Genomic DNA, 61637 nt, shown 5'->3' on the forward strand with positions numbered 1-61637 from the left:
TGTTTTAAACCTGCTTCCTGTTAATTTCATTGACCCCTGGCTCTTGTGTTATGGTAAGGCCAGCCCTGTTCATATGAGGCGAACTGAGGCGGCTACCTCAGGTGCCAGACTGTGGGGGGACGCCACTAGGACCCAGAGTGTAGAAAATTGTCTGCTGCTGGTGCATATGTATTCTCGCTGCTCTAGATGCACAGAGATGGTGGAGTGCTGTGCTGGAGGAAGGAGGGCACAAGAGACATGGCAGGCAGGAGAAAAGGTGAGAGGGAGTAACAGAAAGCAGCAGGAGCTGCAGGGAGAGAGAGGAAGAGGAGCCTCTTATGTACCTCTCTAGCACCCCCAGAAGTCTGGACTGATTAACACCAGCTTCTCAGGGAGCTTCCTGTTTCCTGCTGCTTCCCTGAAGTCCACTGAAGGAGAACAGGCAGTCAACTGGAGTAGTAGGAGCCAGTTAGGCCCTTAAGATGCTGATATCTTCCCTCACTCAGGCCCTGCTACCAGCCTGCTTATTTGTCCCCTTCAATTGAGTGTTGAGAGCCACTATAGCTGGCACAGAACAGCAGTCATGAGTGAAAGAAGAAAACGCCCCACTGGGGCAGCATTCAGAAAAAGAAAGAAAGCAAAGGAAGCTTTTCTATCGAAGCAGGAAGGAGCTCTCCTGAGATACATAGACACGAATGTTCACGGTGAGCCTTCTGGCCCCAGTGAGGATGTGAGTGGTGAGGAGATGCCTGATCTTCCAGGTAGTCGGAGTGCAGGTGACCTGACAGCTACTGCAGCATCCATATCTCCATCTCAAATGGATGTAACCATGCACATTCCTGAAGAAAAGTGTAGATCAGAGGAGTGTGGTGGAGGCGCAAGAAGCAGCTGCTGCTGAGTTTAGATCCTTACATCTAGATGATCCAGGACTCTGGACCCACTTGAGCAATAGCCTGAGGGACTTCCTTGTACTGCATGGGCCACAGCAAGTGAAAAACTTCATGTTCCCCAAAGACAATGAAAATAGAAGTTTCCATCCAACGCACTACTGGCGTGAAATCCCCAATGGTGCTAAAGTGGAGAGGCCATGGCTTACGTACTCAGAAACCCAGAATGCTGCATACTGTTTGTTGCAAACTCTTCCAGTCTAATGTTTCAGCCACATTGGGTTCTACAGGAACAAAAGGACTGGAAAAATCTGGCTAGAAATCTGGCATGCCATGAGAAGGCAGCAAATCACCAGAGAGCATTCCATAGGTGGAAAGAGCTTGAGATGAGACTAAGGTTAAAGGCCACCATAAATGATCAGCATCAAGAGAAGATTGCATCAGCGTCTCTACTGGCAAAATGTTCTGAAAAGGCTCATTGCCATTGTGAGAATGCTTGCTACCCATAACCTAGCACTGCGTGGCACTTCAGATCAGCTGTATGTGCCAAACAATGGAAACTTCCTTAAAATTGTGGAGCTGATGGCTGAGTTTGATGCTGTACTTCAGGAGCATCTAAGAAGAGTCACCACCCAAGAAATGTACACACATCACTACCTTGGAAAAACAATTCAAAATGAGATCATACAGTTACTGGCAACAAAAAAACAGAAGATTGTGGCAGATCTGAAGTCAGCAAGTCTGTTGTTCTGGACTGCACACCTGACATCAGCCATACGGAACAAATGACTTTAATGGTGCGTTTTGTAACAACAACAGAATCTAGTGAAAATGTCCCTGCAGTAGTGACTGTCAGAGAGCATTTTCTAGAATGTATTGACATTGATGATACTACAGGAGCTGGTATGACAAATGTGCTTCTTAAGAAGCTGGAAGATACAGGAATTGCGATAGCTGACATGAGAGGTCAGGGCTATGATAATGGTGCCACCAGGAGAGGAAAGAACAGAGGAGTGCAGACATGGATCCGAGAGTTAAACCCTCGAGCTTTTTTTGTCCCATGCAGTTCTCATTCATTGAACTTGGTGGTCAGTGATGCAGCATCAGCTTCAAGTGAGGCTGCTGAATTTTTTAATGTAATTCAAAGCATTTTTCTCTGCATCAACTCATCGATGGCAAATTTTGAAGCAACATCTGGGAACATCCTCTCTGACACTGAAACCGCTGAGTGCCACACAATGGGAAAGTCAAGTGGAGGCGATAAAGCCTATCAAACACCAAATTGGGAAGATAGAAGATGCCATAGTTGCCATTATGGAGGATAATGCTATGACAGGAACTGTTCGTGGGAGAACAGTGGCAGAGGGAAATGGAATCACCAGAAACATACATAACTTCAAATTTCTGTGTGGCTTAGTGTTGTGGCATGACATACTGTTTTTGAAATAAATGTTGTAAGCAAAGAGACTCCAAGCTGTTGACCTTGATATATCTGGAGCAATGGAACAACTGGATAAAGCAAAGTCATACCTACAGTCTTACCGGTCAGATGAGGGATTTCAAAACGTTCTGAAGAGTGCACAGAAGTTGGCAGAGGAACTTCACACTGAAGCTATTTTCCCACCCATTCAAGAATACAAGAGTCACCGAAGAAGAAGACATTTTGATTACAAGGCACAGGATAATCCCATAAGAGACCCCAAACAACAATTCAAAGTTGAATTCTTTAACCGGGTGCTAGATTGTGCAATACAGTCAGTTGAACGTTTCATGCAGAACAATGTTTCATGCAGCTCAAGGAACACAGCAGTATATTTGGGATGTTGTATGATATTCCAAAACTCCTCACTATACCTGAAGACCTACACCAGCAATGCAGAGCACTAGAGACAGTGTTGACACATGATGACATGAGCGATATTGATGCGAGTGATTTAGGTGATGAACTGAAAGCCCTTTCAAGATACATTTCAGCAGAATCAACTCTAAAGGCTGTTCTGGAATATATGTGCACAAATAAGATGACCATCCTCTTTCCAAATGCTTTTGTTGCTCTGTGCATACTTCTAACACTTCCTGTAACAGTTGCCAGTGGAGAACGCAGCTTCTCCAAGCTGAAGTTAATAAAAGCACATCTACGCTCCACAATGACACAGGAGAGGCTGGTCGGCCTTGCAACCATATCAATAGAGCATGAGCTGGCCCAGACTGTGGACCTTCAGCAGGAAGCAGTTCAAATCTTTGCAACCAAGAAGGCACAGAAAGCACCACTTTGATTATTCAAACAGATAAAAATGCCAGTGTTTACTATGCAGACAAGAAAAGTTACATTTGCTGTTCAGGCGTTTGAAAGTTGTGTTACTTAAAATTTTTGAACAAGGCATTTTAAGTTGTTAGTTCTCCTTTATTGGGGGTAGATAGTAGAGCAGTACCATGAGAGGAGTAGAACAAGAAGAAGGCAGAATTGAGACCTTTCAAAGTTTTGGCCCAAGCGAGAGGGCATGGGGACGTCATTTGTGCTCCCCGCCTCAGATGCCAAAATGTTGTGGTCCAGCCCTGTATATGAAGGGGTAAAGAGTGCTTTTTCTCCACACTATACATGATTTTATAGGCCTCTATTATATTCCCCCCTCCCCCATAGTCTGTTTTTCAAGCTGAAAAGTCTGAATCTTTTAAATCTCTCCTCATATGGAAGCTGTTCCATACTCCTAATCATTTTTGTTGCCCTTCTCTCTATCTTTTCCAATTCTAATATATTTTTTGAGATGGAGCAACCAGAAGAAACTAGTCTACCCAGAGTAGATCTGGAAATGGACTATACAAAGTGCTGTCAAATGCAGAAGTAAATTAGAAATTTTTCTTTTAATCTTTTAGTAATAGTTAACATGATTAATTGTTACAATAATACATAATTATCAGAATTTGATTTGTTAATGGTGTCTTTCCAAAATGTCACTCAAAATACTCATTCTATCTAAATTATGTTTGTGAATGTTTAAATCAAATGTCTGATTCAGCAAATCCTCCATGTACACAGCTACCAGTAACTTTCAGCATTTGGATATTGTGAAGCTGAAATCATTAGAAGAGTGTGATATTCCTATCTGTTAAAAACAATCTGACATTAATTTATTAAGGTGAAGTGATAACTTAGGAAGTAGTTTGCTGTTTGTGATTTACTGAGCTTGCAAATCATGTTAGGAGCCTTACAATTTAAAGATGTGACATAAAATGACTTCAGTGAGAAGAACTATGCTTCAAGAACTAGGTTGATTTAACTCAGAACATAATAAAATATATGGGATGAAAATAAAATAAAATATAAAAAAGGGAAAGCAGAATGAAGTCATGTTGGGACTAGCAGCATCTTTGTGAGGCTTGTCATCCTTATATTGATAACTTGTTATACTGTTATCTTTCCCAGTACATAGACATAACAGCTGGTGATTAGATTTCACTCAGACTGTCAAAGGCAATCAAACAAGAAAGCTATATTTTTCATATGCCTTCCTTAAACTGTGGGAGATATACTGGCATCTGAAAATTAGAATTTTGCATGCAGTGGTTGAATAGGCTACTTCCTTGAATAATAACGTATGCATACAAGTCCATTTTGCAAGCACATCACAACTCAAATATCTGTTATCTACCATATTGCAATCTGACTGAACTGTGCTATTTTAGTATCTGTTAGCTTCATTTTCTCACATACGACATCTATTTGGGGCAGAGTGTCTTTCTTGTGTGTTTCATAGTTACTTTTCAGAGGTTGACATATCAAATAAGTATATTTAATAGATCTAGCTTACCTAAAGGCACAAATTTTCGACAGTGAGGGTGATTAATCATTGGAACAAGCTACGAAAGGACATGGTGTATTTTCCATCTCTTGAAATCTTCAAATCAGACTGGATGCCTCGCTGGCAGATTTGGTCAAACAAGTTAGTGGGCTTTTATTCCCAGTAACTGGGATGTTGGAGACAGAGATTCAAATCCCTATTTTGCCTGATTTGGAACAGAACCTTCAATCCTAGTCTCCCACCTATATGCCCTAACCACTGGACTATGGAATATTCCATTATGGATTTCTCTCAGTATCTTCTGTTGAAGCTCTTCCATTTTGAATAAAATAAATAGTCTTTGGAATAGGCATTGGAACCGGGTCTCCAGTGTTTGTGCCAACCATGGGGCGACAGAGTCATTCTCAATATTTAAGATTGTTTTTTTTTTAAATATATACAGCTTCTACTGGAGAAAGTGTGAGAGCCCCACCCCAGAATATGATTTAGCTCAGTAGCGAGGGCTCTTGTCTGAGAGGGAAGATCTGGGTTCAAGTGTGTGCCCCAAAACAGGCAGAGTGGGGATTAGAACTCTGGTCTTCTACATTCTGGTTGAGTTCTCTAACCATTAGATGATATACAGAATGGGGGGAGTGTGACATGCCCAGCATTCAAATGTATACACCACTTACTCCATGTACATAGGAGCAGAGACGGCGCTAGCTTTTTTTGCCGCCCCAAGCACAGCAGGCAGGCTGCCTTCGGTGGCATGCCTGCGGGAGGTCCCCGGTCCTGTGGATTCGGCGTACCTGCCACCGAATCCACGGGACCGGCAGACCTCCCGCAGGCAAGCCCCCGAAGACTGCCTGACTGCCGCCCTCGCAGGGACCGGCAGGGCGCCCCCCGCTGCTTGCCACCCCAGGCACGCGCTTAGAGCGGTGGTGCCTGGAGCCGCCGCTGCATAGGAGTCTTCGCTACTCCTCCAAGTCAGGGACCAGATTGGGAAAAACTGGCACTACTGCTCCACCAACAACATACTCATGCTGTTAAAATGAAACCAGATTCACAACAGGTCACATTGATCTATGTCCAATCCCACCTCTTTTCTACCGTGTTTGCATGCTGTGACACTGGCTGATCATCATCCACACAGAAGCCATTATTTGATGCCATTTCCTAGATAAAATGTTCTGCCAGATGGCCTATCAAGGCTCACAAACATCTATTCAGGCTGTATAATCATTGAGTGAATGGAGTGACCTGGATATGGAGTATTGTTTATGGTACTGAATCTGTCACATTCATCTGTGAGAGAAGATGATCAGGTTACTATTCCAGTTTTCAGTCTTCTCAGGCCAGGCACTACGGTGCCTCCATAGTCCTTGAAAGGGGCTGAGCCCTTGTAGTGATCTATTCAATTTATATTAAACATTCTACAGAGGCTTCCTATTTCTCTATCAGTTTAGTTTGTTTGTCCACATTAACAGGCCAGGTATTTGCCTGATCATAGCAGTAATGAATGCAGGCAGTGATCCAAGAAGAAATTCTTTGAGCAGACACCGGATGACCTTTCATTCTGTTGGCCACTGCAACGAACAGCTGCGTAGATTGCAGAATGGCTTGGTCCGTTCAATGTAGAAGGCTAGTGCTCTTCTGACATCTAGGGAATGCAGTCAACGCTCCTCCGACTTATGGGGCTTTGGAAAAAAGATGGGCAGATAAATCTCCTGGCCCCTATGAAACTCGGCAGGAGGGCTGGGTGTGGACGCAGTTGGACCTTGTCCTTGTAAAAGACTGTATAGGGCGGTTCTGAGGTAAGTGCCCTAATCTCAGAGACCCTGCGGGCTGAAGTTATTGCAACCAAGAACCCAACCTTCCAAGAAAGGAGGAGAGAATAGGAAGCCAGAGGCTTGAAGGGTGTGTGTGCCATGAGCCGGGATAACATGAGATTTAGGTCCCACGGAGGGACTGGGTCCCTGACGTGCGGATAGAGGTGCTCAAGGCCATTGAGGAACCTGGCAGTCATGCTGTGGGCAAAAAACGATCTGCCCTCTAGTGGCGGATGGAAAGTCAAAATAGTACCCAGATGGACCTTAATAGATGACAAAGACAGGCCTTGGAGCTTGAGGTGCAGAAGGTAGTCCAGGATTAACTGCAGCGAAGCCCGCCCGGGCCGAATGCCTTTATTTGAGGACCAGTACGTAAACCGTCTCCACTTGGCCGTGTAGGTCGCTCTAGTGGAGGGCTTTCTGCTGCCCAGCAAGACTTGCTGGACTCTGGCCGAGCACTCCTGCTCCTCCTCATTTAGCTATGCCACAGTCAAGCCATCAGATACAATGCTGCCAGGTTCGGGTGCAGGGGGGCGCCGTGGTTTTGTGACAGAAAATCCGGCCGGAGCGGTAGCTGAAATGGAGCCACCACCGAGCAGTCCAGCAGAGTGCCGAACCAGTGCTGATGTAGCCAAGCTGGCGTTATGAGGATCACCTTCACTCTGTCCTGCTTGATCTTCATGAGGACTCTGTGGATCAGTGGAACTGGGGGAAAGGTATACATTAAAGCCTTCAACCATGGGAGCAGAAAAGCATCCGATAGAGAGCCTCTGTCAGACCCCCGAAAGGAGGAGAAGTCGTGGCATTTCCTGTTGTGTCTGGACGCAAACAGGTCCACCCAGAGAGTACCCAACCTGTAGAAGATGATGCTGACCCCCTCCAGACGGAGAGACCATTGATGGCGAGACGAGAAAGTCCTGCTGAAACAATCTGCCAAAGCGTTCCTGGCCCCGGGGAGGTGTGAGGCTACGAGATGGAAGTCATATTGCACACAGACGTCCATAGCCCGAGAGCTTCCTGGCAAAGGGCAGATGACCTGGCTCTGCCTTGCTTGTTGATATAGAACATAGCCGCTGTATTCTCTGTCAGGACCTGGACCACCCTGTTTTTCAGGTGAGGTAGGAAGGCGTGGCAGGCCAAGTGGACCGCTTTGAGCTCCCTGACATTGATGTGTAGTGAACAATCGAGTCGGGACCAAATTGTGTCGAGCACCCAATGGTCCGAGGTCAGCCACAACCAGGCCGAACGGAAGGGGGGTAGACGGTCGAGGAAAAAGCAGGGGGGTGGATCCTGGGCAGTGGCTGGGGCGCCGTTCTCGGGCGCATCCTCAAAATGCCTGCTTCTGGCTGCCCTGATCTCGAGAGGGGCCAGCCTCGGCAAAGGAGCGGGAAGACGAAAGGTGCTGTTGCTTAAACTCCTTGTCTTTCTCCTTTCATGTAGAAGCTGGACCGGGGAACGCCCCACGACTTTGATGGAGGCGGCGGCTGGAATGGCTTTCTAGCTGGTTGAGGGGTGTACAGGCCCAAGGACTCGAGGGTGGCATAGGAGTCTTTAAGGCTGTGGAGCCATGCATCGGTCAGCTCTGAGAAGAGCCCTGCTCCCTCAAACGGGATATCGTGGAGGGTAGTTTGCATCTCCTGGGACAACCTGGAGGACTGTGACCAGGAGTTGTGCCTCATGACCACTACAGAGGCAACCACCCTGGTTGTCGAGTGCGTAGTGTCCCAGGCCATCTGGAGGGCGCCTCTCGCCACTGGCTTACCCTCATCCACTAAGGTGGCAAACTCCTCGGCTTAGTCCTATGGAAGGCCCTTCTTGAACTTGCTGATGGAGTCCCACAAGTTGAAATTGTACCTGCCTAGCAGGGCCTGACGGTTAGACACCTGAAATTGTGGGAGACAGAGGTGGATCCCTGGCTGGGCTAGGGGGTCTGACCACAGCAGTACCCCTGTGTAGCTCTGGGGCAGGCACGTGGCCTAACACAGGTCCTTTGCCCAAAGTCCCCTTGTCCTGCAGTGCCCACGGGCCCTTGGGCTTCAGCCGTTTCTTGGGCACTGGCAAAGGGGAATGGTGCTGGGTGGGTTCCGTAGCCAGCAGTGCGCTGCACACTGATGCTGAAGTACTAGGCGTGGAGTTTGACCGGAGGGCTCTGAGGCAGGACGAAGCACAGCCTCCGTGAGGAGGGCCCTCAAGCGGATATCCCGCTCCGTCTGGGTTCTAGGGCGAAAGTTCTTGCAGATTCTGCACTTGTCTTTTCTGTGTGATTCCCCTAGACACTTGAAACAGCTGTTATGGGGGTCACGATGGGCATCAGCTGGATACACAATGAACATGGCTTAAAGCCTGGAGCATGGGGCATGCCCCACTTCGCAGCGACAGAACAAGGAGCAATGGTCTCAAGTTGCAGTGGGGGAGGTCTAGGTTGGATATTAGGAAACACTATTTCACTAGGAGGGTGGTGAAGCACTGGAATGCGTTACCTAGGGAGGTGGTGGAGTCTCCTTCCTTGGAGGTTTTTAAGGCCCGGCTTGACAAAGCCCTGGCTGGGATGATTTAGTTGGGAATTGGTCCTGCTTTGAGCAGGGGGTTGGACTAGATGACCTCCTGAGGTCCCTTCCAACCCTGAGATTCTATGATTCTATGAACTCCCAGCTGGGACTCCTAACTACTAAAACTATCTGACACTTAATGGTCAAACTAAGTACCTAAAAACTAACTACAAAGGAGACAGAACAATGGGCTGAAAGAATCGCTAACGTTCTTGCAATGCAAGACAAGGCATTCCAACTAACCGTCATGGATGGTAAGAAAGAACTAAGAGAGTGTACAGCCGGGGGTGCCTGATATACTGATGCATGAGCACGGCCCTCAAGGGGGCGCCGCAGGCGACCCTACAGATACTGTTATGGCAAAAGTCTCCGACGGCTGTGCACAGGGGCACGCACACACCTAGAATGGAATTGACATGAGCAAGCACTTGAAGAAGAACCACTGATTCTAGTGGGCTATGTGTATAAGGTTTACTCATCTGATTGAAGCAAGAGAGAGTCCTGTGGCACCTTTCAGACTAACAGATGTATTGGAGCATAAGCTTTCGTGGGCATCTGACGAAGTGGGTATTCACCCACGAAAGCTTATGCTCCAATACATCTGTTAGTCTTAAAGGTGCCCCAGGACTCTGTTGCTTTTTACAGATCCAGACTAACACAGCTACCCCTCTGATACTTGTCATCTGATTGAGAGTTTTCTTAGGGGAGTGCTCCTGCACCTGTAGTGAATGGGAGCAGGATTGGGCCCTAGACCCTTATCAAGGTTTAATTTGTAAATCTCAGCCACACAGAAAAATGCACACCAAAAAACTGCTCTCTGTTTGGAAGTAACTTTATTAACAGTAAGCACAAGACATGTATGATCACTATTACACTAGGATAATTCTATCCAAAGAAATGAAAGATTGATAAAAAAGTGTGTTGTTCAAACATCAGACTAAGTACATTGTTTTCAGGCAGCCCCAGTCACCCTTGACAGGACAAAGGATTTGGAAAAGCTACTTAACTGTGTAGCAAGCATAATGTTTTTCTCAATGTGATAGCAAGGCCTAGTTTGCCAGTTGGAGGACTTAACGTGGCTTTGAACTCCCAGGCTTATGAAGGCTACTACTTCTGTCTCAAGAGGCAAGAGTACAAGTGGCACTATCCATGCACTAATTTGCACTGGCAAGTTTTTGGAATGCCAAGGACATCTGCCTGAGAATGACACTGAGGGTACGTCTACACTGCAAAGAAACCCCTGCAGCAGTGTATCTCAGAGCCTGGGTCAACTTACTTGGGCACACAGGGCTTGTGCTACTGGGCAAAACATAGCAGAGTAGATGTTCCCATTTGGCTTAGAGCCCAGACTGAAAGCCAGCTAGGAGGGTGGGTCCCAGGCTCAAGCACAAGTGGGAATGTCAACACTGCTATTTTTAGCCCCGTAGCACAAGCCCCATGAGCACAAGCTCTGAGACTTGCTGCTTTGGGTTTATTGTTGAAGTGTAGACGTACCCTAAATCCCTTTTTACTGGATGATGAAGTTTTGCTCAGGCTGTGATAGTGGGAGGAAGAAAGGGCAGAAATCAACCAGAGAGAGAACTTGTGTATTTTACTCTTGTATATTTAGGCTTGGCAGAATTCGTTGTTTTAGAAATAATTTTGACAGATAATGTTTAATTTTAAGAATTTTTTCAATTTTTATTTATTTAAACTTTCACAATTGCACAAAATTATGGGTTTTAAGCATTTTTTAATTTCTATCAATTTAAATTTTCACAGTTGCAGGAAATTATGGGGCGGGGGGTGTCAGACAATAATTATTTAATGACAGCAGACATTGAGATCCAAAAAAGTAAAGCTTTCCTAACCACTAGAACACACATTTTCAACATCACATATGAAAATATACAAAGTAAATATACTCTCATAGGTTCACAAACTGCATTTTTCTTACTTCACCTATCTGTAAATTTTGATTATTATAGATGGATATTTTCACCACTGGTTTGTGTGTGTGCTGTGAAATTGATGTTTACTGACATTCACCAATAAAAATCTAATCCTTCCAAACCTTTGTATATTTATATATTCCATTTGGTACTGGTTTTACCCTCGAGTATGATAACTAATACATACCAATAAACAGCAGAGAACCCCTTAAATCCATAGTTTTGCCCCTCACATGCATACATCTTTGGAGGATTAGAGCCTTCATTACTATACACACTTTATAATCCACACAGAAAGGGGTTAATCTCCCCATTTATCAGCAAAATTTAAATAGCAGAGGCAGTGCTGTAATGAGATTTTGAATTACTAACAATGAATTATCTTTACAAAATATGCTGTGGTAAATTTATTTGTATTTTAGAAAGAATTATAATTAAAACAACTAAAATTGCCAAAATAAATGAAGAAAATGTAGTGATGACTTATCCCTGCTTTGTTAAATTTGTTCCCGTGCTCACTAATCTGCAGTGTCTCGCAGGCATGAGTGTGAATTAATGAGACTGTAATATTTTAGCACATTGTAATATCAGAAACATTTTGATTCAGATGACATGATAATGTATTTGAAAGTGCAAGGGGTTAGGATTAACCAAACTTCCATGGATTTCAATTTATGATGAATTATGTATTTGAAATGAACTGGTTGGTCTAGTTTTCCTGTGCTATTATTGTACATGACCATTTTAGGACTAACTCAGAATACAAAATAGCAGTATACATATGTAACAAAAAAAACCCAAGACTGCACATCAGAAAAAAGTTCACAATTAGTTGGAAGTATTCACACTGGCAATGAGGGAAGTGCAACTGACTTCAAGGGACACAGTGTGTAATTTAAAACAGAATTAAACAAACCAACCCCAAAATGGTTATTAACCAAGATGGTAACCCCATGCTCGGGCAGTCCCTAAGCCTCTGACTGCCAGAAGCTGGGACTGGATGATGGGATTGCTCAATAATTGCCCTGTTCTGTTCATTCCCTCTAAGCATCTGGCATCGACCACTGTCGGAAGACAGGATACTGGGCTAGATGGACCATTGGTCTGATCCAGCATGGCCAGTCTTATGTTCTAACCCAGGGAATCAATTTAAGGAGGAAGTATTTGATCTAATTTGCACAGGCAGTTGATTTTAAAATAAAAGCTGTATGTTGTCTTGTCTTGTGCAGGTGCTCTGGGGCAAAGTGGGTGTTTGACAGGAGTATTAGCTGACCCCTGCTAAACAAAGGGTTAACTACCCCTCAGCCTATCTTCTTGCAGAGGTGCTCAAAGGAAGGGGCTCTGAGAATGGTTGTTCTGGGAGGAGAATGCCATTAAGAAGGTAGCGCTCTGCACAAGGAGCCATGGCATTATGCTGCAGCCCCCAAGCTGGAGAGATATTTTGTTCACATGAACTTATTTTGGTTTCTTGTTATAAAGGTTATGCCTTAAGAAACAGGCCTTGCTGACTGTGACTTGGTTTTTTTTCCTGTCGAGTCATTCCAGCAGCTTACTGGGTGAAAGAGGGTAGAGGGATTCTCTCCTCTATCCAGGAGCCAGGCAGAACACAACTCCCTAATAGTGTGGGGGCAGCTAGCCGTCCATAGCCCTTGTGCAGTGCCCAGCCAGACTGGGACTATGGTTAGGCCCTTCTGCCCCATGCACAGACTCAGATGGAAGGATAGGGAGGCAGGCATAGCTGCACATTTCTGCAGCACACAGAAGAACACTGTCCAGCATGCTCCCTACCATCACACCTTTCCTTGGGGAAATGGGGCATTCTGCTCATGAGCTACATCTCCATTCTTCCTGGTCCCTCAGTGAAGCAGAATTTAGTCCTAAGAGCTTTAGAAAGCTGCAGCCCTACACGGACCCTTCTCAGCTCTTTCACTAAAGCTCCCAATTGCACCTGCAGACTGTTCTGACTAGCTGCCTGTCCCAACTCAAAAGCAGGAGACGCCCAGGATAAAACCAGCTTCCCAGGTAACGGCACAATCTGTATTATGGGCAACATGCCTCAGCTTTGAAAATGACACTTTTAACGAGTGTTCTATTCTGAGTTTACTCCATTGCACCCCAATCTTTATTTACCACATCTGCTTCTAGTTTTTTGGAAATCAGTAATGAGAAAGAGAGATTAATAGGAAGAAGGATTAAATGCTTGTCTATGGTTTTGACTTCCAGCACAAAATGCCCTGCACTGCTAGGGATGATATCACACATTACATTTCAAATGGGCTATAGATCTCCCCCCAGCTTTATCAGAGAGAATTTAAGTATTCTTAAAGTTGAATACAAAAAAGTCCGTAATGAGCCAAGAACACTGGCTTTCCCCTTGAGATTCATTCCAAGAACAAATAAATTAAGCCACGCTTCTTTATTAATGATTCTATTCAACCAAAAGAAACAGATGCAGTTTCTCCCATAGTAGTCACTATAAATCTAAGGAACTCTACATCTCTCTAAGCAGCAAGTGGTAAGTGATGCTTCCTGAGTCTCATAGCTTTGCAAGCAGATAAATGCTGTCAGCCATGAAAGAGCAGGGTCAGATCAGACAAAGCTAGACACAGATGCCTCTCCCTCCACCCTTAAGTTGAGGGGGGCCCACTGATGTTCATGCTTCAGTGCCATAAGGTATGGAGTACAAGTTGCCTCTCCTTAGCAGAGCTCTCCTGTGACAATGTCGCAACCACCATCTTGGCACCCACCAGGGATGAACCTGCAGAGCTAATGCGTGGGACACTTCACTACAGTTTGACTTAAAGGACTATAGTCCTGACTGAACAACCATTGGACTCATTGGCAAGACATACTGACTTCTGTGGGTGTTGGATTGGACTTGAGATCCCTAGCTGGCAGCTGTGTCACAATCATATCCTCTGTGGAGCAGGGACAACAGGACCTTGGGCCCTAAGGGGAATGAGGATGTCTGCCCCTTTATTGCAGCCATAACTATTGCACTGCAAGGCCTTCTGTGCTCCTGTTTAACAGGAAACCTCCTAACTCTCTCCACAAACACACACACAGACCAGGTCTGGCCACACTACATACCTGCTCATCTGATGTGGGGTAAATGGGGATTAAGGGTGGGAAAAAGAAGGGGCCAAGTGATGGCTTCATGGGGGATGCAAGGTTTGCTTGAACAGGCTCTGAAAAAAGGTGATATATTAATACTGGTATTTCTGAAGTACTGGCAGCCATTAAACTATCATCAACCCACAACAATTTTCTTGCACAGATTTCTTAATAGGAAAATAAGTGGTCTGAGCACCATGATGAATGTTCTTTGTGCCACCAGCAGCTCAAATCTCATAACTCTCTCTTGATACATTGCACTTCTCGGTAGGAACCTTAAACATGGTTTGAATTGTTGATTCCCAGAAGCTTAAAAAAAAAAAAAAACATTAAAAAAACCTGTCTTTGCGAATTAGTTTTCCTTTAAGTGGCTTTTAAATCTCTCTGGCAGCCTATCAAAAGCTGGAGTATTTATGAGTTCGTTTAAAGGTTTTTAACTGCATACTAGCTGACAGATTTATGAGGACCTTTGAGCAGAAAATATCACCATTTACAATGGGGAAACATTGCAGTGAAATACAGAATTACCTTGCAATAAGTTATGGGAAATATATGCCCAGTTTCAGACAACATGGGCCTATCATTCAGAATAGGCTGACCACTCAGCTAAAGTCGATGAGGGCTGCACACACTGAGGCCCTTTGAAATTCAGGCCCAAGGGCCCAGATTCTCAAAGATGTTTAGGCCCTTAGCTCCCATTGAAATTAATGGCGATAAGCACCTAAGTATCCTGGAGGATCTGCTGTAAGACAGCTGAAGTTGGGCACTGCAAATCAGTGGCTGCTTTTGTAAAATTTGGCCTGAGTGTAATTTAGGGTTTTGCCAGGTCTGCTGTGAGTGCTTTAAAATCTGATGAAATACCTTAACAAGGCAAGTGGGATTTACACACTAGGAACTTGGTACTGCAGCCTTTACTCAGGGGCGTAGTACTACTAAAGTCAATGGGGCTATTTTTATAAGGATTACTCCCAGAGGGTGGAATGCAGGAGGGAAAAAGCCAACCTGAGGTGACTGGTGTTTTAATCACACACAAATCACATGGGTTATTACTATGCAAATGCCATTGCTTTCCAGAGGTGAAACCCCCTACGAACCAAAAATATTTTAGAAAAGAGACCGGTGCAGCTGGTCAGGTGCTCTGCTGCACTATCAGCAGGAGACAACTGGATTCTAAAGCTGACAAAGACCAGGTGCACCTTGGAAGGGACATGTTCACTCTCTGAGTAGAAGAGGAAGGTGCTGAGAATGTCTATAATCAAGCCCAGCTGTCCATTCTATACAGGCATTAACAGGGGATTGAGGAGGAGGTTGCAACTTCTGCCCTCTGGGCTGGAGGGAGTCAATTGTCTTTCACTGAAAAGGGCAGCGCAGAAGGAAAGGACAAACCTGGGATACAGAATGGGGGAAGTAACTAGCTGCTGAAATGGAACAAGTGGGCTTTCTCCATTCTCAGTTGCTAAAAAGGGAGGGGGAGCCGCAGTCAGAAAAGCACAGAAACATTGGTGGAGAAACTGAACAATGAGTATTTTGAAAACCACAGTTCAAAGACCCCAGTAGGGTGACATTGCTGATGCAGAGGATGCTGTGTAGAGAAGATTATAGAGTTGATGAAAATGTCTTTTCAAACTAATTTTCTCAACTCTGCTAAGCAGTAAATGGCATGTCTAGAGTTTCTCTGTACCAATATTACTTGATTTCATTGCTGTGGGAGATTATAAAGCTTCTCCTATCAGATAATGATGCTGCTGCTATCAAGTGGTGACAGAATGGGGCTCTTCACCAATACACATTTCCCATGTAAATTTGCTATCTTGCACAGAATTTAATGATCATTTATTATTCTGTGCACTAACACTGTTGGAAATGCTTGAAGCTGTATTCAAAGAAAGTAACCCTGTTGGTTTATTAAAAATTCTTATGCTACATTCATAATTATCACCTTATAATAGGTATTACACAGCTTCTAGAAGTTGTGAGAAGTATTTTTAACAGATGTTTGGCTTTTATGCAAAATATACTTAAAGGTTTCAGAAATCCTCTTCTTACAATTAGACAGTGCAATGCTTAGTTCTAGATATTATGCAAGGAGAAAAGAAAAATCATTCTGTTCAATAAAAGTTTCAGGGTAACACTTCTGTTATAGTAAAAAGCAGGATCTATGAAGTTACTGGAGTTTCTGTCCCTTATAGCAACCTGGTTCCTGGCAGCTAGCTAAGCTGTCCTGCCTAGGCATAATCAAATATTCACCCACCTCTTTCACATGGTGGTGGTGATCATGAAAAAGGATTGGTGCCCTTCAGAAAAGGTGATGTGCCCTGGGTGAGTGGAGTTTTGCCAGGCTGGTTCCATGCACCAGAGTGTAGGCAACAGCATGTCCCACTTGCAGAGGGAATGTGGACTGGAAGCTTATAAAATATTTTTGCCCACTGCTTTGCTCTGGACTTCCTGTTCCCCCTGCAGCCCTGGCCATTCCCTGCAGCATAGCCAAAACCACTGTTCAAATGCCAAGGCCTATGGCTAAGATGGTAAACAGCTTGTTCCAGCAACTGTAGGGATGGGTACTGTGTCCTTTACCCCCTGAGACTGGCTGAGAGCATCATCTGCTGAACCCCTGAATAATCAGCGGCCCAGAATCAATCCCTGAAGCAAGGCACAATCAATACAGTAAATGTATCCGACTCAATCCCACTCCCACCCTTGTATGTTTGCTGCTCCCAACTCTGCCATGTACCCAGTACAGAGGCTCTCTCAAAGGGAATGATAAGCTAGTTATGTAATTCCACAATTTACACTTCACTTCCCTTTTGTGACTCACAGTCCAAGTCCCTTTTAGACGTACCATGGATAGCAGCACAATAGTCTAACTACAGATAGTTCTAATTTAAAAACAAAATACATCAATACTGCTCAGTGGAGAGGATGAAGTTTACATGCCAGATAAGTATTTATTTATTTTTATCTTGCAAAAAGCAGTGGAAGTTAACTCATTTTTAAATATATATATACATATATGCATAGATTTTGGTTTTGTTTAAATGAAATTGTTCTTGTTTTTCAGTGCAACAGTACCATACACTACTGTGTCAGCAGTATCTGACTACTTGGGTTAGCCCAGGATGCTCTGACAATGAAGGGCTGAACACCTCCTGTGAGCCAGCAGCTCCCACTGAAATCAACGGTAGATGTGGAAAACTAAGCTCCTCATAGGATCTAGCCCATAATGCTTTGCAATAGTGTGATAGACTGTACTCGTATGTTCACCACTTTTACAAAACTATGATAAATCTTGTACAAAGTATGCCTTGTGAGGTATTGTTTGAAAACTCATAATTCGCTGATCGTTACCGTCCTGATAGAATATGTCTGGCAACATTGTATTAAAGTTAGTAACATCGAACAGTGGAATCTTATATGGCATATTCCAATTCTGGGGAAGCAGCCCAAACCAGTTCCTCAGAGACAAAAGGAAAATGGACGCCTCTGCCAGGTGTCAACAAAATCAATTGGACAATCACCTGGGTAAGCAGCCATTCTTTGGCAGGAAGAAGGGTGTGAGCAATAAATTTTCATCTTGGGAGACAGATTTGCTGCCACCTGAACCTCAGCTGGAGATGATTCTCTAAGAGGAGGAAAAGATATAAAAATGAGGAACAGAGGACACAAATCACCTCTCTCCTCCCTTTCCATCTGCTCATGGCGTTAATGACACCTGAAGAAACACTGAATGGGGGGAGGGGGCCTGACTGAAGGAGTTCAGCCAGTAAAAGCATGTGGTGAGAAAAACCTTTGCTTTGAATTCACTCAGCTTGATAAGTTAGGTGTTAGTTTGCATTTTACCTTTTATTTCTTTGTAACCAATTCTGACTTTTATACCTCATTACTTGTAATCACTTAAAATCTATCTTTCTGTAGTTAATAAACTAGTTTTATCTAAACCAGTGTGTTTGGACTGAAGTGTTTGGGAACCTCCGTTTGAGATAACAGCGCTTGTCCATATCATTTTCTATTAATGAAATGACGGGCTTTCTATGAACTTGTATTGTCCAGGAAGGTGCTGGGCAGTACAAGCCGCACATTTCTGGGGACAAGTTTGGGACTGAGAATTTGCCGGTGTCACTCTAATATAATTCAGGAGTGACTGGCTAGAACACTCATATCTTTCAGCTGGGAGTGATTTTGCATGCTCGAGGCTATGTTTGAACAGGCCAGGAGTGGTTGTTCTCACAGCAAAGCAGTGTAAAAGGCAACGCCAGGTTGAGAAATGAGGGGACACAGCTGTTCAACAGTCCAGATTGTACCCTGCGGAATGTCACAAATAGGGAGGCAGACTGGAACTGCTGTTTATTCCTTTAACTCACCAGCTGCAATTCACCCTCTGCACAAATCCTGCAGGCCACTTTGGTCCTGCTTAAGCCCACAGAATTTAAAATGGATTTAAGTGGTGCACAGCTTGGTGTTGGTTCTCTGCAGCTGAGGGTTCTTAATCCATATGGCGTGCTGAGTATTCTCACCTCTCGAAGACTTGGGTGGGAAGTGAAGATGCTCACAGGAAATGTTTAGCTCTTTGCAGGGATCTGGTTTATTTCATATGAGAACAGACATGCTAACCCTGAAATCTAACCTTGTCATACTAGCATCATGTTAACTAGAAATGACAAAACATACCATGAAAAAAATAGGGATAGTAGACTATGTATATATATTTACATCTACATATAGAAACTTCTTTTAATTGGAGATTCTATAAGCCACTGCCTGCAATAGCATCCATCCTATAGGTAATACTAGAGATGATTCTTAAGAGACTGAGGAGATGGGGTTATGAGGTGAGCCCATCTGTGTGAGCACCTTATCCAGCCATTGCAATGGTCCGTGCAGATGAATCTCAATCCAGCAAGGAGTGCTTGTAACGTCCTGGCGATGATACTCCGCTCCCCAGCCCTACAAAAATACCAAAGGATCAAAAGGTGAGTTTCTTTTTCATTGTAATTCCACCACTAAAGGCCCGGCTTCATTGCAGCCAGTGGGAAAGTGGCCAGCGACATCAACTAAGTTGCCAGCATTTAATACATTTTCCTAGGGACAACTTCTCCAACAAGTGGGGAGCCTTAAGGGCCAGAGCTGTCTGTGCATTTCAGTGAATTTAAGATTATTGGTGACACGATTATCTAAAAGTCTGTGGTTCAGACAGAATACTGAGACTCCTACAAGGCCCCATGAGCCTCTTCTAATTTACACTTAGTTTATTTATAGGCTTTTCCATCCTCCATCAACCCCTTTCCTCTTCTGGTGATTCTGACCTGCAATTGTCCCTTATGGGGAGGCTCCATAGCTTTCTCATTCTGGGTTTTTGAGACAACGGGTTTCTCTCCCCATGCCTTTCTTCTAATGGGGAGTAGAGGGGTTCCACCTCTCTTTGAGTCTCCTCTAGGGAGGGGAACATTTCTTCACCCATTTGTGTATGTTCCCTTTCCCTATCTTATCATCCCTCATCTCCTGCTCCACCATTCTCACTTTGGGTCTTCAATCTTCCCATGTCCCTCATTTCCTATTTCCCTCTGTCTCCTCCATCAACTACACCCTCACCTTAAGATAAGGCATATGGGGCATACACACACCTTCTCTCCGTTCCTCTCTGTGCCTGGCTCTCACAGACCCCACCGCAGGGAGACAGGATATACAAGAAGCCTCAGGCTTCTCAACAGTTCTCCACCGTGGATCCTGTAGCAGGAGTCCACTCTGCCAGCTGCCCAGGACTCTGGCTGGGGTTTGAGAGACCCCCAAGAGAGTGTGATGGAGTTAATAATGCACTGGAGTCCTGGAGCAACCAGGACAACTAGCAAGTCTGTTTCAATGGGTGCAGAACTGAGTTCTTATTGTGCTGCATAAAATAAACCACAATGTTCAGTATGAAATCTAGTGGAGCTACTATGCCTAATTTCAGCCCAAACACAGAAGGCCCAATTCTACCACACCTAGTGGGGCTATGTAGTACCTTACTGTGCTGATTTCACTGAGTTAAGTGGCTTGAGAGATTACAAGACTAGCTCAAAGTCACACTTCTGGGCAATGTCAGAGTCAGGAACAGAACTCCAATGTCAGTAGGACTAAGCACAAACTAAGATATTAGTCAGCATGAGTGGGTCTGGCAGGAGCAGGCACTTTTAGTGGGTCACTGAGCAAAGATGCTGAGGTTTATCTATGTTGCTGTTGATCTGGAGGGCTAATAGGTTTGTCATCACCAAAGAGACATTTACTTTAATATGGTGGAATTTTCACAGGGAGATGAGTAAGCTTTGGGGCCCCTCAAACAGGCTCCTTTTAATCAATTAGTGTCATTCTGGGCTGCAGTGAAGTCAGTTTACATTAAAGTTCTGGAAAAGTTTTCATAAAAACTCTTTCCTTTACATTGGCCCCAGTTTATCTACTGGATCTCCTGGATCTGTAATACTGGTGTGTTCTGTACTCTTTTTTCATCAGAAAGTGCATAGACAGTAGAACAAATGTCAGAAGTGCCTAAGCCCCTCACTTTATTGGCAGTATTGCCAATCTGGGGGGGGAGGGAGGGGGAAATCAAAGTTTGTGTACACCAGACCAGTTTGGTGCATGGAACAGTGACTTACATTGCAGTAAGCCAAATGTTTAGGTGGCTGGACAGCTCCCTCTCGTGGCAGCTTGAACACATTCTCAGGCTCTTTCATGGGTTTGTTACTATTCATGCTGCACACTCAAACCCACCGTGACTAAAATGGCAAGGAACTGTGACTTCTGCTTGTGTTTCTATCAAAGAAAGTTACTCCAACTCCACTGCTGCTTATGAACGGGCTGCCCTGGGCTGCAGCTGGCATTCTTGGCTCCCAGTACTAAAATGAAGCTGGAAGCTTAAGCAGACGGAGAAGCTCTCCGAAGTGATTAGAAAGGGAGTGAAATCAAAACTACGGGCAAAATCCTCGCCTTGTTGACTGCCATATGATTGCGATGGGGATGGCAGTGACTAAGTGGAGGGTCCAAGAGCCAGCTTGCCAGCATAGAGCAAATGGCTCAGGGGTTTGGAGGCAATGAACTCAGCAGAAGTCCATACTGGCAGCTCCAAGTAGGAGCAGCACAGGCCCCTCCCAGCAGGTTCTGTCAACAGCAGCCTACGTGAAGGGAGCCTGGGGCTTGACCATGCCCCAGATGAGCAAACTATGCAGTCCCTTCAAGCTGTGGAGCACCACAGTAAGTGTGTTTTCCAGGTCCTCTCCTTAGTACTGCGGCCTCAGGCAGTGTAGTCCAAGAGGAAGTGAACCAAACTGGGAGTCAGAAGACCTGATTCCTGTTCCTGATACTGACAAGCTGTGTGATTGTAGAGGTCTCATTTAACCTCTCTGTGCCTCGGTTTCCCCATCTGCAACAGGGAAAATGATACCCACCTTTGTAAAGAACATCGCCATCTACAGATGAAAAGCATTCGTTAAGTTCTTAGTATTAGTACAGTTGTAATCCTAACCAGCTGCTGCATGGGTGCACTGGGGGAAGAAGGGACAGAAAGTGGCTTCTTGCACCCTCCGTCCCCAGTGGAGGAGAGGACAAGGTTTTGCTGCCAAAATAACCATAAGAGGACTCCCAAAGCAGTTTTCCAAGGAACAAATAAAAAGGAGCAATGAGGTTTGAAAAGATTGGAAATGGACCTCTCACACATTGATGATAGGGAGCCAAAAGGGTGATATAGTGTTTACAATTGTTTCAACAACGCAAGATGATAACATGGGAGCAGTCTGGTTCAGCATGAAAACACAACAGCATTCCCTGCCACTCAGGTTTGATTCCAGATAACACATCAAAGAGAGCGCCAGCGAGTTACTGAGATAATGAAAGTGTTGCGTGCACTTCCTGAACAAACAGGCCCATTCATGTCTTCCACTAACAAAGAACACTGTTTTCGCTACTAATACTTGAGTTGTACAAGACTTCAATTCCTTCCCAAACTGGAGCACAGCATAACAGTGCAGGTCATGGTTTGGGAGACTTTGCCTTAGGAAAAAAGGGCCAGGGGATTTTTAATGTCCACAAAATGCAGATAGGACTTTGGTCCTTAAGGTTTTATAGGAAAGGTCTGCACTCAGAAAGCTGTTTAGACACTTTGCAAGGAGGGGGGGGAGGGGTTTGACCCTGCTGATATTCATTCTAGGCATATCAGTCCTGATTATTGGCCCCAAAGCCCCGTCCCCTCTGGCATAAATACAGTCAGCTAACTGCAGTCATTTGGACAGCACCACTTCTTGTATAAAGCTGCAAAGACCCGTCAGTTATTACAAACAAGATCAACTAGACTGGGGGAGTCTTCCAGAGCTGAAGAAGTGCAGAGAAAAACTTCCAGTCCTCTGTGGTTAGCTTTCTCCCAGAACTGCAATCATAAGCTCGAGAGGCACTGGGAGAGGTTTGTTCAACCACCTGAAAGTCACCAGGCTCCTCTTAGGCTATGTCTTACACTGGCAATTGAACGACAAAACTTTTGTCGTTCAGAGGTGTTAAACTTTAACAGAGGTGTTAAAGTATTTTGCTGGCAAAAGAACCGACAAACAGCAGCTACACTGCCCGACTTTTAGCGACACGGCTGTATCAACACAGCTGTGTCACTAAAAGCTGCGTAGTGTAGACATGGCCTTAGTCAGGACAAGCTAATGGGAGATGGATGGGCCTGTGAGGTTATAAACTGTAATTGTAAATGAGAGGGCAAGCTGCCGGCAGAGCTCAAAAAGTTCTGTATTCTATCCCTTGCTCCTAAGCGTTGCCATTTTTCACTTAGGTCGATATTTCCAAACCTGGGCGCCTAAAGTCAGGCTTCGAACTCTGCACCTAAACAGCAGTGGGCTGGTTTTCAGAGGTGCTGAGCAACCCCAAATCCAAAGGATATTGAATGGGAATGATGGGCACTCTGAAAATCATCCCACCTTTATCTAGGTGCATAAATACAGATTATGGAGTCTGACTCTGGGTACCTAGATGTGAAAATCTGGCCTTAGTCTCCTCTTGCTGGGAAAGGGCATTGAGAAGACAGTAGAAAAATCAACTCTAGCAGAATCTGATACGTTCCAAGTTTCTGGAGAGCAGTTAGTCTGGCTTTAGACCAGGCCATGGCCCAGAAAAGCAATAGTTTCAGTGGTCAACAGTCTCCTCAAGTCAGTGGGCAGTTGTCTTCAATACTATTGATCACAAGGAGCTGCTAACTCATTAGCTGAACATGGCTGGGATGGATGAACAGCTTTGAAGAGATTCTCTTCGTTCCTTGCGGCGAGAGATCAGAAATGTGTGGAACACCACCAATTCCTATCAAGTTCAATGAAAACTGAAGGTGTTCAGCACCTCACAGCTAGGCCCCATCACTTTCATTCTACAGCAACTACAGACTGTGAATTGTTTAGTAGCATTTATGCATTTTTTTATGTTGGTGGCTAGACAAAACTCTATTGGAAAAGATCAACACAGTTAACTAATCCCTGAGATTTCCCTTTTCTTTCCAGAAAGGCAACAGAAGAAAAGGAATCCTTACTTTAACAAAGCTCATTCGGATAGTGCACATCTTGGTCAGCTCATACACCACCTCAAAGCCATGGTTGACTGACTGGGCGAGCAACTGGGCAAAGAGCTGGTTGTTGAAAATCTTGAGGCTGCAGCCGCTGGGGATCTTGCAGACAGTGGCTGGGTGGAAGCCATGCTGATAGTTACAGTTGCGGCTCTGTACAAAAATGCTGCTGTCACTCACGCATTCTGCATACACCTCGCCACCAACATAATAGAGATGGACACCTTGAAAGGACAAAACCACAAGTTATTTCTCTGTAATCCTTGACACATATTATATCAGGGCTTTATGCTTTGGCTACTTTACTTCTGTACAGTGTAGCAAGGGGGCGTGGCCTCCCTCGGAGACTAATGGGAAGGAATCCCCGTCCACACCTTGGTGCACGGAGCCAGGACATCCACGCCCACCCTGCTGGAAGCAGAGGGGTGGGACAGGAAGTATAGAGGGCGGGCTCTGAAGCTCAGTTGGGCTAGAGCCACCAAAGGAGACAGATGCCTCCCACCTGCTGCTAGAACGGGAGCCTGAAGAGGACCTCAACTGTGCTAACTCACCAGGATCACCAGAGCTGCCAGCCAACTAGGATGCCGAGGAGCTGCTCGGACTGTTGCTGGCGACATATTCTGGGGAGACTGAGGACAACCCCAAGACCCAGGTACACAGTGAAGGGAGTATAGGAAGTAGCCCAGGGACACCTGACTATAGTCCAGTTGTGTTGTTGCCTGAATCCAGGTCAGCATGTTTCGCTGGATCACCGCGACCCATTGACGGAACCATGTTAAGGCCTGCCAATGTTAAGGCCCTGGGCTGGAACCCGGTGGAGTAGGGTGGGCCTGGGGCCCCCCTACTGCCAACCCCACCCCAGCGTGGCAGCCTCCCCACTTTAGGCCAAGAAGCCTGCGTTTGTCTGCTGTTTACCAGAGCTAGGATGTCAAGACTCTTTGGTGCTCCACCCTGCCTGAAGGCCTGAGCCCCTAGACTGGTGCTCTAACCTGTTTGCAGGCCTGAGCCCTAGATTGCGTATTGCTCTGCCCTGCCTGAGGAACTGAGCTTGTTAGACCACTCGTTTCTCTGCCCTGCCTGAGGCCAGAGCCCTGGACTACTTGCTGCCTGGCCCTGCTTAGAGGGCCAGGGCCTCAGAGACTGGGGCACTCAAAATTAGTGAATACTGTCTGTGCTTCGGTTCCCCATCTGTAAGGTGGAAGTGATACTCCCTCATCTCTCAGAGTGTTGGGAAAATTAATTAATTAATTAATATTTTTTAAACACTCAGATGCTGTAGCAATGAGTGGAAAACGCATGAGGAAATTAATACTGTTGTCTTTGTAGCAGGGTTTGAGTAGTGTAAAAAAGGCAGGGACCACACATTGAACAATGAGGATAAAACGACCTGTTGAATGGCTGCTCAGTAAGAGAGCACCATCCATTCTGTGTACTGAATGAGGCATAACAAGTGTGCATTGGGAGTGCAGGGGAGGAAATTAAGACTCCGCAGGCAACCTTAATTCTGGCATTTCCTGACTTTGTAGTATGCTTGATTTTGCAACCTTAATAATGTTCTTTTGATGTAGTTTTTTTGTATGGAATAGAATTGTGACATAAATCACTGAAAGGTTTGTTCTGTGCATGATAATATGTTATATTTAAAGTGTATGTATGCAGAGGTTTATATGTATCAGTAGCAATATTTTATTATTCTGTATAGGAAATTTGTGAGTTTACAGTAACTACCATTAGGGTGAGATACAGTAATTACATGGATGGAGTAATAATGGGCTGGTACCTGAATGTAGGACTGCATGTCTGTCCTTCCCCATCAGTCTCCAAGGGAGGCCATGCCCCCTTGCTCACAGGCCCCTGGCAACACAAGGGTTACTGGACAAGAAGTGAGACTGAGTGGACTTGCAGGCTCTAAAGTTTTACATTGTTTTATTTTTGAGTGCAGTTATTTTTTGTACATAATTCTACATTTGTAAGTTCAACTTTCATGATAAAGAGATTGCACTACAGTACTTGTATTAGGCGAATTGAAAAATACTATTTATTATTACTTTTATTACAAATATTTGGACTATTAAAAAAAAGAAAGTGAGCACTGTACACTTTGTATTATACGTTGTAATTGAAATCAATATACTTGAACATGTAGAAAATATCCAAAAATATTTAAATAAATGATATTCTATTTTTAATCGCGCAATTAATCATGATTTATTCTTTTTATCGCTTGACAGCCCTACTTAGTATTATATAGAACTTTATGAGTTCAAACATCACACAGGAGCACTGGGGCAGAGGCAGAATCCAATTTTTCAGGGCAGCATTCAACTGCCTTCAACATGAGACCATGCTTTCTTTTCCTGTAGTCCCCTGCCTCATTCACCACACACCTTCCAACTTTGGCAATAAATGAAGCGGGAGTCACACAGACAACAGTTGCCTTCACTACACAGCCCTGATTCATTTCCAGAGCAGGTCCAGCCTGTGCATTGAATGAGATGGGTTCTGTGGAAAACACACTATATGATCACGTAATTAAAGACTGTATCATAACGCACATGCATAAGGAAGCCAAATTAATGTTGCACAGGCACTAGCTAGAGTTAATCTCTAGCTCAGTGTGGCTGCTCTCACTCAAGCTAAGCTATCTCAAGTGTAGTAACTGTGGAGCTACCTGTTGCAATGAAGACAAGCCTCTGTGCCTCTTTTTTTTTGTCCATCTGTAAAGTGGGAACAACAGGGGTGTTGTGCGGATAAATACATGTAATAATAGTGAGCTGCTCAGACACTACAGTGACAGGGCAATAGAAGTATGTGATATAGGCAGACAGAGCGAGAACACTGCCACTGACCAGCCTCGGGGCAGGAAGAGAAAACCAGGAATAGAAATATTCACTGTGGCTTAAATTTTCAGCAGATGCTAGTAATTTTGGGTGCCCAATTTGAGACAACTTAAAGGACCTGATTTTCAGAAAATGCAGAGCACCCACCCTCTGAAAATCAAATCCCTTTAAAGGTATCTCAAACTGAGCATCCAACATGAAAGACAACCAAACTCATAAGTCACTTCTGAACATTTAGGTGACAGTATTTTATTTTTGGGGATTTTTAAAAAAACCCATGAATATAATGAAACTAAAATGCCAGTAAGTATTTCCATTTCTCCAGTATGCATTCACTGGAGACAAGCACTTTCAATGACAGCCAGTCAGCTGCACTCACTTCCAGAATCCCCAAATCAGGAGTTCCCATGCTTTTATGGGATTTCGTTCATCTCTTCAGCTCCCTGAGATCTGGCACCCTAGAATCCTCCAGGTCTTTTCGGTACTACAAAGTAAACAGATCAGAAGCCTCATGTCTCTCTTTGAAGTCTGACTGCTGAAATTGGACCAATTTCTAGCATATAATTGCACTGTGCTCTGGATTATTACTTGCTTTGATGTGGTATTTCCAGGAAACAGTTTCATGCTGGTACACTGGATGACAATTCTATTACATACACTTATCCTAGTGACCTAATCTTGTTTACTCACTGTTTTTTCTGTTAACAGAAGAGATAGTTGTATCCATTTCAACAGCTTTCATCTGTCTATCTGACATGCTTTAGGAACTATGAATCATTGGACCTGTCCTACAGTCCTGTGCTCAGGGCATTTCCCCTCCTTCTGGGCATTTTCCTTTCAAGTTGGATGAATAGGGAAATGCAGAGAAATTAAGAGTCTCGGCTGGATCAGGATCCTCCGTGGGCAATTAGCTTTCTTCCTTTGAGTAGATTCCTAATGTAAGGTTCTAGGATTTTTTATCAACACAGACAGATCTTCAAATCTGAACAGATGAGAACCATTAGTGTTTACCACATTTTCTTCCTGCTCTGGAGATCATTTCCTCTCTTCCCCTTTGGGCAGAAACTCATAGGAACTAGCTGCCTCAAATGAGAATCTTAACCGTGAGAGGCCTAGCAATTGTTGTTTATGGATCTACAACACACTACTAGCGTATGTTCTTATACAGTCTTTGTCTTCATTTTTAGATAAACTGGAACTGGACGACTCTCTCATTTCCACTGTTCAAAAAGAAATATTAACTATTTGGGGTTTCACGAAACATCACAACATCTTAACTGTTCCAAAGGACAATACACCTCTACCCCGATATAACACTGTCCTCGGGAGCCAAAAAATCTTACCGCATTATAGGTGAAACCGCGTTATATCGAACTTGCTTTGATCCGCCGGAGTGTGCAGTCCCGCTCCCCTGGAGCACAGCTTTACCGCGTTATATCCAAATTCGTGTTATATCGGGTCGCGTTATATCGGGGTAGAGATGTACGTAGAAAGGTGGGAGGCCGAGGAACGGCATCCCTGCATTTGGCCTTCAGATTTGCTGTTTTTTGTACCAAGCATATCAGATTTGTTACTTGGCTTAGGCCTTTACCATATTCAATCATTCAGTCTCAAGACTGGACTAGAGACAATTAAAATATTGTTTTGAGATTGGGAACTGGGTAGGGCCATTGAGAGTTGTATTCTGTTAGACTCTCATTTAAAAAAAAAAAAAAAAAAGGAAATGTAGTTTAGCTGATCATTGCTTAATGAAAGCTTCTGACCAAGACTTACTACTGCAACTAAATAAATTACAACCTGAAAAATCTTGAGTGTATCTTCAGCAGGGAATAGTCCGGTTCAATTTGGCTGTTTTATGTCCTCCAACAGAAGCCATTCCAATGGAAGGGGGAAATCCATAACTGAACGCTTCAGAGTTTGTTTGCTTTTTAAATGCAGACTGCAATAGAGGCATTTAGGATTATACCAACAGGGGCATGTATGTTTATTGATTATTCTGGATCCCAATCAGGAAAGGAGACATTATTTAAAAGGCTAGAATTCTCCTGGAAACACTTGTAGTAGAGATGGGTTGCTTATTTTTCTGTGGCAGGGCCAAATTTGTTCACATTTCTTCCGTTTCTGCCATTGGCCTGCCAATGCATCAGTGACCTATATCAAAACTTTTATAAGACTAAATGGGGGGGAGGGATAGCTCAGTGGTTTGAGCATTGGCCTGCTAAACCCAGGGTTGTGAGTTCAGTCCTTGAGGGGGCTTAGGGATCTGGGGCAAAAATCAGTACTTGGTCCTGCTAGTGAAGGCAGGGGGCTGGACTCGATGACCTTTCAAGGTCCCTTCCAGTTCTAGGAGATAGGATATCTCCACTATTTTTTTTATAAATGTCAACATCATTACCCATAAATTGTTTTAGATCTTCTAAGTGACATTCGGACTCTAACTACTTAATCCTCAGACAACTAATGTCAATTAGATAAGTATTATTATTTCAGCTTTACGGAGGGGAAACCAAGACACAGAGTTTCAGCAATTCATCCAAGTGACTTAGTGGCAGAGACAGGAACAGAATTCAGGAGTTCCTGGTTTCCAGTCTGATCTTCAATCATTTCATAGCAAGTGCTGATTCAAGGTTGTGTGAACAAGGAAGAGGACCAATCACAGAACAGGAGATCATTAGGCTCAAATCCACAAAGGCATTTAGGCTTCTAACTTTTGTTGATTTCCGTAGACGGTAGGAGCCTGTTTTAACTGAGCCTTAGGCCATGTCTACACTGTATCGCTGCAGCTGTGCCGCTGTAAGATCACTTGTGTAGCTGCTCTATGTCTGTGGGAGAGAGCTCTCCCATCAACATAATAAAACCACCTCCACGAGTGGCAGTAACTATGCCAAAAGTGGTAGTGTAGACATAGCCTTGGTTAAAATGTCCCAATTACTCTGATCCCCTCAGAGAGAGAAGTAACAAAAAAGAAAGCAGTGGTCTATGAAGAGGGAGAAGGAAATCCAAAACTCCATGCTTTGTTTTATTTTGAGAAGATTAAAACTGGTGATCCATTTGATGGTCACAGAAGTGGCAGGAAGATATTGTTATGAGCTGGGTGAAACCTTATTGTGGGTTGAGTTAAACCCCCATTGAGACTGATAGGTGTGAACTCACCCTTCAATTAACATGCCTATGAGCATAAATCCCCATCTAAGATACAAGCAGAGTGTAAAAAGCAACAGAGTCCTGTGGCACCTTTAAGACTAACAGATGTTTTGGAGCATAAGCTTTCGTGGGTGAATGCCCACTTCGTCGGATGCATGTAATGGAAATTTCCAGGGGCAGGTATAAATATGCTGGCAAGGTATTTCAACCTTTCAATAACGAGGTTATTTCAATCAGGGAGGGTGAGGTCCTCTGCTAGCAGTTGAAGTGTGAACACCAAGGGAGGAGAAACTGCTTCTGTAGTTGGATAGCCATTCACAGTCTTTGTTTAATCCTGATCTGATGGTGTCAAATTTGCAAATGAACTGAAGCTCAGCAGTTTCTCTTTGGAGTCTGGTCCTGAAGTTTTTTTGCTGTAAGATGGCTACCTTTACATCTGCTATTGTGTGGCCAGGGAGGTTGAAGTGTTCTCCTACAGGTTTTTGAATATTGCCATTCCTGATATCTGACTTGTGTCCATTTATCCTTTTACGTAGTGACTGTCCAGTTTGGCCAATGTACATAGCAGAGGGGCATTGCTGGCACATGATGGCATATATAACATTGGTGGACGTGCAGGTGAATGAACTGGTGATGTTGTAGCTGATCTGGTTAGGTCCTGTGATGGTGTTGTTGGTGTAGATATGTGGGCAGAGTTGGCATCGAGGTTTGTTGCATGGATTGGTTCCTGAGTTAGAGTTGTTATGGTGCGGTGTGTGGTTGCTGGTGAGAATATGCTTAAGGTCGGCAGGTTGTCTGTGAGCGAGGACTGGCCTGCCTCCCAAGGTCTGTGAAAGTGAGGGATCATTGTCCAGGATGGGTTGTAGATCACTGATGATGCATTGGAGAGGTTTAAGCTGAGGACTGTAGGTGAGTGTGAATCCACCCAAAAGCTTTTGGCTGAGTATTGTTTTGGGTAGGTGTGTATGGGGGAGGGAGCGGAATGGCAGAAGCGATACAAGACTGAAAAAGACAGGAACAGAGAGAGAGAGGCAAAAAAGCAAGAAGGCCAAGCAGTAGCCTATGAACACCATGTGACCCTGGAAAAAGCTAGAGAGATTTTTTGGGGCTGTGGACTAAAGAGGCTTGGATCTGTAAACTAAGAAACTGCTCCTTTTGTTCTGGGTTCCTCCTGCATTCGGAGAAGGAGGACTTTGTACATTCCTAGTAAATAAACAAGACTGCATCAAAGAGAATATCAGAATCCATCAACTTCTACTTCCAGCTGGAACATCCTCAGGGTCCCATAAATGTGACTAGCCGCTCGGGTTGAAAAGGGGCCACACTGATGCCAAGAGCGGCATCCAGTTTCCAAGGAGAGAGAAAGAGACTGCGAGCTGGATTCCTGTTGAACCAAGACAGAACAAATAAAGGAGGTGCTTGCAGAATCAAAAATGACCAGTGGGATTTTAAACAAGACATACAACCAGAGCTGGAGTTTTCTCAAAGGAATTTAAAACAAGACCTGGAAGCTTCACAAAACAAATTAGAGCAGCATCTGGAGGATTCCCAGAAAGGGCTGAGGGCTGTCAAATCTCTGTTGGAGCAACAACTGCAAAAACTCCAGGCAAGCTAGGATGTCCCGATGCCAAGCTCCCAGGGAGGAAAGACATGACAGATCAAAGAGATGACCAGCAACCTGGCTGCCACAGACTAGAAGTTTCCACTAAATACTGGCAACTGGGCAAGCTTTACCCAATTTGGAACTTGCTAACAGAGATGAGCTGCAGCAAGGAGCAGCCTTCTGTGTCTTCTTGGAGAAGGGGTGGGCAGATTGAGAATCTGATGGGGATGTGCCCCTCTTCAAGGCAAAAAGACACCTAAAATGCTCATCATTGAGTAGAATAGTTGCATCACAGGAGGGGCAAGTTTTGAACTCCAGGGATTTTGTTTCAGCTACAGCAGTTAAATCTTGATACCAGAGAAGCCTCTAAGGACACTAAAAAAAAAAATTATATATATATATGTTTTAAAGCTAGCAGGTGTAAGAGAAAAATGACAACTAGACTAATGACGTTATCTACAATTAATTTATATACATGAGTAGGCAAAGTCACACAATGCACAGTGAAGCGGACACTGCAGGGGTTTGGTCTTACTGTCACAGGCGATCAGAAGGAACTGATGGACGGCTGGACCTGCTCTGCTCTTTCTGGCCTCAGGAGGGGGACACGAGGGCATACAGAGTGCAGGCATGGCCCCAATGGACACTGCTGGCCAAAAGAATTCAGTCTTGTGTGAATGGAACACATGTGCACTTCACTGGAAGTGGAATACATGTGGGCAATCACTTGAAAAAGAACCTTATATTTCTCTTAGATTTAACTGGTAAAAGTTCCCAGAAACACAGAATCAGATTGGACTGGTTTCCTTAACAAGAGAAAAAAAAGCAACAGAGGAAACTTTAGCAGTGCTATCTAAATTTATAGCTCAGTTAGTTAGCATGTTGTCTGTCTCCACCTGCTTTCTGGTGATAGAAAAACCAGCAGCCAGGGACCAATAATTATTTTTTTAGTGACATTTCAATGGCAATATTCTCAGTTGCCAGAAGTTCTGATAAATACAAATGAAAACACATACTTCTAAGTTAGAGCAAAGTTTTGTTTTTAATTATGGGTTCCATGTAGGCCAAGTAAATAATCTGTGTAAAAAGCTACCCTCTTCCCAGTAAAGAGCCAATGCCTCATCTACTGCTTCAGAAAGAAGCCGAGCAGGTGGCTTTACATTCGTGTTTGTTAGGTAGATAGACAGATACAATGGACAGACAGACTTTTCTAGTTCTAGACCATGGACGTTCTTCCAAGTTCTGTTCCTTACCAATAAGAGGAAATTTGCTCTTACCTTTTCCTATGTGTCGCCTGGTGTTTTCTATAGTAGAATTCCTGTTGACATTAGAGAGCAGTCCAAGACAGAATCGGTTCCTGTTATTTGAAGGATCCGTGAATCCATCTATAAGAATACTCCGAGAAGAAGCCTGGAAAGTCTCCCCTACTCGGTTGTTGAGTTCATAGTAGGCAACTGAGCACCAGTGCTGGGGTTCCTCATAGCAAACAGGTCGAAAGTCTGTAGGAAATAAAATAAATCAGGTGCCTAGGTCACAGTAATGCTTGTTTTTCTATCTAAACTCTCTCAGACCATGATCTCCATCTAATCAGTCACTTTTCGTCAGGGGCAGTCTCAACAGCAGATTCCATTTCTTCTTAGTTTGCTGACTAGTGCTCCCAAAGGGAGAACATTAGAGAACTTGAGCATGTGCTTAACTGGAAGCATGTGAGTAGTCCCATTGAGACTCCAGTGAGACAACCCTTATGCTTAAAGTAGAGCATGTGCAAGTTGAGTTAGCTTTGCAGTGCCCGGGCAGTTATGTGCACTGTATCTCTGACAAACAACAAGAGCCAGGAATGTGCAAACTGGTTCAGTTTTACAATAAAAAGTGAGCTAAGCCTTCATGCAATGTGTGATTAAACCTAACGCCAAGCAAGGAGGTTTGCATGTATCATTCCTCTGTTTTATTTCTTATTTTTCATTTTCACACACCTCAGGATGGCCTGCTTCCACCTGAGAGTACAGGCAGAAATGCCAAAATGCCACACGAAAGGCCGTTCTTGCTGGAACCCCAAGTTTTGCAGACTCAAAGTCTGGTTAAGGATCCATCTGGGTGCTTATTTGAACTGAATCTTATTTGTCCCATGAGCATTAGTTAACCTGTCCCCCTGCCATGGGCATGTAAGACCCAAAAAGCGGTGAAACCCTCTCCTGCTGTGAAATGTACAATATGTTTCCAACTGAGAGTAGCTAGGCAGGTGGCCAGCAGGAATCAATGATGTCCTTAATGTTTCTGGGAGTATTCATTTGTGGTGGGAGAGAGGAGAGGAAAGATGACTGGAAACCTGGTGGCTGTCACATGTTCCTAGCATGGTTACCCTGATCCTCCCTCCCCTCCAGTTGTCTGCTACATGCACTTGTTACTTCCTGTCTTAATTGAGATTGTAAGCTTTTGGGGGCAGGGACTGTCCTTTAATATGTGTTTGCACAGTGCTCAGCAACAGCCAGGCCCTGAACCTGGCGTCTGTGCAGTACAAGGAGCAATCGTAACAACTGCACTCAGAGCAGGCCATAGGAAACCAGAGCAGAAGGACTCCTCATACCATAGATTCCATGGGGCACTGCTCCACGGTGGTGGTCTCTGAGACAGGTGAATGTGTGGCTAAGGGAGGAGCAAGTCAGTAGGTCTGCAAGCTGAGGTCGGTAGTCACTACTGCAGCCCAGAGACTGTAGAAAGAGAAAGTTACTCACCTTCTGCAGTAATGATGGTTCTTCAAGATGTGTCCCCCTAAGGGTGCTCCACTGCAGGTGTATCTGTGACCCTGCGGCTCTAATTGGAGATTTTAGGTCTGTTCAGCCCGCACATGCGCTCTCCCTCCCTTGTGGTCTGCCTCGAGGCTTTCTAGCGCAGCGTAGGCAACCCCCCCTCAGTTCCTTCTCTACCGCAGAGCCCCATATTAAGAACTCCGAAGTAGAGGGGAGAAGGGCAGGTTGTAGAGTACCCATAGGGACACACCTCTCAAAGAGCCTCAGTTACTGCACAAGATAACTTTTTATTGTTTGAATAGTGTCCCTATGGGTGCTCCGCCATTGGTGACTTCACAGCAGTATCCCCCATGGAGGGCTGGGGCTTCACAGTGGAGTCTGTTACTACAGAGAGTACTGAGGAACGGAAGAGGACGTCGGAGGCCGAATCTCCAGCGATCACATAATGTTCTGTGAAAGTGTGGGCAGAGGCCCAAGTTGCTACTCTGCAGATTTCCGAGATAGGGACATCTTTAAAGAGTGCAACTGAGGTAGAAATTGACCTTGTGGAGTGCGTACGTCCGGATGGAGGCAACGGGTTGAGTCCTTGATAACAGAGATTAATGCAACCCAAGACCCTTTTGGGTAGTCTTTGAGCCAATATCACGGAACCTTTGTGTCTTTCTGCGAATGAAAGAAAGTCCTTAGTCATTAGGGAGAAACTTGGGATGCAGCCTCAGGGTTACTTTGTCTTTAAAAAAGACCACAAATAGGGGGTGTACAATCAGGACCGCAATTTCTCCTATGCACCTACCTGAGGTGATGGCAATTAGAAATGCTGTCTTCATCGACAGGTGAAAGAGAGAGCAAGTTGCCATGGGCTCAAAGGGAGGTCTAATTCTAGGTTAAGATCCCAGGTCAGAGAGGGTGGTCTCATATGCAGGAAGAGATTACCAATGCTTTAAGAAATCTATGCATCAGCAGGTGAACAAACACCGAGTATCCGTCTACTTGATGGCGGAAGGCTGTTACGACTGAAGATGTACCTGAAGGGAGTGGAGCGAGCGTTTTGACCTCTTGAGGTCTAAAACCAGAGGGAGAGAGGACAAGGCCTGGTATATGTGATTAGAATGACACCAAATTTGTAATTATTTCCATTTTTGTAGGTAAGTACGTTGAGTGGTCAACTTTCGGCTGTATAGCAACACATCTTTCACCTCATCAGAGCACTCTACCTCTTAGTCTTGGAACCACGAAGGAGTGAACCATGGAGGTAGAGGATCCGCAGATTGAGGTGAAGAATCATCCTGTTGTTTTGAGAGAGCAACCGAGGAATGGGCCAAAGAGGAACCGGAGGGTATACCGTCATGTGTGTCTGGTAAGGGAACCAGACTTGTCTTGTCCAGAAGGGGACAATCAGAATAACTCTCACTTCGTCTCGTCGGATTTTCAACAGGACTTTGGATAGAGAAGGAATGGGGGAAAGGCATACAAAAGGCCCCTGTCCCATAGGAGGATGACTGCGTCTCCCAGTGAATGTGTCCCCAGGCCAACCCTGGAGTAGTAGCGAGGACGTTTCTTGTTTCAGTAAGTAGCAAAAAGATCTGTAGTCAGGGTTCCCCAAAGGGTGAATATGTTGCGAAGCACCTTTGAGTTCAGTTCCCATTCGTAGTCGTGAGAACAGTTCCAACAGACTGTCAGCTGTCGCAGTCTGCAGATACACAGCTGAGATAAGCACATTGTCATGGATGCACCAATTCCAAAGTTTGAGTGCTTCCATGCAGAGGGAGAGAGAGATCTGGTGACCCCTTGGTGATTTATGTAAAACATATAGTCATATTGTCCATCGTGACTTTTGTGTGGGTATTTCTGATGAATGGCAGAAAGTGTGCACAGGTGTTCCTGACTGCTGTTACGGCCAAAGGATTGATATGGAGGGCCGCTCCTGTGGAAGACCACTTGCCCTGAACCTTTTGGTCATGTAGGTGGGCTCCCAAGCCTATTAGGGAAGCATCTGTTGTTAGAGTCAGCGTTGGTGGTGGTTGCACAAATGGAACACCTGCTTGAAAGTTGGATGGGTCTTTCCACCTGTCCAGAGAGTATTTTACTATGCAGGGCACTGATAGCAGTTTGGTTAGTCTGTCCCTGTTTGGAGAATTGACTGAACTGAGCCACATCTGAAGACACCTCATGAACATCTGGGTATTTGAAGTGACAAAGGTTCATGCTGCCCTATGACCCAGCAGCTGCAGAAAGCTCCTAGCTGATGTTTGGGGGCTGGACTGGACTGTGCCTATGAGACTCGTGAAGGTGAAGATCTGGAAGTCGGCATCTTGTAGGTCAAAGGCTGCAACCCAATCTCCTTACTCCAGAGCTGGAATAATGGCTGCTAGAGTGATCATCTGGAACTTTTGTGCCTTCACGTATTTGTTTAGTGCCCTTAGATCTAGAATGGGCCCCTACCCTCCCTTCACCTTGGGGAATCAGGAAATAATGAGTAGAACTCCTTGCCTCTGAGTTGCGTCATGATTGGTTCTATGGCCCCTAAGTGTAATACATCTATTTTCATGGTGAAGTAGGTTCTCATGAAAAGGGTCCCTGAAGAGGGAAAGGGAATTAAATGACATAACCCTTTGAAATAATCTCCAAAGACCCATCTGTTGGAGGGGATATTGTCCCAACTGCTGTGAAAGAGGGCCAGGCGACTTCCAAAGGGACATGACAGGCAGAAGGCATCTGATGTTGCAAAAAATAGCTATTTGGACCCTCAACCAACCCGTTAAAAGTGTTCAGCAGAGGAGGGCAGACAGGATGCGGATTGGGATGCTGACTGCTTCCACTTTTGTACTGTGGGCTTTTTGTGCTGCAGTTTGTAATCGTGCTGTGACGGTGGGTACTGAGGAGGTCATGACCTCTGCTGTGGTTGAGAGCTGTATCTTCTCTTTTGTCCTGCAGTGTAGATTCCCAGAGAGCGTAATGGGGCCCGGGAATCCTTCAGGGTGTAGAGAGAGGAGTATGTCTTATTCGCAAAGAGCTTGGGCCCTTCAAACACGAGATCTTCCACTATCGTCTGCAGTTCTTTGGGCAACCCTGGAAAGGTGTAACAAGGAAGCCGGCCTCATTACCACTGCCAAGGAGACCGAGTGGACCGCTGTATTGGCTGCACCCAGTGCTGTCTGTAGCACAGTTCTAGCTACTAACTGGCCCTCTCTGACAATGGCCTGAAACTGCTCCTTTTGTACCTCTGGAAGATGATCCACAAATACACTGAGTTTCACATTATTAATAAAATCTTATTTGGCCATGGTAGCTTGGTAGTTCGTGACTCTAAAAGTCTGCCTCTTTGGGAGGGATGTAGTACTTCCTGTCAGCTTTCTCGCAGATTGGTGCAATGGAGGCTGGTGTCTGCCAGATGATTTTGGCAGGATCTAGAATCACCTCGTTAATTGGGAGCGCAATTCTGGATGAAGAGGCAGTGTGCAGAATATTCACCAGTTTACAATGTGTCTGTCACCTCCTGCAGGTGAATTTACAGCTCATCTGCCACTCTCTTGGTCTTAAAATCATCACCAAGTGATTGGTGGGGGGGGGGCAGTACAGCCTCGTCTGGTGAAGATAAGGAGAAGATTTCAGGAGGGGTAGCTTCTCCTTCAAGTCCTTCTTCCTGTTCTTCCAAAGTTTCCTCCTCCACTGGCTCAGGGGCTCTGGACAAAGAGGCCGGAGGGGACCATTTGGTGGATTCTCTCTGAGAGACAATGGACACCCTTGACATGTGGGATGTGTATGTCGCCCAAGGATCCCAATACAGACATAGGCGAGGGAAAGGCATGGATGGCGGAGAAGCCCAAGGGGGGCCCTAGCATGGGTTGGCTCGATGGAATTGAGGACCCTTGTATTGTGATGGCAGGCCACGGTGAGAAGCTAGGGAAATGACATCCTCCTGGTCACTGTCAGGCTCATCACTGGGTAAGGATGGCATTGACCGAGATATTGGTGGCATAAGGCCTGGTGCTGAGGACGATTCCGGGCACCGGGATGTGCTTGGTACCGGGGCCCCGATACTGAGTAATGGCGACTGTGTTTCTTCAACCAACCATCAGGTCGCTAGGGTACTGTAACTCTTGCAGTATCGTCGGCTCACTCGGTACCACAGAGAGTGTCTGTGGTACATTGCTGGTACCGATGATTGCCAAGATGCAGAGCACTCCCTAGATGTGAGTTTTGACACATTTGGTAACAAAGGTTTACTCAGTGCCACTCCTTTAGAGGCAATACGGTATTTATCTTTCTCCTCAGGGGACAGAACCACTGCCTCAGAGCCTGAGCCCTGACTTCTCTAGGCGGTGCGGCTGAGCTCACAGCGGAGGCACCCTGATGCTTCTGGGTACCGCACTTCGGAGCCGCCAGTACTGAGGTGGCCGATCGCACTGGGGAATCCCTCTGACAGGCCAACAGTGCTTGGAGCCCTTTTTCCTCGAGCCTTTATGGGGGGAATCTGCTGGTTTTTCTGCATCTCTACTCCCTTTGAAGTTGAAGGCTCTGGGGAGGATCCAGGGTTGGCACCGGAGTCCCCTGGCAGCTGAAGTGCCTTCTCCATAAGGAGGACTTTTAACTTGGGGGGAGGGATAGCTCAGTGGTTTGAGCATTGGCCTGCTGAACCCAGGGTTGTGAGTTCAGTCCTTGAGGGGACCACTTAGGGATCTGAACTCAATGACCTTTCAGGGTCCCTTCCAGTTCTAGGAGATAAATAATAATATATGGAGATATTCTATTTATTATTATTCAGCTCCCAGTTCTTGCGAGACCTCAGCTTTAGCTGGTGGCAGAGGGAACACTTCTGAGGGATATGGGACTCTCCCCGGCACCGGACACTGTGAGAGTGTCTGTCCATTACAGAAATCGACTCCTTGCAGGAGAGGCACCTCTTGAAGCTGGGAGAACCAGCCATGCCCCGGGGAGGTGGAAGCTATCACCCTCTAGCAGTGAGGAATGCAGAAAAAAAGATGTTCTGTCCTCGTCTTCTCTCTCTCTTTTTTTTTTTAAACCAAGAGAAGTTAGAATAACCTCTAAAGACTCCGAGGGTGAGGGGAGGGACAAGGAGGATCCTCCCAAAAGGGCAGGAAACGGAAACTAAAGTTCTTTCTCTTCTTTTAGCCCAGCGGGGGGTTCGCCCACGCAGCACTAGATAGCCTTGAGGCAGACCACATGCGCGGGCTGAACGGACACAGCTACCTAAAATCTCTGATTAGAGGCGCAGGGACGTAGATACACCTACAGTTGAGAACTCATAGGGACACTAGTCGAAGAAGAATAGTTGCAAAGTGGCTCTAAAGCTGTTCCATGCCCTAGCCTTTAGCATGGGGATGGGGGCTTACAACCCTCCCAGCTTTCACTAGGTCTCCCACACAGAGCATGGGGAGGAAGATCTGACCTTCTGTAAAGCTCTTTCTGTGCACTAGTGACACTACTTATTATTCAGAAAATATAAGTATGTATTACAGCAATGTGACATTAAAAAAAAAAGATGGAAATACTAAAGCCTCTGAACAGAGTGCTTTACGATGGATAAGTAACTCACCCCAAATTGAAGTCAATAAAGAAATCGGTCCTGATTTTGACTTAGCTCTTGCTGCGTTACACATTCCTCCCTCCCCTCATCCCTTATTTGATCTTCATCACTACAACCTGGATAATGGTGTTTGTTTTCATTAATACTTCTAACTTTTGTGACCCCACAGATGCAAATAAAATCAGACTCTTTTGTCCTGGTACCTAAGTCACTGAATTCTTAAATCCCTCTCTTGCTACTGAATGACAAGCCTGGGCTGCCTCCTTAACTTCAGATCTGGCAAAGCCCACTGTTACAGATGTGCCTTGTCCTCCGATCTGGGGATCATCAGCAGAGCCGGTTCCGTAGGCGACTTTTCACCTCACCTGGACAGGCTCAGGGAGGAAGGGTGTTTCTTGTGGACAGTCCTCGGCGGGGATCTGTCCTTGTGCCCATGAGGAGTGCCCTCTATTCTCATGGGGAGCCCTCCAAGAAGAGTCCTTGGGCTTATATGTCAAAGGCTCCACTCCAAAGCATGTGCTTGGAGGGGCACAGATGAGGGCCACCTAGACTTCTCCCTCAGGTGCTTTCATAGGCAAAGCTCACAGGCTTTTCGAGTTCTGGGTGGGAAGGAGTGACAGATCCTGCACTTTGCAGAGATATGTGCCTCACCCAGACAAACACAGGCACCGCTGATGTTCAATCTGATGGAAAAGAGCAAGGGCAGGAGATGCAATTCTTGAATCCTGGGAATCTGAGCATAGTCCCTGAGGTTGGAGGTTCCCCAACCTGGGAAAGGAAATACTCTATGCTAACTACAAATTTAACTACTAATTACTAAGTTAAAATATATAATTATTTACAAATATTTTCTTTCTTTGCAAGTTATACAACTGAGCGACGGAGGACATGAGTCTGACTCAGACTATGTGGGAGTAAGAAGGAACTGGAGAGGTGTTGACCCTCACTGCCTCTTATACCCTAAGTCAAGAGCACAAGGAGATCTACTGTGCATGTGCGGGCCAACGGACACTGCTCTGAAAAATTTCCAGACTCGGGTGCACGGTGCAAATGCATACCCACATGTGGAATACACATAGGGACCAGCACTCGAAAAAGAACAATAGGCCTTCCTGCTCTGAAGAATATATAATAATTCTTTGGCTAAGAATTTTTCCCTGGGAAGCAGTACAAATACTTGTATATTTTCAGTTTCTCCAGCAGCAGATTTACCTCCATTGGGCAATGATAGCACTAACTGATTGTCAGCTGTTGCATCCACTGATCGTCCATTTTGGTTTCCTGGTGTTTCTCTTGCATTGTAAGGTGGGGGTGTTTCAACTAAAAAACAGAAAGACACTGAGATCAGCAAGTTGGTAAATTCTACCCAGGTCTGTCTGGGAACTATTCAACTCTACTTCAGCATAGTTTTAACTAGAGAAGGGTCCAAAACAGAATCCGAGTCTGAACTTCTGCCCTCCTCAAACTCCAGGTCAAGACTGTTTCAGATTCAAATCTCTGGAGATGAACCTGTCCCTACGGTTTAGACTCTGTGTCAGGTCCAAAGGCAGAAAGGTCCTAATTTCCAAATACAGATTGGATGTGACCCAAGATGACAGAAATTTCAGCTTTGATTTTGGCACTGGTTAGTCTGCACCCAGTCCTAGTTTGGCCTCAAACCCAAACTCCATGGAAAGAGACTGGCATCCATCTTAAGGGTGGAGTTCCATAAGTGGGCTCCCTGAACCCAGCCCGCTTCACATGGAATCCTGGTGAGGATGGAGAGCAAAGACACACTAGCTGACCTCAACTGCCTTGACGGGGGAGAGACAGCCGCACACAGGCCTAGACTAATATACAGTCAGCAAGACCTGGAAATGAATCAGATGGATTACAGGCAGAATGTGGAAACCAGGCATCGCTAACTGCCTTGCCCTATGCCATGAAGCAAATGAGAGCCATTGCATTCTGCAGCCATTGTAGCCTCTGGATCAGATTCAAGCAAAGACCAATCAGGATTCAATTACAATAGTCTAGCCAGGAAGTGAGGAACGTGGGTATAGCTGTAGTGAGTTCTGCATTAGACAGAATTGGGCAATTTCCAAGTCTAGTGATAGCCACTGTGAAGTAGTGTTGTACTAGGAGTTTCCATTCTGGAAAGCAATGCAGAATGACCCCTATTTTCCTGACCTCCCTCGCAAGTGGTGGCCTTGCCCTGGGCATAACGGAGGTGCATAAAGCATCCACAACCGCTTCAAAACGGGAGGTGCCAGAAACATTACATAAGCTTTATCGGGATTGAGTTTCAGCCAACTGTCCCCCATCTAAACAAATCCGTCTGCAAGAAAACCAAGAGATAGTTAAAGCAGGACAACAGGAAGGGAGGCACAGAGGTAAAAGTACTAGTATCACTCCGTATCCCAGTCTGTACCCCTATCTCCCATCAGGCTCATACACGTTCACCAAGATAAGGAACAGAACAGCAGGTAAACTGGACGATGCTGAGCACCCTTAGCTTTTGGGAATTCTCTTCTACAAGGCAGCTCAGTCACAGAAGAGTTGTGACAACACCCACCCCTACCATGGTCCACAGCTAGGCTACCAACATCCGGTGATAGGTCTAACATAATTAGCAGGGAGCAGACGCCCTCGTCCCTTACTGGCAGATCTTCCACCATGTTAATCAGAACTCTCTGGGTCATGAAATGGTCTGGTTCTAGATGTACAAAGATGTACTTAAACAAAAATGATCTAATCCAGGTGGGATTAACCCAATCCCCACTGTCTCAATAACCGCTCTCACCAATGGAGGAGCAGAGGCTGGCCAGTAATTTGCAGAATGAATATTTTAGAACAGAGGCTGCAGTTCCACACATGTATGCACAGAGGGAGCCTGGCCTCTCAAAGGTTTGATCACTTCCACTAATACCTTCCCTCTAGCCTTAACCAGCCAAGATAACCTATGGCACCGGCAGCTGAAAGAAGGCACAAGCTGACGACGCTCACGCAGGACAGAAGGGGTATTCATCCCCTCACACTTTGGGAAGGGCCAACTCTCTTTTAATCTGACCAATCTTCTTGTCAAAGAAGCATACGCACTAATGAAAAATAAACAAATGAACTACAAAAACAGCCCTCCTAATTCCTGAATTGTTTCATTTATAGAACAGCAGCCTAGGAACAGGAAAACACATCCTCCATTCTAATATATGCCAAGAAGGAACAGAGTGCATTAGAAAGCTGAAATAAAGACCTTGTTTTCATGTTAGAAAACACAGATGTAGACCTCGATCCTGCAAACACTTAAGCATGGGAGTCAATTTACTCATGGGAGTAGTAACTTAATGGGATTACAGGTTGCACAGGTGTTTACATGTTTGCAGGACTAATAAAAGTATTTAGGTTGAAATTCACCCGTGCAGAGAGACAGCAAAAGACATCTGTGTCGACCTGGCTTGATGTTAGTAATTGGACATGAGTGAGAGTTGATTTATTTGGAGATAGGATTAGAGAGGTAAATGGATCAGCAGGCTGAAAACAGCAAGTCTGCACCGGCTAAGATAAGTGGGAAAACACCCAGGGAACCATTTACAATGGACAAGTTAAGTCGGAAACATAAAGATGGGGTAAAGAATAAATTGTACATGAACAGAGAATGCTGTACAGGGATTGGTTCCTACAAAGTGACCAAGCCAATCCCAAAACATGTGATGCAATGTATAGTAAATGCAATGTAGTTTGTAAATTTATATAAAGGAAAGTTGCAGTGTAACTTTGGATGTGTTGTACGCCCTATACCAGGGGTCGGCAGCCTTCGGCACACGGCCCATCAGAGTAATCTGCTGGCGGGCTGCGAGACATTTTGTTTACGTTAACCATCCACAGGCACAGCGCCGCCACAAATGCCGATGGTTTCCGATCCCTGCCCTATACCAACCCCCTATACTTGAATCTGATCAATTCAGCATAGCTTTGCTGTATGACCCCAAAAAAAAGAACCTCAGTGACCAGACTGGAGTCGAACTGAGTTCTCGGGGAATCGCAACACTGTGCACCACTTAAACCCTATTTTGGAGGGCTTAAGTGGGAATTAAGTGGTACATAGGCATTGGGTGGCCCTCCGCACAGGATGAATGCACGTATAGCGGATAAATACAGACTAACTTGTAAAGCGACCACAGGACTGGCAAAACAGCAAGAATTACAGTATCCAGATTGATGTTATTATGTATATTTCAGCAGTGCCCAGGACCAGGGCTCCAATGTGCTAAGTCAGTGTTTCCTAAATGGTGGGCCCCAACTCACAGTGGGCCCCTGAAGGGTCCAGGTAGGTGGGTCGTGCATACCCCAGAAGCGCTCCCCCTCCCCCCACACACACACTGACTTCCCCTGGGCAGCAGGCAATGGCGTGGGAAGTGGGATCCAGGCATCAGAGCGGAGGAAGCACCTCCGGGACACACATGGGGTGGGTACAGGCTACTGTTTGTCGGCTTGCTGGATCTGGTTGTTTCTTCTATGCTGTTGCTGCTGCCTGGATCCTGCTCCCATGGGCAGCAGTGTGGAGAGAGGGATGTGGGCAGCAGCAGTGCTGAAGAAATGTCTGGAGCCAGCAAGTGGACAGTTAGCACACTGGTGGCAATCACGAACCAGCTACAATGAAAGAGGGACTATCTGGGGCTGCAAGAGGGGAACAGGGGGAGCCAGGATAATGGTGGGTCCTATGACAGGGTTGGGGGGAAACCCTGTCCTGTGCGGGGTGAGTGTGCCCACCTCTCTTAGGGAATTAGGGGGAGGGGGACATATGTATCTTATGCCTACGTCTCTCCCAGCCCGAGTCCATACGCTCGCTCTTATCAGCAGGGCGGTGCAGCCTAGTGGCCAGAGTCCATAAATTTGCCCTTGTCAACCAGGCAGTAGGTTAACCCTTCCCCGTCCAGTGCAGGGTGAGTGTGCCCCATCACACACCCTCCCCTTTAAGAGTGGATCTGGCGACGGTGCGGTGTCTCTTTCCTCACATTCCGGCAAAGAAAAGAAGTCAGCATTGGTGTGCGCCTTTCCAGGGCGGTGCATCACTTGGAAATCATAAGGCTGTAGGGATAAGTACTATCGCCAGTTATCTCATCATAGAAGGCAATTAGGTTAGTCAGGCATGTCTTGCCCCTTGGTGAATCCATGCTGACTGTTCCTGATCACGTTCCTCTCCTCTAAGTGCTTCAGAATTGATTCCTTGAGGACCTGCTCCATGATTTTTCCAGGGACTGATGTGAGGCTCACTGGCCTGTAGTTCCCCGGATCCTCCTTCTTCCCTTTTTTAAAGATGGGCACTACATTAGCCTTTTTCCAGTCATCCGGGACCTTCCCCGATCACCATGGAGTTTTCAAAGATAATGGCCAATGGTTCTGCAATCACATCCGCCAACTCCTTTAGCACCCTCGGATGCAGTGCATCCGGCCCCATGGACTTGTGCTCATCCAGCTTTTCTAAATAGTCCTGAACCACTTCTTTCTCCACAGAGGGCTGGTCACCTCCTCCCCATGCTGTGCTGCCCAGTGCAGCAGTCTGGGAGCTGACCTTGTTTATGAAAACAGAGGCAAAAAAAACATTGAGTACATTAGCTTTTTCCACATCCTGTCACTAGGTTGCCTCCCTCATTCAGTAAGGGGCCCACACTTTCCTTGACCTTCTTCTTGTTGCTAACATACCTGAAGAAACCCTTCTTGTTACTCTTAACATCTCTTGCTAGTTGCAACTCCAAGTGTGATTTGGCTTTCCTGATTTCACTCCTGAATGCCTGAGCAATATTTTTATACTCCTCCCTGGTCATTTGTCCCATCTTCCACTTCTTGTAAGCTTCTTCTTTGTGTTTAAGATCAGCAAGGATTTCACTGTTAAGCCAAGCTGGTCACCTGCCATATTTACTATTCTTTCTACACATCAGAATGGTTTGTTCCTGCAACCTCGTCAATGTAAGTGGCAGTGTACTGTCCCTGGGGTTGTAATATCCAATCCATACGTCACTGGAAGGTTGCCATTCCCCCATGTAACCCAAATGGCATGGTCACAAATTGGTATAGGCCAAGGAGGTTGGGAAGGCCGTCTTTGGGCGTGAGGTCAGGGTCAGAGGGATCTGCCAATACCCTTTGGTGAGATCCAGAGTCGACAGAAACTTAGCTCCCCCTAACCTCTCAAGGAGTTCATCGACCCGTGGCATTGGGTAGGCGTTGAACCGAGATATATCGTTCACTTTTCTAGAGTCAATACAAAACTGGATGGAGCCGTTCGGTTTCGGAACTAGGACTACTGGGCTTGGCCACTCACAATGAGATTCTTCTATAATGCCCATGTCTAACATGACCTCGACTTCCTTCCGAATGGCCGCCCACATCTTCTTGGGCAGGGGCCAGTGGGGTTTGCGTACCTTCTGTCCCGGTACAGTTGCAATATGACGACTCATGATGGTCATCCATCCTGTCCAAGCCGACAAGACCTCTGGGTAAGACCGCAGGAGTCCTTGGAGTTGCTTTCTCTGTGTCAGGTGGAGTCCTGCTCCTATCGCTACAGGCCCATCCTCAAAAGGTTCATCCACCAGGGGCCCTAATTCTGGTTCGGATGTGGGGGTAGGGAGTGATCAGTAACATATCCCTGCTCATCCAGGCTTTTAGAAAATTGACATGATACGTGCATGTATTGCGGCGCCGGCCTGGTAGCCGAACGTCATAATCGACCGGTCCGATCCGCCGCATGAGTTCAAAGGGGCCTTGCCACTTAGCCAATAGTTTGGATTTGGTTGAGGGGAGCAGGATTAGGACCCGATCTCCAGATTCAAAGCTCCGAAGGCCTGGCTCCTTTGTTATAGTGTTGTGCCTGACTCTGCTGCGCCTACTCCAGATTCTCCCTAGCAAAGCCTCTGAAGCCTCTCCTGTAGCTGTAGCATGTGATGAACAACCCCCTTTGCCTGGGTCCCTTGCTCTTCCCAGCCCCCCTTCAGAAGGTCAAGGATACCTTGGGGCTGTCTCCCATATAAGAGTTTGAAGGGGGAGAACCCCGTGGATGCTTGGGGTACCTCACGTATGGCAAACAACAAGGCTGGGAGTAGAGTATCCTACCGTCGCGGATCCTCTTCCACAAATTTGCGGAGCATGCTCTTCAAGGTCTTGTCAAAACCTTCCACCATCCCCAGATGGACGGATTGGTATAGGGATGGCCTGAGGGCTCGTATACTTAAAAGATGGCAGAGGTTGGCCATCAATTGGGAAGTCACATTTGTCCCCTGATCCGTTAAGATTTCGCGGGGTATCCCCACCTGGGAAAAGACCTTAACGAGTTCAGTGGCTATCTTAGGGGCAGTGGCAGTCCGTAACGGGACTGCTTCTGGGTACCGGGTCGCGTAATCCACAAATCACAAGGTGGCCAGATGCACTCTTTTCTAGTCAAGTCCTATTCGCTCAAAGAGGATCCCGACCACTGGGAGGGGAATGAGGGACGCTTTCGGCACTCTTTCTGGGCCCGTGCAATGGCACTCTGGGCATGAGGCACAATAATTCTTTACCTCCTGGTGGATACCTGGCCAGAAGAACCGCCACACTACCCATTGGAGGGTCTTTTCTCTTCCCAGGTGTCCTGCCCACGGCACTGAATGGGTGAGGTGTAAAGACCTTGGCGCAACCTCTGTGGGACCAGCAGTTGCTGGAATACTTAGAGTCTGCGGCTCTTCCACCAGCCGATAGAGGTGGTCCTGCCGTATTTCAAAGTGTGGGCCTTGGGGCTTTAGGGGAGAGCCCCCCACTTCTTGCTCTCTAGCGGTGGCCTGTTCCTAGGCATGCCTAAGTGTAGGGTCCTCTCGTTGTTCCTGAATAAAATCACCATCACGTTCGAGCTCTGTCTGCGCATCATTGACAGAGAAATCCATTTGTGTAGATGGGGGTACCAGGATCTTGGCAGACCTGGAAGGTCCTTCCCCTGGGTCATCATCCTGATCCCTCCCGAGCAGCCTTCTTTTTACCCACTCCTCGCCTTCTCCTACCGGAGTGTCCTGGGTGGACTCTTGCAATAGTTCTAGGAACCACGGCCAGTCCCGCCCCAGAATCACCGGATAGGCCAGTCTGGCGGTCACGCCCACCGAGAGGTCTGCTCTTCGGTGGTATCTCTCCAATGTCACTCAGGCAGTAGGATACAAATGTAGGTCTCCGTGGATGCACTGGACATAGATGGGGGTTCTGCGTGGCTCAAGATTGGGTACAAGATCACCCTGGATGAGAGTTTGACTATAGCCAGAGTCGATCAATGCCAATACCCCAAGTTTCCCTGGGCCCCTCTTTCGGGCCCAGGGGCTGGCTACCCAGACCTGCCAGTAATTGCATTCCATGTAGGAGCAATCCCAACGAAAACGTCCCTCTTGACCACATTCATAACAACAGTCTCTCACTCCTCCGGGCGGCGTCTATTCAAGTTGGCCCGAACCCAACAAGTGGTGTTTCCTCCCGCCGTGTAAGACCTTGGGTGGCGGTCGGTTTTTCATCCGGGTCACAGGTCCTGACCGGGGCTCCTGACAGACGCTGTAGTCCTCCCAGGGGGGCCAAGTGGGCCGGTTTCTCCCCCCAGGTTCCTCCGTCTTGCGGGGTCAGGGTTCCGTAGTCTCAGCTGCCAAGTAATCTTCCATCAGTCCAACCACTCCCATAAGCGTCGTGAGGCGGTGTCTATGCACCCACTCCTTCCCTCTGGCAGGGAGGATTTGGGTGAACTGTTCCAAAGTTACAGCTTCTGCCACCTGAGCACCGGACTGCTGGTCGGGCCCTAGCCATCACCAAGTGTAGTCCCGGAGACATTGAGCCACTGCTCGCGGCCTACCCCACGGAGGGTACCGTTCCTTACGAAAATACTGGAGGTAGGTCTCTGGGCTGATACCTGTCTGGTCTAATATGGCTGCCTTAACCTTTTCATAATCCAGGGTGTCCTGCGTGTCCAGGCTGCAGTAGGCCGCCTGGGCTGGCCCCGTTAAGTAAGGGGCTAGAAGGGTGGCCCAGTGTCCTGCTGGGCATCGTGCAGCGGTTCAAATGTCATGAGAAAGGCTTCAGGATCATCCCCAGGCCCCATCTTTGTGAGCCTTAGGGGGAGGCCAGATGATAGAGATCTTGGGTGAGGGTCCGCTAGAGGGTTGACTGACAGCCCACCTGGCCACAGTAATGCTGTCATTTGTTGGACAAGCCTTTCCTGGTGGGCTTGCTGCTGGGCAGCCAACTCCCACATCATCTCCTGTTGGTGGCTCGTCACCTGTTGCAACAGCTGAGCGTATTGCTGCTGCTGTTGTTGTGCGGCTTGTTGCTGCTGGCTTTCTAGGAGCCATTTCAAAACCTTATCCGACTCCATGCTGGTGTCCAGTAATCTCGGGTCACTGGCAAGTCAGGGCAATCAAGGGGAGAATCTGTACTCCCCTCGGATCTACTGGTTTTAGACCTCTCCTCAGGCCTGGGTCGTTGCCCACATTCTCCACCACGTGTGACAGGGTTTGGGGGAAACCCCGTCCTGTGCAGGGCAAGTGGGTCCGCCTCTCCTAGGGAATGTATGTGTGTGTGTGGGGGGGGCGTATTTTACATCTACGTCCCTCCCAGCCAGAGTCCATACGCTCGCTCTTATCAGCAGGGCGGTGCGGCCTAGTGGCCAGAGTCCATACATTTGCCCTTGTCAATTGGGCAGTAAGGTGTAGGGGCCAGTGTCAGTCAATCCGCCCCTTTAAGCAGGGCAGTAAGGTCCAATGGCCAGAGTCGGGAAATCCACTCCTTTTTGCAGGGCGGTAAGGCCTAATGGCCCAAATCACTACATTCGCCTCTGTCCACAGGGCTGCAAGGCTTAGTGACCAGAGTCAATAAATTCGCCCTTGTCAGCAGGGCAGTAAGGCCTAGCGGTCACTGCCAGACACAGAGGGAGGGGTTGCACCCCCAGCAGGGGGATCCAGGCCCTCCCGCTCCACTGGACCCCAGCCCAGGGCCCTATTAGTGGCTGTAGCACAGGCCACTGAATCAGCAGGGGAAGGCTCTGACCGAAACGCACTGACTCAAGGCTTCGGCTCACTCACCAGTCCGCCATCTGATTCCCCTGGGCTGCTTCCTGCCGTCGTCCCTGCTGCCGTGGTCTGGGCGTCCCTGTTACCTCTAGGTTCTCCGGTCTGCCCTTTCTCCGGCACGTTCGAACCCTGTGAGGCCTCCGGGGTTGCCTTAGCGTCTGCCTGGGCTGCGGCATCCCCGGCTCCTAGGGTCCCGGACTTCCGCTGAGCGTTGACTGGGGCAGGTGGCACACGTCCTTCCTCCACGGCAGTCAGCCCCAACTGAGCCGAGCTGCTCCCTTTTATACCAGTCCACCTGGAGCATGCCCAGTAGAGTACAGTGGGCATGGCTTCCTCAACCCACAATGTAGAGTTAACCCTTCCCCGTCCAGTGCAAGGTTCACAGTCCACAAAAGAGATGAACTGCAGTTGGTGGGTCGCCTTAATAAAAAGTTTGGGAACCACTGTGCTAAGCACTGTACAAACACATCAGTAAGCTAGCCCGTCTTGAGTAACTTACAATCTAATTTGTGAGAAGATTCAACAAGTGAGAGTGACAAAGAAAAGGAAGGAAGGGGGAAGGGAAGATGAAGGTTATGAAAAAAGGGTCATGCGGTTACCCAGATGGCTATTGCACATCTTGAAGGTTCCTGAAATTACCACAGCCTTTTAAAAATTAAACTCAGCTGTCCCTGACTGAATCGCAATCAAATAATTTTGTCTCCAATTCAGAATCATGTATGCGCTGATATGCGAAAATGCAGATTAAGCCACTTACATTTTCAAGTGGTTTTACAAGCTTTCAGGATCAGCTGAATTAGCAGGACAGCCACACTGTGTAATTTACGACAGGCCTCACCTTCCAAGGACACCAGTATAAATCAGGAGCAGCTCCACTGAAGTCAACAGTTACCCAGGTGTAAAACCACAGTGAGTGAGAAGAGAGGCCCTACATATACCCTGTCATTCTGGGGAGTACATCAGTGAGGTTGTGGAATATGAGCTAAAATGATTAAAGATGCAAAAAAGAAACGATAGAAAAAGTAGGAAAACAAAATCTTCCTATGTCCATAGTGTCGGATTATAAATAAATAAAGGACAAATGAAAACATTAAGGACAGGAATTTAGATGCTCAAAAGTCAAGACATTCAAAAGTTAAGATGCAAGATTCAGCTCTGAATTACATCCATGTAAACCCAAAGTTGAAATCAATGGATTTACACTGGTGTAACACGAGCAGAATCTGAGCCAAGATTTCTGTAGTAATGTTAATTTGGAGTTGTTTCATATGGCATATGTTGAACACCACGAGTATCAATATAGTCCTAGAAACTTTAAAAAGTAAGAGGTTCACAATATGTGCAACATGAATGAGTGAACTTTAGAAAGGAGGAAACCTTGGAGCTGACTCAGCATCCTCTGAAGTCAATGGGAGTTCCTCCATCATCTGCAGTGGGTGCTGGATCAAATCAGTTACCTTTTTCATTTCCTGAATTAAGTCTTTCTATTCATGAACTTCAAGTGACATCACCAAATGTCTTTATATCTTACTTTCCCTGTTTCCCCCGCCCCCTCTCCCCCCAAGGAGAAGTACAAACCTATTGAACTTGGGGAGTTCACAAGCTCCACTGACTTTCCTGCTGGAGTTTCTAAGCTCCTTGAGAGCTACTGGGTTTGCCCAGAGCTCACAGCCTCTATTAAAGGACAGCCTCATTCGATTTCTTTTCATCTATTCAGCCTCCTAACAGAGCATGTCCATCTTTTGCTTCAGCCTCCAAACACCATGCAGGATCTCCTCCAGCATTCACATTCACTGGCACGGGTGGGCATCTGGAGACCACCATTACCTCTTACCTGTGAGTTGATATGGACTTCCTGGTCCAGAAGAACTTCCTGGAGAGTTAGGATAGCTGATGCTGCTGGGTGACTGAGAGAACATGTTACTGGGTGATGATGGAAAAGGGGTGCAGGGAGTTTGCTGGAAAGAATCAGGATAGGTGGCATTATGTGGCATCAGAGGCTCACTGTGGAGGGAAGCACTCCGGAACTTGGCAAGGAGGCTGAGATGTGGGTTAAACTCACTGTGTCTTGGAACCAGTACTGGAGGCAACACTGAAAGTAAAAACAAGCGAGTACAAGTTTTAGTCAAACACCCACTCTAGCGTGCTGTATCTCTTTCTGCATCTGAGCGACACACCACACTATCAAAACATCACTTCACGTATACTATCCTCTGAATGCTGCTATAAATGTGTTACAAACATACTTTAAATACCCTTTACCAGAGTCCTCACAGTTTGTTGTTGTTACAACTCAGTTCATCCAGCACCCCTCACTGAAACTAGAGGATAATAAATCTGCTCAGCAACTGAGCTTTCTTCAGTGGCAACACTACCATTCCTTACACAATATGACTAAAGCTTTCAGATAGCAGGCCCAGTTCTGCAGCTGCTACATGAACAAAACTCCAACTGTCTTCAACAAGGAGAGATAGTATGCACGGACACATACCGCCCGCCCCCCTAAAATAACGGAAGTGGCACATTTATACCCATTAAAATTACAGCTCTCACAATCTCTTTTCTGGGACGCTGAAGAAGTCAGAGATTTGCACAATACTCTTGATAAGCAGGATTTGTCAAACTCAGAGCCCACTTTCATAATAAATAATAATATCTGGCACTTTTCAGGGATAGGGGTCGGTATAACTAAATGAATTTTACAGATGAGGAAACGGAGGCATGGAGAGGTTAGAGGCCAGTTTTTAAAAGGTATTTAGGTACCTGAAAATACAGACAGGTGTCGAGTAGGATTTGTCTATAGCATTCCTTTCAGAATATCAATTCATTTATTTGTTCTGGTATTTCAACCCAGGTCCAGAGAAACAGGGGAGTCATGGTGCTTATGGTGGAATCCATGTAAGAACAGCAGCAAGATAGACTTGGATAAATATGGTTGCTAGCAGCATAGCAGCATCAGTGAATGCACCTTAAATGCCTGGAATAACCTTTTGTGCACTCTAGTCCAAAGACTAGCCCTACTAGCAAGGGTGAAAATTATCTTGTACTGCTATGTTGCTCCCAAGGTCATGCCCCCAGCAATGGAAAGGGACAGAGCTGTGTGCTGTATTAAATGATAGCGAATTGTCAATTAATTTTCCATTTAATAGATTTTTATGAAAGTAACTTACGATCACCTTTTTTGTTAGACTTCCTTGTTTCACTTCATTCTCTCTCTTTTCTGTGAAAAATGGGGGTGCAACTTTTCCTGTCTGTAGCATCTGTTGTTATTAAATTTTCCTTCTCTCTCTCTTCATATTGTGTTCTTTTTCTTGCCCAACATTGTATCCACTAGATTTCCCTCCCAGATATTCTGTTTCTCCTGTCTTCCCCATTTGCCACCCACCAATCTCTTTCAATATCATATTGCTCTTTCATAACTTATCCCATCAACCTTTTCCTATCTCCTGCTTCCCCCAACACTCCCACCCACCCACAGGCACATAACACCTAATAGCCTGAGGACTGAGTATTAAAGCCCAGTACAAATGGTTGGAATGGAGTAGGGAAGGGATTCACTGTCCAGAGGCAATGCCCAAGAGAAAAGCCATCACCTCAACTACTGGGAAACAGGGAAGGCACTGGGATTCCTACCAGGGTGCTGTCCATGGGTCCTACTCTAGGACTCCATCTTTCTAATCTGCCTCTTGCCTGAATGTGTCCAATAAACTGGAACCCTTCAACCTGACACGAATACCTTCTGGTTGCTGGAAAGAAGAAGGAATATTCTTTCCTGTTTCTCTCTCTTGGTTGCAATGAGTTCGGGTTGGTGGTGCCCCCCACCCCCCATCTCCATCTCCTTACTGTGATGCGTCTCTGCTGCTCAACCTCTCCCTTAGCTGTTGGGGTTTAAAAGTCTTCTTTCTCCAATGAACAGCTCCACTGCTTAATGCTGCTGCTCTTCAGAATTTCCCCAAGCAGCAACATGAAACTGACCTGACTTTTGTCAGTTTCCTGGCGGCCCACAGGGTTCATAGCAGCCAAAAAGGGGATGGCCGTGGTCAGTTTTCACTGTACTGTAGTTTGTGGAAGCTCTGAGCAGGAGCAGTCAAACTACAGTAGCCTGTCTATAGACTTAGGAAGCTAGCACTGGGTCACTTGTGCTCTCTTTGTATTTGGAAGGTTTTCTTTGCCACCATGAGGACTAGAAACAATTCTTTGCTTAAATGACCCCTGACTGTCTGCAGGTGCTGATGGCACTTGCCAGGGAAGGCTTCCTACTTGCCCAGGATAAGTGGGCAAGGGGAGTTTCCAAGCCTTGCAGCTCCATAAGCTTGATAAACTGTTACATCCAGCTCTGACTGGCACACCCACACTTCTCCAGTGCACTGCTTCTGTCACAGCACTCCATCTTTCTGCTGCCTACGCCATACTGTGCCTAGAGGAGTGAAGCTACTGGGGTAGCAAGGAGGGTGGAGGTTTTTTCCGTTTGTGGCTAGTGAATCTCCAGAGGTTCCTTATTCTCCCTGCTCCTTTGCCCGCAGATGCCGTTCTCTGAATCGTAAGAGATGGCCATGCTGGAGATAGGGTAACCACAGGTCTGACACTGAAACCCTGTGTCACACCCAGTCTGTGCGAGTGATTTACCTAGATCATTTCTACTCACCGCTGTTCCTTTGCCCCACCTTTTGTCCAATATCTGTAGCTGGCCCTGTGGGGGTATATTATTCCTCCTGCTCATTACAGGAGTATGACAATGTGCCCCTAGCACATCTGGTGACTAATGGGCTGATCCCCCAAGTCCTGCCATTGCTGCTCCTGGACTAGATTCTTTATTGGTCATTGCCTTCCACCCTCATCTATTGCAGTAGGTCTTGCTGAAAACCTGGCCAGGCACCAGATGAAGACAGTTGTGTGGCACTCTGAGCACTTACACATGCACCTGCCTGTTGTGCCTGTGGCTGCAGTTGCTAATGAGCACAACAAATTTTCCACACATTTCCCCCCCCCATATAGTTGTTTAATGAAGCGTACAATCAGTGGCGGTTTAGCCACTGTGCCAACAGGGCCCGTGCCCAGGGGCCCTGGCAAATTGGGGCGTCCATGCGCACCCCGGCACTCCTGCCGGGGTGTGGGGTCAGGGTGTGGAGGCTTGCCCTGCTCCACCCGACACTCCTGCCGGGGAGCGGGGGAAGCCCCCGCACCCAAACCCCACTCCCCAGCAGCTGTGCTGGACGGGCAGGGCATGGCAAGGCAAGCCCCCACGCCCCTCCAGGAGCTCCAGGCGGGAGAGGGAAGCCCCCACACCCCAACCCCATTTCCCCAGCAGGAGTACCGGGAGGGGGGCGGGGGGACTGCAGGTGGAAGGGGTGGGGAGGGGCCCCCATTTGCTCTGGCCCAGGGCTCCACAAACCCCTAATCCGCTTCTGGGTACAATAGCACATCTTCAGGTTCTGACCCTTGTGCACGGCTGCAGAGTTTTACACTCCTGAGAGTGCAGTCCTAGATGAGATTCCCCCCTTCCCTGAACTTTCCCTGCATCCTTGATCATGGGCAACCCTACAGTAACAACAACATGTAGCATGTGAAGGGGGAAAATGGTCAAGAGACACATTTCAGTTTTAAGCTTCACAAGGATTCAAATCGTTTCACAGGGTCCTTTTCACTCGTGGACCACAGCCACTTTTCCATGCTAACAACCATACAAATATTGTGGAGTAGATTTTTAGGCAGCGCACTGGCTGGGGAGTTACCACCCTTTCTGGTCAATGAAACTCATTTATAGCAAGTCAAAAGTTCACCTTTGCTTCTGCTGTCTGCAGCAGCACTGCATATTAGAAGCTCTATTATCTGTGACCCAGTACACAGAGTGATCTCATTTAAAAATAATAGAGCAGGCAGTTTTTACATTATTTTAAAATTGCAGTTTTGGTTGGCAGTAATCCATTTCTAACTCAAACTTCTGACCTGGAGAATGGGGAAATGACTCTAGCCACCCAATCCTCCACCTCTAAATTGGAAGGATTATTCTTAATCTCCAACTCTCAGTTCTGCGAATCAAGGGGATGTTTCAAAAATGGGGAAGTGACAGTGGTGCTTTCTAACAGCACCTACTGCGCACTGGGCCAAAGTCACTGCCTGGATTCCACCAGGAGTTGTGGGCTTGGGGAAGTGTCACTGGAGGGAGGCTGGCAGTGGCAGAAGCCACACGCAACCTATGTTCTGTCATTCAGCATACGTCACAAAGCGGACAAGGTGGCCTGAGGAGAGAGAGAGGGGTCAGTGCATCTCGAGTTCCAGGCTGGGGCTTAAGAGTTGGTCTCCCTGGTGGATATCTACTGCTCCTTCTTTCCCTTTCCCCCCTCTGCCATGGTGAGTCCCGTCCGTCTTTGGGATAGGAGGAACTCACTGAATAAATCAAAACCACTGGTTTTGAATTTAAGTTATGGATTGGAGTATAGAATGGGTCACTCAGGAGAAGGGACAACAGAATGGGAACAATGGAGTTTATAGGAAGAGTGAGTTGAAAAATAAAGGACATTTGTGGAGATCAATACAGCATAACAGTTCTGTGACCATCACTGGGTTTATTATTGAACAATCCAAGATGCAGTTTCTTTAGCTCCAGAGGCTAAGATGCAAAGAAACTCACACAAGCCTACAGGAACCACAGTTAGATATGAAGAGTGTTGTATTTTTCTGTAGCTAACCAAAATTGTTATTTAAATGGATTTCAGCCTAGACAATTGGGAGCTGTTACATTTTGTTCAAAGGAGAGGAGTGCCCGAGACCAGGACCAGATACTGACAGAGCCTGACCCTTAGCCCTCTGGGCTTAAGGGCAAAGACAACAAACTTCAGAGCTCCTGCAGCAGTATCCAGAACTGTCACAGAATAACAGCTGTTAGCAGACACTGAATAGATCATAAGATCTGCACTGTTTGTGATTAATATACTGATTTAAATGGAATTACTCCTGACTTACACCAGTGTGAGAGGACAATAAAGCTAACAACCTTTCAAAGGCAAAGATACTCAAAATTAGGGTGACCAAATAGCAAGTGTGAAAAATTGGGACAGGGGGTGGGGGGTAATAGGCGCCTATATAAGAAAAAGCCCCGAATATCGGGACTGTCCCTATAAAATCGGAACATCTGGTCACCTTACAGAAAATGGATATTATCTTAGTGTCTTTTTGAGATTATTTGAATAGCTTATTTTAGTAAATCATTAAATCAACCACTTCCCACGCACATTAGACAACTATCAATTCACCTGTACGATTTTAGACAAATCAATGTTTTTAGAAGTTCAGATCCATTTCAGAGTGAGAGCTCAGTTTTAAAGTAAGGAACATCAGGAAGGGGAGCAGTCATTGTTGCATTAATGTTAATAAATGCCTTTCTCGCTCTTAAATTATATGAAACAGTAATAAAAGAAAAATCCCATGGTTCATTTTATTTGATCTTAATGTCAATTCAAAGTTTATGACTGACAGAGGATCATCAATGGCGGTACCTGGTTTACAGTTACTAACTACAAACCCTATTCACTAGTAAATTGCCACAAGACCAGGATTGGGCTCAATAATTTTACAATCGTTGTTCAGCAGTTTCTTTGCCCGCACAAATCCAATGACTTGATCCCGTGATAAGGGCAGGGATTTACAATGCTGGTTGACGTCTACCCTGAAGAGGTTCCTCAGCAGAAAAATTTAAAGTTGCATGTGGACTTGGGGGTGGGGTGGAGTGGGAGGGGAGGAGGTAGAAGTGTCCACCCAGCTATGAAAAACTCACAACGGGAGGACAGCAGGTATTTTAAGAGGCCTTGACTGATCTAAGGTCTAGGATCTTTGGTGCACCTTCATGACAATTAATCCATCCCTGTGGATCCACTCTAATCTTTAAAAAGGCCATTTACTGTGGATTAGTAAATCAGTTTTTGTCCTTTTAGAGTTGGGCAAAGATCCAACCAGGATGAAGAGACTAGTTTGTGCCCAATTTCATGCTAATGGGCACAATAGTGCCAGCACATTAGCTAGTGAGGTTCTCAAGGAAGCTAGCCCCAATACATCAAAGGAAAAAAGCTTTCAGCACCCTGGACAAGTTCCTGATGTCCGATTCTCCTCTCACACTTCAATGGGATTTCCTTGTATCCTACCAGAGGAGAGGAGAGTCCCTTGTAAATCACAATTATGGGCAGAAGCTAGATCTGGGATCCCTTTCAGCAGAAAAGACAGCTGATCTTTCCAGCTGAACAGAGCCTTCTTTGTTATGATTTCACAATAGGATTAGTTATGATGCACCAAGTACAGACATTTCACCCAAAGAGCTGATATATACTTATATCATTTTCAGCTGATATATTACCTGGGGTCTCCACCCGCCGGTAATGGTAGGGGTTGATGCAAACTTCTTTCTGCTTTGAGCCAAATGGGAACTCGCAACATTCCAGTGGTTTCAATTCATGGTGAGACTGTAAATCGGGCCAACGCCACACTCGGCAATAGATGACATGGGGCAGCCCCTTGCGATGAGACACCTGCAGCCTCCCATCCAAGGAGCGTGGGATTGTGACACACTTACTGGGCTGGCCAGGACAGCTCAGAGCCCTCTCAAGTTCTTCCATAGCGCCTTTCTTTTTCTTCAGTTTCTTCACCAGGGAATCCACAGCCTTCTCTGCCCACTTCTCCTCTTCATCTCCTTGCTTCCAGCCCAGCAGTCTCTTCACTGCTGGGCTGGTGAAGGAGAACAATGAGCTAATAGGGGTGCTGGAGTGCATAAGAAGCAAAGATTGTGTGTAAGTGTAAACAGAAGCACAAATCTCTCTGCTGCTTACAAAGCCTGGGTGAAATCTTCACAATATTCAGATGGGTAGCTGCCTTCACAGAAAGTCTCTTCCCCACATAACAGTCTTCCTAATCTTAGACACAGTTTGAGAACATTCCAACTGGGTGGGACTCAGACCTCTCCACAATACCAAGAAAATGTTGATCAAGCCTGAAACAATAACACAATCCATAGTTAGGTTTAATACATTTCCTGACTTATGTTTTTAATAAAATTAGATAAAAAGAGGAATAAGTTCAAAAGTGTGTTTACTTTTCACTCTTTGCTATTTTGGGCCCAATGCTATCCCTGGAAGCTGGGCCCTTGGTTTTTACATTTCTCTGACATTAGACTGAGCAAAGAGTCTAGTCACTTACTGTCAGCTTCTAGGGAATTCACTTCCTGTTCTCCTTTTGGTCGGCTTCTTGAGGGCCCTCCTTAAAGCATGCAAGGTGGAGGACCTCAAGACGCTGACCACCACAGTGACTGTGCCCAAGCGAGTCTGTACACCCTGCACCCCACAGGGCTCTGTACCTGAGAGCTTTCCTCTGTGGACAAGGAGGAAAGGACATTTGTCATGCAGCCCCAAATCACAGTGGTCTTTGTTGTTGCCCATATGACCCTACTTGCCCAGCGGATGTACATGACAAGCACTGGGAGAAAAGACTCATCATGAAAACATGAACGGCATGAGTGAATTGAAAACAGGGAGGAAGAAACACATTTATGTGTACAAAATACACATACGCTTATTTCAATGCCATAGTGCCAGTCTCTGTGCTATGTTATAAATGAATTCAACAAGCCAGAATGATTTATCAAAAGAAAATCGAGTAGCTGATAAAGCAGTGAACTGTAATTGGTCTAGATCAGCAATTCCCATCCTTGTGTAATGATTGGATCAGTTTACCAAATAAATGGCCTGGTCCTTCCAGGAAGTGTTGAGTGTCCTCAACTCCAACTGACTGATGCTCTGCACCTCCTAGAAGCAGGCCCTAAGGCCTGTCTGGAATCAGCTAGGCAAGGCTGAGAGCTTCTTAATGAGACTTTGATCCTTAATCTGTTTAGGATCCATTAACCAGGGGACTGGGCTACTTAGGGAAAACAGGGGTTTAAAAAGCCAGTGCCTAAGCAACCAGAGGAGCAAGTGAACAGGAGCATAAACAGAGGAGTTTTGAGAGGGGGCCAGAGAGTCAGATCCACAGAACATTCTCGAAACTTAGGCCAATAAACCACTCCCCACCCAAACCACGACACCTTCCCTCTTCCCCCACACACACACAAAAAACCAACAACCCCAAAAAAGCTGCAGGAGTAAAAAGAATGCAGGCAGAAGTCCAGCAGCAGAGTGGGGGCTACCCAGTTTATTGCACGGAATGTAGCATGTATGATTACCTGCTTTGTGGGCAGGTACCATATGTGTGCATTCAGTGTAATGTGCTCATGGCCCTCAGAAACTGTGTATGGGCTCTTGAGGCCAGAGTGGTTGAACTAGAAGAGCTAAGGGAGACAGAGAGGCACACAGATGTGAGTTTCCGGGACACAACAGAATAGTCCTACCCCCAGTGTGACAGCCTCTGTGCTGTTGAGGATGAAAGTCTCGGGGAAGGAGAACATCAAAGTGAAGTGGAGGGAAACAATTCCATAGTTGGGACCTTCCTTCCAGATAATGTCATGGTATCCTCTTGTGATGAGGATACCTCCCCGGAGATGGAATACCAGTTATTAGGAAGAGACCGGTATTAGTAATGGGGGATTCGATCTTTAGAAATATAGATAGCTGGGTTTGTAGTGACCAAGACAACCATATGGTGAATTGCCTGCCGGGTACAAAGATTGTGGATCTCAAGATACCTAGACAGGCTCATAGGCAGTGCTGGGAAGGAGCCAATGGTCATGGTACATGTATGCACCAATGACAGAGAAGGACAGGAAATAGGTCCTGGAGGCCAAATTGAGGCTGCTAGGTAAGAGATTGAAGTCCAGAACCTCCAAGGTAACATTCTTTGAAATGCTTCCAGTTCCATGTGTAGGGCCAGCTAGACAGGCAAAACTGCATTAGGAGATGATGGTGTAGGGAGGGTTATAGGTTTATTAGGAACTGCGGAATATTTGGGAAAGGGGGAGCCTATACAGGAAGGATGGGGCTCCACCTAAACCAAAACGGAACCAGATTGCTGGCATGTAAAATTAAAAAGATCATAGAGGAATTTTTAAACTACGGGCTGGGGTAAAGCTGACAGGTGCAGAGGAGCACACAGTTTGGGCCAGAGACATACCATAGGGGAGGCTGTATTAACAAGGATCCTCTATATCCTAGTAAAGAGAAGAGGATAAAATTTGATAAGTACAGGTAGGAACTGCAGAGAAAAAACAAACAGTCATATGACAAAAAGTCCCATTCAATTACATCACGTGAAAGCAGACAACTAAAAAGTGACAAATTATATAAGTGCTTGTATACAAATGCTAGAAGTCTAAATACTAAGATGGGTAAACTTGAGTGCCTAGTATTAAGGGAGGATATTGATAGAATAGGCATCACAGAAATTTGGTGGAATGATGACAATCAACGGGACATGGTAAAACCAGGGGACAAAAATATGTAGGAATTACGGAGTAGGTTGTGCTGGTGGGGGAGTGGCACTATATGTAAAAGAAAGCATAGAGTCAAATATACTAAAAATCTTAAATGAATCAAACTGTACCATAGAATTTCTATGGATAGAAATTCCATGCTTGAAGAGTACAGAAGTAGGAATATACTACTGATGACCTGACCAGGCTGGCGATGGTGAGTGTGAAATGCCTGGGGAGACTAGAGAGGATATAAAAATAGAGAACTCAACAATAATGGGGGATTTCAACTATCTCCATATTGACTGGGTACATGTCACCTCAGGAGGGGATGCAGAGAGAAAGTTTCTAGACACCTTAAATGACTGCTTCTTGGAGCAGCTAGTCCTGGAATCCACAAGGGGAGAGGCAATTCTTGATTTAGTCTTAAGTAGAGCACAGGATCTGGCCCAAGAAGGTGAATATAGCTGAACCACTCGATAATAGCAACCGTCATATAATTAGATTTAACATTCGGAGGGGGAGGGGGAGAAATACCAAAGGAGACCAGCACAGTAATGTTTAACTTCAGAAAGGGGGACTACCCAAAAATAAGGAAGCTAGTTGAAACAGAAATTAAAAAGGTACAGTCACAAGAGTGAAATGCCTGCAAGCTGCATGGAAATTTTTTTTTTTTTAAACACCATAATAGAGGTTCAA

General features: G+C 46.0%; 1 protein-coding gene across 3 annotated transcripts; it reads right to left on the reverse strand.

Annotated features, from left to right (window-relative positions):
* Positions 1-18323: 18323 nt before the first annotated feature.
* Positions 18324-58498, reverse strand: LOC112121042 (mothers against decapentaplegic homolog 9). Of its 3 annotated transcripts, none has more exons than XM_026653613.2 (6): positions 57903-58498; positions 51390-51647; positions 40728-40835; positions 32498-32719; positions 23601-23857; positions 18324-19009 (listed from the first exon to the last, which is right to left on the reverse strand). In XM_026653613.2, the coding sequence occupies exons 1-6, from the start codon at positions 58312-58314 to the stop codon at positions 18866-18868; spliced, it is 1401 nt and encodes a 466-aa protein (XP_026509398.1). In that variant the 5' UTR covers positions 58315-58498; the 3' UTR covers positions 18324-18865. The 3 variants fall into 3 exon arrangements, with proteins under 3 accessions (XP_026509398.1, XP_026509397.1, XP_026509399.1); XM_026653612.2 differs by having other exon boundaries at positions 32498-32717; positions 40699-40835; XM_026653614.2 differs by lacking the exon at positions 40728-40835.
* Between the last annotated feature and the right edge of the window lie 3139 nt (positions 58499-61637).

The sequence above is a fragment of the Terrapene carolina genome, unplaced genomic scaffold (assembly GCF_002925995.2).
Source record: "Terrapene carolina triunguis isolate 2854851 unplaced genomic scaffold, T_m_triunguis-2.0 Scaffold141, whole genome shotgun sequence".
In the NCBI taxonomy this organism is placed as follows: Eukaryota; Metazoa; Chordata; order Testudines; family Emydidae; genus Terrapene; species Terrapene triunguis.

Coding starts and splice junctions, on each gene's coding strand:
- LOC112121042 (XM_026653612.2), bottom strand. CDS start 58,314: ATGCACTCCAGCACCCCTATTAGCTCATTGTTCTCCTTCACCAGCCCA. Junction 32,718..40,698: donor CTGCTGGAGAAACTGAAAAT/ATACAAGTATTT, acceptor TTTCCTACAGAC/TTTCGACCTGTTTGCTATGA. Junction 23,858..32,497: donor CAGGCGACACATAGGAAAAG/GTAAGAGCAAAT, acceptor TGTCCTTTCAAG/GTGTCCATCTCTATTATGTT.